The sequence below is a fragment of the Salmo salar genome, chromosome ssa20 (genome assembly GCF_905237065.1).
Source record: "Salmo salar chromosome ssa20, Ssal_v3.1, whole genome shotgun sequence".
NCBI classification, from domain to species: domain Eukaryota; kingdom Metazoa; phylum Chordata; class Actinopteri; order Salmoniformes; family Salmonidae; genus Salmo; species Salmo salar.
This window is the reverse complement of record NC_059461.1, coordinates 12,711,149-12,783,237: the sequence shown is the minus strand read 5'-3', so window position 1 is coordinate 12,783,237 and position 72,089 is coordinate 12,711,149. Positions and strand designations below refer to the sequence as shown.

Sequence of the window (72,089 nt, the reverse complement as noted above, 5' to 3'; positions counted from 1 at the left end):
TTAAAATCATTTATTTACTACACTAAGTAATTAACAGAAAACATACAAACAGTAATTATCGTCACAAAGGATTGGTAGAGGAATGTGCCCTTGTGGGCTAAACAGGCAAGTCGGCCTGTTGAACAATGGATCATAAAAGGTCAGCTGTGGCACACAGAGTTCATTAATATTAACAATTGATATGCTAATCCTTTGCACATGAACGGTCACTCATTCGGAAACAATTGCAATCAATATATATTTACGCTCAGTGTGTCATTGGGATCCTTGTTGGAGAGTTTTGTCCGCGTTCTCTCTTTCTCTCTCTCTCGGTTAGAATGGATCTTTCAGAGCGACATTCATTAATGTCGTCATAGAATGGATGTTTCGTTGGTCTTCGCGTTCGATTATATAATTTACTTAGCTGCAGACTAATAATTAATATCAAAGACTTGTTCTTATTCTGTCGGTCTCGATAGTCTAAAAGTTAACCACGTGGTGTAGTTCACTTTCAGTAGAGGAATTGGATGGTAAAACCTATTGGCCATGGAGTGGAGGCCTGGTCTAAAGAAATGTAAATCAGGGTGGGTTTTACAGTGACCCTTGAACAGGCTTGTCAAATGACGCCTGGTCCTGTCTGTGTCCCTTGGGGGCGTGCCTATGACTGAGTTAGACTTGGTTACAGAAATACAATTCTATCACATTAACATCAGTACATAGCATCTCAATGTATTATAAAAGCTTTATCCTTATTAATACATTCTATACAACCATTATGATGCAAGTCTCAAGCTGAGGCTATTATATAAACAGTTTTATGGTAATATGGCTATATTGTCTCTTTTGAGTATCACAAAATTGTACCAAGCGGATCAGTTCGTAGCTGGGTTCTTCACCAATCTTCCATACCTTCTCCAGAACACAAATGTCGCTTGGCTCCCCAATTCTGTGAGTTGGAAGAATTTCCTGTGTCTCTCTATGGGCATGTGGCCAGAGACTCTCCTGGAATTTTACCACTCCTTCACACAGGGACTGGGTGGGGGGATGGTAGGTTGGGAAATGGTACAAAGGGGAGGGGTTCAACTGTCCTCCCTGTACCAAAAGAGGCCAACGTCATGACACTAGGGAACAGAAGTTGAGAAAGCAGGGAGAAGGGAAAACATGCTGGTAAGACCTGACAAGACGAACTGGCAACAGACAAACAGAGAACACAGGTATAAATACACTGGGGATAATGAGGAAGAAGGGCGACACTTGGGGGGGTGGAGACAAGTACAAAGACGGGTGAAACAGATCAGGTTGTGACATTCACAATTCACCAAATAACTGATTAAAGCACACTGTTTTGCAATGAAGTTCTACAGTAGCGTCAACAGCACTCTCTGGGGAAGCACCATGGTGTAGCCGGAGGAGAGCTAGTTTCCGTCCTCCTCTGGTTACATTGACTTCAATAGAAAACATAGGAGGCTCATGGTTCTCACCCCCTTCCATAGACTTACACAGTAATTATACCATAGGCGGAAATCCCAGGGGGGACGGGGGTGACACGACCCCCCTCCCATCCTGGGAAAAATATGATTTGTCTCCCCCAATATATCACTGTAAACATAACTATGTAATTTCAATAATATTAATAATACGCAATGAAAGCACTTGTGCTGATTAGAGACACTTAATAGCGCGTTTTTAAGTTTCAAAAGATTGCGACCCCCCGCCCTTTGCCTCACAATGGTTTGATCCACTGCCAGTTCCTTAGCTGGCAAGGTAAAAGAGGGTTTGTATCTACTGTCTGAAAGGCATTCAATGCACAACACTGACGTGAGGTTAATCCAGTCAATCGCGCCATAGCAATGTTTTGTTTTATGTTGGCAGGGTTCACACACACACACTAGCTGAATTTGCAGAGCTAGCGCGCAAACTAAAGCAAACATTAACTATCAAGCTAGCTAGTACCTATTCCATTTATGTGGCGTCGTCAAAGATGGAATCTTTGCTATCGTCAGTTTATTCCAAGATCAGCATGCAGCTGTAGTGCTTCAAAGTCCCTGTGATAAGGTTAGCGATAAACTGAAGCCAAACTGAACAGAACTACACTCTCTTCTACCATTGTCTTAAATATATTTAATGGTCTCGTTGCAAAAGCTAAATTGTCGCTAGGGAACTTTTTTATTTTATTTCACCTTTATTTAACCAGGTAGCAAAGATTATAGCAAACACCACAGAAACAGAATTGGTGCACGCTAGCTAAAGGGAACACTTAAACAACACAATGTAACTCCAAGTCAATCACACTTCTGTGAAATCAAACTGTCCACTTAGGAAGCAACACTGATTGACAATACATTTCACATGCTGTTGTGGAAATTATAGGCAATTAGCAAGACACCCCCAATAAAAGGAGTGGTTCTGCAGGTGGTGACCACAGACCACTTCTCAGTTCCTATGCCCAGGCGTTGTAGGGAGGTCATACAGGCACGTGGAGGCCACACACACTACTCAGCCTCATTTTGACTTGTTTTAAGAACATTACATCAAAGTTGGATCAGCCTGTAGTGTGGTTTTCCACTTGAATTTTGAGTGTGACTCCAAATCCAGACCTCCATGGGTTGATAAATTGGATTTCCATTGATTATTTTTGTGTGATTTTGTTGTCAGCACATTCAACTATGTAAAGAAAAAAGTATTTAATAACATTATTTCATTCATTCAGATCTAGGTTGTGTTATTTTAGTGTTCCCTTTATTTTTTTGAGCAGTGTATTTTTAAACCTGCATATTTAGCTAAAAGAAATCCAGGTTAGCTGCAATATTAACGAGGTGAAATTGTGTCAGTTCTCTTACGTTCATTGCACGCAGAGTCAGGGTATATGCAACAGTTTGGGCCGTCTGGCTCGTTGCGAATTAACCTGTTTGGGCTAGGGGGCAGTATTGAGAATTTTGGAAAAAATATGTGCCCATTTTTAACTGCCTCCTACACCAACTCAGAAGCTAGAATATGCATATTATTGTTCAGGTTTGGATAGAAAACACCCTAAAGTTTTTAAAACTGTTTGAATGGTGTCTGTGAGTATAACAGAACTCCTATGGCAGGCAAAAACCTGACAAGGTTTCATGCAGGAAGTGGCCTGTTTGACAAGGAGTCGTGCGTCTTGCATCTGTTTATTGAAGAGTAAGGATCTTAGCTGTAACGTGACAATTCCCAGGGCTCCAATAGGCTCTCAGGACCCGGGAAAATCATGAAGGTTGACGAGGAAGCCTCAGGCTGAAACAGATTATCACCTTATCCAAGTGTCCCATTAGGTGACAATGGAATGAGGCGCGTGCGCGATTAGCCCCCGTGGAGTATTTTAATTCGGCTGTTTAGTTTATTGCAGATTCCCGGTCGGAATATTATCGCTTTTCTACGAGATAAATGGCATAAAAATTGGTTTTAAACAGCGGTTGACATGCTTCGAAGTACGGTAATGGAATATTTAGACATTTTTTGTCACGCCATGCGCCATGCGCGCGACCGTGGATTACCATTCGTATAGTGTCTAGAACGCACGAACAAAACAACGCTATTTGGATATAACTATGGATTATTTGGGACCAAACCTACATTTGTTATTGAAGTAGAAGTCCTGGGCGTGTATTCTGACGAAGAACAGGAAAGGTAAGAACATTTTTCTTATAGGAAATGTTATTATGGTGAAGGCTAATCTTGCCGGGTGTCTAAATAGCTAGCCGTGATGGCTGGGCTATGTACTTAGAATATTGCAAAATGTGCTTCATCCGAAAAGCTATTTTAAAATCGGACATATCGAGTGCATAGAGGAGTAATGTATCTATAATTCTTAAAATAATTGTTATGCTTTTTGTGAACGTTTATCGTGAGTAATTTAGCAAACTGTTAGTAAATTCCCCGGAAGTTTGCGGGGGGTATGCTTTTTCTGAACGTCACATGCTAATGTAAAAAGCTGTTTTTTGATGCATGTATTGTATAACATAATGTCCTAGGTGTGTCATCTGATGAAGATCATAAAAGGTTAGTGCTGCATTTAGCTGTGGTTTGGGTTTTGGTGACATTATATGCTAGCTTGAAAAATGGGTGTCTGATTATTTCTGGCTGGGCACTCTCCTGACATCATCTAATGTTTTGCTTTCGTTGTAAAGCCTTTTTGAAATCGGACAGTGTGGTTAGATAAACGAGAGTCTTGTCTTTAAATAGCTGTAAAATAGTCATATGTTTGAGAAATTGAAGTAATAGTATTTCAAACGATTCAAAAATCGCGCCACTGGATTAGACTGGCTGTTACGTAGGTGGGACGAATTCGTCCCGCCTAGCCCATAGAGGCTAATTTGCCAGAATTTTACGTAATTATGACATAACATTGAAGGTTGTGCAATGTAACAGGAATATTTAGACTTAGGGATGCCACCCGTTAGATATAATACGGAACAGTTCCGTATTTCACAGAAAAAATAAACGTTTTGTTTTCGAGACGATAGTTTCCGGATTCGACCATATTAATGACCAAAGGCTCGTATTTCTGTGTGTTATTATGTTATAATTAAGTCCATGATTTGATATTTGATAGAGTAGTCTGACTGAGCGGTGGTAGGCAACAGCAGGCTCGTAAGCATTCATTCAAACAGCACTTTAGTGCATTTTGCCAGCAGCCCTTCGCAATTCTTCAAGCATTGCGCTGTTTATGACTTCAAGCCTATCGACTCCCAAGACTAGGCTGGTGTAACCGATGTGAAATGGCTAGCTAGTTAGCGGGTGCGCGCTAATAGCTTTTCAAACGTCACTCACTCTGAGACTTGGAGTAGTTGTTCCCCTTGCTCTGCATGGGTAATGCTGCTTCGATGGTGGCTGTTGTCGATGTGTTCCTGGTTTGAGCCCAGGTAGGAGCGAGGAGAGGGACGGACGCTGTACTGTTACACTGGCAATACTAAAGTGCCTATAAGAACATCCAATAGTCAAAGGTGTATAGAGAGAAATAGTCCTATAATTCCTATAATAACTACAACCTAAAACTTATTACCTGGGAATATTGAAGACTAATGTTAAAAGGAACCACCAGCTTTCATATGTTTTCATGTTCTGAGCAAGGAACTTAAACGTTAGCTTTTTTTACATGGCACATATTGCACTTTTACTTTCTTCTCCAACACTTTGTTTTTGCATTATTTAAACCAAATTGAACATGTTTCATTATTTTTTTGAGGCTAAATTGATAGTATTTATGTATTATATTAAGTTAAAATAAGTGTTAATACAGTATTGTTGTAATTGTCATTATTTAAAAAAATAATAATATACTGCTCAAAAAAATAAAGGGAACACTTAAACAACACAATGTAACTCCAAGTCAATCACACTTCTGTGAAATTAAACTGTCCACTTAGGAAGCAACACTGATTGACAATAAATTTCACATGGTGTTGTGCAAATGGAATAGACAACAGGTGGAAATTATAGGCAATAAGCAAGACACCCCCAATAAAGGAGTGGTTCTGCAGGGGGTGACCACAGACCACTTCTCAGTTCCTATGCTTCCTGGCTGATATTTTGGTCACTTTTGAATGCTGGCGGTGCTTTCAATCTAGTGGTAGCATGAGACGGAGTCTACAACCCACACAAGTGGCTCAGGTAGTGCAGCTCATCCAGCATAGCACATCAATGCGAGCTGTGGCAAGAAGGTTTGCTGTGTCTGTCAGCGTAGTGTCCAGAGCATGGAGGCGCTACCAGGAGACAGGCCAGTACATCAGGAGACGTGGAGGAGGCCGTAGGAGGGCAACAACCCAGCAGCAGGACCGCTACCTCCGCCTTTGTGCAAGGAGGAGCAGGAGGAGCACTGCCAGAGCCCTGCAAAATGACCTCCAGCAGGCCACAAATGTGCATGTGTCTGCTCAAACGGTCAGAAACAGACTCCATGAGGGTGGTATGAGGGCCCGACGTCCACAGGTGGGGATTGTGCTTACAGCCCAACACCGTGCAGGACGTTTGGCATTTGCCAGAGAACACCAAGATTGGCAAATTCGCCACTGGCGCCCTGTGCTCTTCACAGATGAAAGCAGGTTCACACTGAGCACATGTGACAGACGTGACAGAGTCTGGAGACGCCGTGGAGAACGTTCTGCTGCCTGCAACATCCTCTAGCATGACCGGTTTGGCGGTGGGTCAGTCATGGTGTGGGGTGGCATTTCTTTGGGGGGCCGCACAGCCCTCCATGTGCTCGCCAGAGGTAGCCTGACTGCCATTAGGTACCGAGATGAGATCCTCAGACCCCTTGTGAGACCATATGCTGGTGCGGTTGGCCCTGGGTTCCTCCTAATGCAAGACAATGCTAGACCTCATGTGGCTGGAGTGTGTCAGCAGTTCCTGCAAGAGGAAGGCATTGATGCTATGGACTGGCCCGCCCGTTCCCCAGACCTGAATCCAATTGAGCACATCTGGGACATCATGTCTCGCTCCATCCACCAACGCCACGTTGCACCACAGACTGTCCAGGAGTTGGCGGATGCTTTAGTCCAGGTCTGGGAGGAGATCCCTCAGGAGACCATCCGCCACCTCATCAGGAGCATGCCAAGGCATTGTAGGGAGGTCATACAGGCACGTGGAGGCCACACACACTACTGAGCCTCATTTTGACTTGTTTGAAGGACATTACATCAAAGTTGGAACACCCTGTAGTGTGGTTTTCCACTTTAATTTTGAGTGCGACTCCAAATCCAGACCTCCATGGGTTGATAAATTGGATTTCCATTGATTATTTTTGTGTGATTTTGTTGTCAGCACATTCAACTATGTAAAGAAAAAAGTATTTAATAAGATTATTTCTTTCATTCAGATCTAGGATGTGTTGTTTAAGTGTTCCCTTTATTTTTTTGAGCAGTGTATAGACATACACACACACACACACACACACACACAGAACTAAAATATAAATGCAACATGTAAAGTGTTGGTCCCATGCTTCATGAGCTGAAATAAAAGATCCCAGAAATGTTCTTTACTCACAAAAAGCTTGCTTCCCTCAAATTTTGTGCATACATTTGTTTACATCATTGTTAGTGAGCATTTCTTCTTTGCCATGATAATCCATCCACCTGACAGGTGTGACATATCAAGAAGCTGATTAAACAGCATGATCATTACAAAGTTGCACCTTGTGCTTGGGACAATAAAAGGCCCATCTAAAATGTGCAGTTTTGTCACACAGCACAATACGTTTTGAGGGAGCCTGCAATTGGCATGAAAGAATGTCCACAAGAGCTGTTGCTAGATAATTGATAATTCCACAGCCACAATTAACAGCCTGATCAACTATATACAAAGGAGATGTGTCACGCTGCATGAGGCAAATGGTGGTCACGCCAGATACTAACTGGTTTACACCAGTCCATTTCTTAAAAAGTTATCTGTGACCAACAGATGCATACAGTGTTTTCAGAAAATATTCAGACCCCTTGACTTTTTTCACATTTTGTTAAGTTACAGCCTTATTTAAAAATGGAATAAATACATAAGTATTCAGACCCCTTTACTAATTACTTTGTTGAAGCAATTTTTGTAGTGATTACAGCCCAGTCTTCTTGGGTGTGATTCTACAAGCTTGGCACACCTGTATTTGGAGAGCATCTCCCACTATTCTTTGCAGATCCTCTCAAGTTCTGTGATGGTGGATGGGGAGCGTCGTTGCACAGCTATTTTCAGGTCTCTCCAGAGATGTTCTATCAGGTTCAAGTCCGGGCTCTGGCTGGACCACTCAAGGACATTGTCTTGATGGTTCCAAACTTCTTCCATTTCAGAATTTTATTAACCTTTTTTTGAACAGGGACTCACATTGAGATAAAACTATTTTACAAGAGAGCTCTGTATACATTTACAAATAAAACCAAATTCATAAATAAAACACAACAGCCCTACAAAACAGTATAATTAAACACATAATACACAACATTAAATATACTGTATTTAAGAAAAGCAATCACATTCTGTAATGTAAAAGTCTCCAATCAATAATTAAAAATGCCTGAAAGGCACCAGAATATCTAATTGCTAGGAATTCTGCATTTTGTTCCAAAAAAACTAAAAGCATTTCAAAACTGCATAGTAAATACATATAAGAGAGTGCAGCTCTCGTCTTACAGACAAAGAGGTCCATCCCACATGTTTGTAAAGAATACAGTGATGAGTTTTAAAATCGTCCCCAATGATAAAACATATTGCTGAATGGATACTGAATCCAATGGTTTCAAAACAGAGGCTTCATCATGCATATTAATAACGTTACTATAAAATGATGGAGGCCACTGTGTTTTTGGGGACGTTCAATGCTGCAGATATTTTTTGGTACCATTCCCCAAATCTGTGCCCCAACACAATCCTGTCTCGGAGCTCTACGGACAATTCCTCCAACCTCATGGCTTGGTTTTTCCTCTGACATGCACTGTCAACTGTGGGACCTTACACAGACAGGGGTGTGCCATTCCATATCATGTCCAATCAATTAAATTTAGCCCAGGTGGACTCCAATCAAGTTGTACAAACATCTCAAGGATGATAAATGGAAACTTGGATTTAACTGATATCAATTTCATGTCTCATAGCAAACGATCTGATTACTTATGTACAGTTGAAGTCGGAAGTTTACATACCCAAATACATTTAAACTCAGTTTTTCACAATTCCTGACAAGCCTCCCCCTTTTTCCTCCAAACATAACGATGGTCATTATGTCCAAACAGTTCTATATTTGTTTCATCAGACCAAAGGACATTTCTCCAGAAAGTACAGTTTTTGTCCCCATGTGCAGTTGCCAACCGGAGTCTGGCTTTTTTATGGCTGTTTTGGAGCAGTGGCTTCTTCCTTGCTGAGCGGCCTTTCAGGTTATGTCGATATAGGACTCGTTTTACTGTGGATATAGATACTTTTGTGCCTGTTTCCTCCAGCATCTTCACAGGGTCCTTTGCTGTTGTTCTGGGATTGATTTGCACTTTTCGCACCAAAGCACGTTCATCTCTAGGAGACAGAACGCGTCTCTTTCCTGAGTGGTATGACGGCTGCGTCGTCCCATGGTGTTTATACTTGCATACTATTGTTTGTACAGATGAACGTGGTACCTTCAGGCATTTGGAAATTGCTCCCAAGGATGAACCAGACTTGTGGAGGTCTACAATTTTGTTTCTGAGGTCTTGGCTGATTTATTATGATTTTCCCATGATGTCAAGCAAAGAGGCACTGAGTTTGAAGGTAGGCCTTGAAATACATCCACAGGTACACCTTCAACTGACTCAAATGAGGTCAATTAGCCTATCAGAAGCTTCTAAAGCCATGACATAATGTTCTGGAATTTTCCAAGCTGTTTAAAGGCACAGTCAACTTAGTGTATGTAATCTTCTGACCCACTGGAATTGTGATACAGTGAATTATAAGTGAAATAATCTGTCTGTAAACAATTGTTGGAAAATTGTTGGAAAAAGTTACTTGTGTCATGCACAAAGTAAATGTCCTAACCAACTTGCCAAAACCATCATTTGTTAACAAGAAATTTGGGGAGTGGTTGAAAAATGAGTTTTAATGACTCCAATCTAAGTGTATGTAAACTTCCGACTTGAACTGTAAATAAGATATTCAGACCGTTATACCCAGATAGCACACAAACCTCTGCACACAATGTACGTATACAGGACACAGCAAGAAGATGCGATTTAGACACTGTTTGCTCATTTGCAAGACATCTTGCTTATTATGTATTTATAATTCCTTTTATAATTGCATTTCACTTTGGATTTGAAGAAGACACTTCAATCGAACGTCTTATTATGTCACTTACTCCTGTATAGAAACCTTTTTCATGAATTCAAAGCTTGATTAAAACCACAGAGTTTTTGTACAGGCTATGTGGATCAGTTCTCACTGTGGGTTCCTAAGACCCTACAGGCACAGTAATAGGTGGCAGAATGGGACACTTTAACGAACTGGATCTTCAGCTCACTGGGGTGAGACGCAGACTCCCTCCAAATATAGAAATCTTGTCTCTGAGGATGAGGGGTATCACTGCTGCCAGAATTGGCATCAAAATTAATCCAAGTGAAGGCTTCACCCTCTTTCTTCTGGTACCAGTAGACTTTGTTACCTGAACACGAACCAGTAACTTTGCAGCTGAAGGTGACACTCTCTTTCTCTCTCTTAGTCTCTGATATCTGGTCCTGTTGCAGCCTCTGTCCTGAAGCAGCCACTGTAAAACAGAAATGGATCACTAAAAAATTCACAGTAGAGTTACTCCATTCAAATATATGGATACAGGTTTGATGAACAACTTACACAGAAAAAGAGAGAATATTATTATACCACAGTCCATGTTCAATGAATATGTGCTTTAGAATTGGGGAAATGAAAAGCTACTTGTTCTATATAACATTGAACATCAAACTGACTTAACAGATCTTTACTGAAGTATGGTTTGGATCATATAGTTGACTATGAAGATGAGAGGTGAAAAACCAGCTGGAGTGTGTCGTCTCAAACAGTTCCTCTGATAATGTCACTTCCTGTGGTGCAAAACACTTTCTTTTTCATAAATTCACAGCTTGATTATTTTGCAGCTCAAGAATCAAGGTAAAAGGTTATCCCTCCTTCTTCTGGTACCAGTAGACATACGTTGTACACTGATCATTGTCTTTGCAGCTGAAGGAGACAGCCTCTCCCTCTGTCATAATCCATTACATTTCCTGGCCCAATTTCTGCCCTGCCAATGACACTGCAATGACAATTTACAACAACAACACACTTAGACAAAAGTATAAAGCAATTACATGTGTCCACAATCTTTGCATCAATCATAGACTTAAATTCAGACAGAGACACTATTTTCTGCCAGTCATTTCCAGTTGCTCCATGACTAGGGTGCATTGTTGTCACGTCCTGACCAGTAAAGCAGTTATTTGTTATTGTAGTTTGGTCAGGACATGGCAGGGGGGTGTTTGTTTTATGTGGTTCGGGGTTTGTTGATATATGTGTTTATGTAGTGGGGTGTTTGTTTAGAGTATTTCTGGTGTTTTTGGTTATGTTCTATGTTTTGTATTTCAATGCTCTATCTATGTTGTGTATTTCTTTGTGTTGGTCTGGTATGGCTCTCAATCAGGAACAGCTGTACATCGTTGTTGCTGATTGGGAGTCATACTTAGGTAGCCCTGTTTTCACCTGTCCCTTGACGGAAGTTGTTGTTGCACTGCTGTGTTGGCCTGCAATACTGTTCGTTTGTACGGTTTCTTGTTTTGTTTCGTTAAGTGTTCAAATAAAAGTTATAATGAGCGCTCAACCCGCTGCGCCTTGGTCCAGCATATACGATGACCGTTACAATTGTAGGATTTTTGTACAGTACAGTACTTAAATAAAGTGAGCAAAGAATGACAACAGAGCCAAGATACATTTCTCTGAGGATTCTGAGATGTCCTCTATTGAACCTGAAGATAATTGTGTTTAGTTGGAGCAGAGATGATGTGACGTGAAACACTGTCACTAACTGTTCCTCCAATCTGATGTCACTTCCTGTGGTCGTTGTCAATGTTCCAATTATATTATCTCTCCTTCCTCCCAAAATGTGCACTTGTTCACTTCCCTTCACTGATTTGAAAGAAATATGGTGAAAAGGCCATTAGCCAATGCCTCCAAGTATTCAATGAAGGGAGAAAGTTGATGTTATGGACACACCCATTCACTGTCTAAATTCAACCACTATAGTCTTCGCACCAGATTTATCAATACTACTCAGCTAAGTGACACATTCTAGATGTATCCTTGTCAAGGTCCTCCTAACTTTTGATGTAGACCTCTACGTACCAATTCCATATTGCTCTTTTAATACTGACATTTTTTTATTTTTTTTATTTCACCTTTATTTAACCAGGTAGGCTAGTTGAGAACAAGTTCTCATTTACAACTGCAACCTGGCCTAGATAAAGCAAAGCAGTGTGACACAGACAACAACACAGAGTTACACATGGAATAAACAATAAACAAGCCAATAACACAAACAAGTCAATGACACAGTAGAAAAAAAAGAAAAAGTCTATATACAGTGTGTGCAAAAGGCATGAGGAGGTAGGCAATAAATAGGCCATAGGAGCGAATAATTACAATTTAGCAGATTAACACTGGAGTGATAAATGAGCAGATGATGATGTGCATGTAGAGATACTGGTGTGCAAAAGAGCAGAAAAGTAAATTAAAAACAGTATGGGGATGAGGTAGGTAGATTGGGTGAGCTATTTACAGATGCACTATGTACAGCTGCAGCGATCGGTTAGCTGCTCAGATTGCTGATGTTTGAAGTTGGTGAGGGAAATAAACATTGCACCCCTGTGTATTTTGCCACAAGATGGTGGTAAAACATAAGCCTATGAATCATGTTTCAGAAATCAAGTTGAATAGAAAAATGGTTCACATAACAGACCAATGGCTATCTATATATTCTATATCTTATGAATGGGGACCGTTGTTCTTTGGCTACATGATCTGCTATCACTGATGTTCTGTACCATTTAAGTAAGGACGTGGTGATCTGAGTAAAGAACAACACACCTAAAATGAGCAAATGTTTGCTACAGCTGCAATGTCAGAGTATGTGCACGCACCCTAATGAACTGGATAATTGATTAGCAATGCCTTTAGAGCTGTCTGACAATCTCTACTAAGCATAATATTCAAGACTAATCAGTAGCCTTTGTCAGCTTCGCAGCCTAGGCTATTTTTCTTTAAACAACTCCAGGATTTTGGAGTTGACTAGTCGAGGAATTGACTATTTTGGAGTTGACTATCCAGTTGAGTCTCCTCAGACGGGAGGACCATCCTCCTCAGTGAATTTCGGAAAAATTTTAACCTGTTATGGCTAGGGGGCAGTATTTTCACGGCCGGATAAAAAACGTACCCGATTTAATCTGATTATTACTCCTGCCCAGAAACTAGAATATGCATATAATTATTAGCTTTGGATAGAAAACACTCAAGTTTCTAAAACTGTTTGAATGGTGTCTGTGAGTATAACAGAACTCATTTGGCAGGCCAGAACCTGAGAAGATTCTGTACAGGAAGTACCCTGTCTGACCATTTCTTGGCCTTCTTGATTATCTCTATCCAATACAGGGGATCTCTGCTGTTACGTGACACTTCCTACGGCTCCCATGGGCTCTCAGAAGGCGGCAAAAAGCTGAATCGTGGCTTTGCAGGCTCTGGCTGAAAAACAGTAGCGCGTTTGGATAGTGGCTGGTCAGAGTACTATGAGACTGAGGCTCGTGCACGAGTCGACTCCATGTTTTTATTCTTTCGTCTTTGAACGAAAACCACCACTCCCGGTCGGAATATTATCGCTTTTTTCCGAGAAAAATGGCATAAAAATTGATTTTAAACAGCGTTTGACATGCTTCGAAGTACGGTAATGGAATATTTAGAAATATTTTGTCACGAAATGCGTCGTGCGCGTGACCCTTCGTCACCCTTGGATAGTGTCTTGAACGCACGAACAAAACGCCGCTATTTGGATATAACTATGGATTATTTTGAACCAAACCAACATTTGTTATTGAAGTAGAAGTCCTGGGAGTGCATTCTGACGAAGAACACCAAAGGTAATCAAACTTTTGTAATAGTAAATCGGAGTTTGGTCAGGGCTAAACTTGGTGGGTGTCAAAATAGCTAGCCGTGATGGCTGGGCTATCTACTCAGAATATTGCAAAATGTGCTTTCACCGAAAAGCTATTTTAAAATCGGACACCTCGATTGCACAAAGGAGTTCTGTATCTATAATTCTTAAAATAATTTATGTTTTTTGTGAACGTTTATCGTGAGTAATTTAGTAAATTCACCGGAAGTGTTCGGTGGGAATGCTAGTTCTGAACGTCACATGCTAATGTAAAAAGCTGTTTTTTGATATAAATATGAACTTGATTGAACAAAACATGCATGTATTGTATAACATAATGTCCTAGGCGTGTCATCTGATGAAGATCATCAAAAGTTAGTGCTGCATTTCGCTGTGGTTTTGTTTTTTGTGACATATGCTAGCTTGAAAAATGGGTGTCTGATTATTTCTGGCTGGGTACTCTGCTGACATAATCTAATGTTTTGCTTTCGCTGTAAAGCCTTTTTGAAATCGGACAGTGTGGTTAGATAAAGGAGAGTCTTGTCTTTAAAATTCTGTAAAATAGTCATATGTTTGAAAAATTGAAGTTTTTGTATTTTTGAGGAATTTGTATTTCGCGCGACGCCCATCATTGGATATTGGAGCAGGTGTTCCGCTAGCGGAACGTCTAGATGTAAGAGTTAATAGTAAAACATTAAAGTTATCCTGTTTAGATAAAACTATACTAAATATATTAATGTAACCATAAAACTGATTAAAACACACTGTTTTGCAATGAAGGTCTACAGTTGCTTCAACAGCACTCCCTGGGATAGCACCATGGTGTGGTCGGAGGGACAGCTGTTTTCTGTCCTCCTATGGGGTATATTGACTTCAGTACAAAACCTAGCAGGCTCATGGTTCTCACCCCCTTCCATAGACTTATATCGTAATTAATTATGATGACTTCCAACCTATGAGAGCTCTTGCAGCATGAGCTGAAATGTTGTCCACCCAAACAAAAGATCAAAGGATCAGATAACTAATCTAGTACTGAAAGCATTTCGCTACACCGACAATAACATCTGCATGTGTTAATCGCACTGTACTGGGTGATTGTAGTGGGTTTACTAACGCGTTTGTTCTAGTAGCTATGTTGACTATGATGTTGGATGGTTGGTGGCCTGGTGGTTGGGAGTTTGGGCCGGTGGCCGAGAGGTTGATGGTTTGAGTACATGATTTGACTTGGTGGGAGATCTGTCAATGTGCCCTTGGGCATACGCTTGATCCTGGTTGCTCCTGTGGGTCACTCTAGATGGGACTGTCTGCTAGACGACGGAATGTAATGAAAGCAGACTGCAGGTAGAATGTAATCTATCTGCAGACTACAATCACTGCAGGTAGATTGTTACATTTACTAACTAACTAATTTGACATTTACATTTACATCATTTAGCAGACGCTCTTATCCAGAGCGACTTACAAATTGGTGCATTCACCTTATGATACCCAGTGGAACAACCACTTTACAATAGTACATCTATCTATATATATATATATATATATATATATATATATATATATTTTTTTTTGTTTTTTGGGGGGGGTTAGAAGGATTACTATATCCTATCCCAGGTATTCCTTAAAGAGGTGGGGTTTCAGGTGTCTACGGAAGGTGGTGATTGACTCCGCTGTCCTGGCGCCGTGAGGGAGCTTGTTCCACCATTGGGGTGCCAGGGCAGCGAACAGTTTTAACTGGGCTGAGCAGGAACTGTGCTTCCGCAGAGGTAGGGGGGCCAGCAGGCCAGAGGTGGATGAACGCAGTGCCCTTGTTTGGGTGTAGGGCCTGATCAGAGCCTGAAGGTACGGAGGTGCCGTTCCCCTCACAGCTCCGTAGGCAAGCACCATGGTCTTGTAGCAGATGCGAGCTTCAACTGGAGGCCAGTGGAGTGTGCGGAGGAGCGGGGTGATGTGAGAGAACTTGGGAAGGTTGAACACCAGACGGGCTGCGGCGTTCTGGATGAGTTGTAGGGGTTTAATGGCACAGGCAGGGAGCCCGCCAACAGGGAGTTGCAGTAATCCAGACGGGAGATGACAAGTGCCTGGAATAGGACAAGGCACTTGTCTCTTGACACATTAATGATTGTCATGGGGGGTCTGAAAGGAGGTGGATCTGTAATAGGTTTAATGCTGAGGCAGCAGTTCAAGCCCATGTGATAACTGTAATTCCCAGGCCCTAATATTTTGTATTTGTTATATTGAAGCCTTATTCCAAGACTGTGGCGCCACTCAAATAACTGACGGCTTAAAACTTCTTACATCTAGGGGTTCCGCAAGCGATAATTTCAATAATTTCAATTTTTCAAACATACGACTATTTTACACCATTTTAAAGATAAGACTCTCGTTAAAGACTCTCGTCAAAAAAGCTTTACAGCGAAAGCAAAACATCAGATTATGTTAGGAGAGTACATAGCCAAAAATAATCACACAGCCATTTTCCAAGCAAGCATATGTCACAAAAACCCAAAACACAGCTAAATGAAACACTAACCTTTGATGATCTTCATCAGATGACACTCCTAGGACATTATGTTATACAATACATGCATGTTTTGTTCAATCAAGTTCATATTTATATCAAAAAACAGCTTTTTACATTGGCGTGTGATGTTCAGAAAATGTAGTCCCACCGAAAACTTCCGGTGAATTTACTAAATTACTCATCATAAACGTTGACAAAATACATAGCAATTATTTGAAGAATTATAGATACAGAACTCCTTTATGCAATCGCTATGTCAGATTTTAAAATAGCTTTTCGGCGAAAGCACATTTTGCAATATTCTGAGTACATTGCTCAGCCATCACGGCTAGCTATTTTGACACCCACCAACTTCGAGGCACACTAAACTCAGAATTAGTATTAGAAAAATTGTATTACCTTTGCTGATCTTCGTCAGAATGCACTCCCGTGACTTCTACTTCCACAAGAAATGTTGTTTTTGTTCCAAATAATCCATAGTTATGTCCAAATACCTCTCTTTTGTTCGCGCGTTCAAGTCACTATCCAAAAGGTAACGCGCGAGTGCAATTCGAGACAAAAATTCAAAATGTTCCATTACCGTACTTAGAAGCATGTCAAACGCTGTTTAAAATCTATTTTTATAGTATTTTTCTCGTAAAATAGCGATAATATTCCAACCGGACAATAGTGAATTCATTCAAAGAGGAAAAGAAAAAACAGAGTGGTCTCGTGAACGCGCATATCCAATCTCTTTGTCACCAGGCAGACCACTGAGAAACTGAGCTACTATACTCTGCCCAGAGACAGGAGACGCCTCAATACGCTTTCTGAAGGCTTTAGAGAGCCAATGGAAGCCTTAGAAAGTGCTACGTAACCCCACAGATACTGTAGTTTCGATAGCGAATCAAAAGAAGAACTACAAATTCTCACAGGCCACTTCCTGCTTGGAATTTTCTCAGGTTTTTGCCTGCCATATGAGTTCTGTTATACTCAGACACCATTCAAACAGTTTTAGAAACTTCAGAGTGTTTTCTATCCAAATCTACTAATAATATGCAAATATTTGACTCTGGGCCCGAGAAGTAGGCCGTTTAATTTGAGTACGTTTTTCATCCGGCCGTGAAAATACTTCCCCCTATAGCGAAGAGGTTAATGCTGTATCAAGTTTAGGTTTTCTGGGCTGAGAAAGAGTGAGCATGGTTTACAGGTTTTACCATACTGCTGCATAGAACAATGCACTGGATGAGCCTCACTGTTGGTAACACGTGGGTAGTGCCGTTATAGTTCAGTTCAGTACTACAGCAATGACAGTATATGGCTAATCATATCAATGGAAGATATAATGTACAGGGAAGGTGAAATGAAATCTGTGTAGTCTTATACGTTTATTTACACCTATAAAACTGCATTCTAACACAAGTTGTAGGCGATTAAAGTCTATCATTTTTCATCTGTTAAATGACAACAATGGACTGGATATGAAAAGCTGATTATTGCACACTGCCACCTGCAGCATCACAACCATGCTGTACTTTTTCCTATTTTGGTTTGTCACTGACACACTCAAAAGAAAAGAACCCATCTAGATAGGATCTAATTGAGTAGAGAAAAATATCAGGCAGGGATTGGATGAAGGGGTTATTGTACCCAATTAGGCTATTTAGATGTTGATGTAGATTACAGGAGTGTCTGGTTTTACAGATGTATGATCTTAATTTGACCCCTTTAGTCGCAGGATGACTTAAATATCTGAATAAATATTTTGAATCGCCACCATGGGGCAGCTGGAAGCGGTCTTTTTATACAATGCAGTACTGTAAATATGTTGTAGGCTACGATATGTATGCTACGTGCAGGCTATAGTTCGTCTCATGTGAATTCATATATGGATTATAATAAATTGACGTATTTGTAGGGGTTAGGTGTATTTTTTGTAAGGGAAGTGAACAAGTGCACACTTTGGGAGGAAGGAGAGATAATATAATTGGAACATAGCCCTTGTCAAAAACCACAGGAAGTGACATCAGATTGGAGGAGCAGTTAGTGACAGTGTTTCACCTCACATCATCTCTGCTCCAACTAAACACAATTATCTTCAGGTTCAATAGAGGACACATCAGAATCATCATAAACATGTCTCTAGGCTCTGTTGTCACTCTTTGCTCACTTTATTTAAGTACAGTAAAAAAAATCCTACAATGCACCCTAGTCGTAGAGAAGGGAAAATAAAATAAAAAAAATATGTGGACACCTGCCGATCGAACATCTCATTCCAAAATCATGGGCATTAATAAGGAGTTGGTCCCCCCTTTGCTGCTATAACAACCTCCATTCTTCATGGAAGGCTTTCCATTAGATGTTGGAACATTGCTGCGGGGACTTGCTTCCCTTCATCCACAAGAGCATTAGTGAGGTCGGGCACTGATGTTGGGCGATTAGGCTTGGCTCACAGTCGGCGTTACAATTCATCCCAAAGGTGTTTGATGGGGTTGAGGTCAGGGCTCTGTGCAGGCCAGTCAATTTCTTCCACACCACATCTCGACAAACCATTTCTGTATGGACCTCGCTTTTTTTGCATGGGTGCATCGTCATGATGAAACAGGAAAGGGCCTTCCCCAAACTGTTGCCACAAACTTGGAAGCACAGAATTGTCTATAATGTCATTGTATGCTGTAGTGTTAATATTTCCCTTCACTGGACCTAAGGGCCTTAGCCCAAACCATGAAAAACATCCCAGACCATTATTCCTCCTCGACCAAACTTTCAGTTGGCACTATGCATTGGAGCAGGTAGCGTTCTCCTGGTATCCACCAAACCCAGATTAATCCATCGGACTGACAGATGGTGAATCGTGATTCATCATTCCAGAGAAAGCATTTCCATTGCTCCAGAGTCCAAAGGCTGCGAGCTGTACACCATTCCAGCCAACGCTTGGCATTGTACATGGTGATCTTTGGCTTGTGTATGGATGCTCTGCCAAAAAAAAAAAATTCATTACGCTCCCGACGAACAGTTATTGTGCTGATGTTGCTTCCAGAAGCATTTTGGATCTCTGTAGGGAATTTTGCAACCGAGGACAGATGTTTTTTAGTGCTATGCACTTCAGCACTCAGCGGTCCCATTCTGTGAGCTTGTGTGGCCTACCATGTTTCCACACAATAACGGCATTTACAGTTGACCGGGGCAGCTCTAGCAGGGCAGAAATGTGACGAACTGACTTGTTGGAAAGGTGGCATCCTATGAAAGTGCCACATTGAAAGTCACAGAGCTCTTCAGGCCGTTCTACTGCCAATGTTTGTCATTGGAGATTGCATGGCTGTGTGCTTGATTTTATACACTTATCAACTCAAATGTTAGGAAGATGTTCTTAATGTTTTGTACACTTAATGTTAATGTTTTATAGTATACTCAGTGAAAATGTATACTTTCGTATAGTATCACCACTTAGTGACACGTGTCATTCTCATATCGTTACACCACAGCTTTTCTTTAAGCTATTTCCTGTCTCTGTCTGTGCTTTTGATAATCAGAACAACGAAAAAATGCAGTGTAACTGGCTTTGAGGTCCAGAGTTTGAGGGATATAGAGAGATCTCAAAATGTTATAGCATAGAGAAAATGTAAGCTTGTGTTGAGTTGAGCTGGGCGTTATGGCCAAAATATCATATCACAATATGTTTAAAATGTTTTAAGGTTCATGTGTTGTAAATAATAGGAATGATTTATTTATATATGTAAATATAAAAGTTGTATGGCTCTATTTTCAAAATGTTCCTGTGATAATGTTGACATTAAAATATTTCCATAATAATGTATTTTAAGGACATTATTTCTGGTTTGATTAATTATGTGAGAATACAAGTTAATAATATAATTTGTATTTTGCTTGCTTATAACATGCTTTCTTTTAGTACCAGTTTTAGCGGTCATCCTGGAAGGTGCAACCGTTTGAATATCAGTGACAGAACCCGAAGTTACCCAAGCTCTCACAGCAGCTGCCCCATCTTACTGTGGAGGAAGACTTTGCCTTACAACCAACGCATGTTCTGTATTCCTCCACAGAGTTCCAAGTTCCTCAGCCTATTCACCGTCTACGCAGCTGCTTCATATCCCTTCGCCTCTTCACTCAAGCTTCCAAACTGTTGTATTTAAAGATAAAGAGAATGTTACATTTTTCCTTGACTTTGAGCCCACAGTTCAAGGTTTTTTTTTAAGCCATATTCTTTCAGATATAAACTAGATCCTGATGTGCTTATATTTGTAACTTGATGCTATGATTGGAAACCATGGCTCCTAAATCAGTTCAGAGTTGAAAACTGAGAGGTCAGCATATGCCATTTGTGACAATTTCATGTGTGCCCACAGAGCTGTTGAGCCGTTAAGGATGACACTTGAATATCAATAGATTGCTTAATATCAATAAAAAATATGTGCAGAGTATACAAATTCCTTTGGAATAGTATCAGGGGGGAAATAGAATAGGCTGCATAACCAATACAGCTGTGCCTACATTTGTAATTTATTATTACTGTATGTAACATGTTCAATCCATAATCTATATACTGTAAAAGGTCTGGGTGTAGCTGGTGCAGAGAAGTCAGGCGCAGGACAGCAGAAATGAGTAATAAAAGTAACTTTACTCAAAATTACCAAATACATGTAGTAATACCAAGCCCACACAAAAGGCCCGAAATACATAAAACAAACACACACAGAAACCATGGGGAAAACAGAGGGTTAAATAATGAACATGTAATTGGGAAATAAAACCAGGTGTGTAAAACAAAGACAAAACAAATGGAAAATTAAAAGTGGCGATGGCTAGAAGGCCAGTGACGTCAACCGCCGAACGCCTCCCGAACAAGGAGAGGGACCGACTTCGGTGGAAGTCGTGACATATACATTCTATCCAAACGCATGCCTTTGGGAACTCAATGACACAATGTTTATTTTTCATGGCTGCACTCTCTTCATCATAGGAATGGAACAAATTGTGGGATCATACTGTACAACCATTACAACCACTGGACAGCGGTATACTGTTTGTTTGCTAAACTGACCCTTTGGAATGAGTGCATTAGCATGGAATCTTTGCATTTAGCTTTGCAAAATGCATCAATATGCAAATTCAAAATGTCTTCCATGTTGGACGGGGCAGAATACTTTTTATAAGAACTGATTTTGGAGTTCACACTGGCATCTATCAGACACCTGGATGTCTCATACTCATCCTTCAACTACAGGTGAAGTCGGAAGTTTACATACACCTTAGCCAAATACATTTAAACTCAGTTTTTCACAATTCCTGACATTTAATCCCAGTAAAGATTCCCTGTCTTAGGTCAGTTAGGATCACCACTTTATTTTAAGAATGTGAAATGTCAGAATAAAAGTAAAGAGTGATTTATTTCAGCTTTTATTTCTTTAATAGCATTCCCAGTGGGTCAGAAGTTTACATACACTCAATTAGTATTTGGTAGCATTGCCTTTAAATTGTTAAACTTGGGTCAAACGTTTCGAGTAGCCTTTCACAAGCTTCCCACAATAAATTGGTTGAATTTTGGCCCATTCCTCCTGACAAAGCTGGTGTAACAGTTAGGTTTGTAGGCCTCCTTGCTCGCACACACTTTTTCAGATCGGCACACAAATATTCTATAGGATTAAGGTCAGGGCTTTGTGATGGCCTCTCCAATACGTTGACTTTGTTGTCCATAAGCCATTTTGCCACAACTTTGGAAGTATGCTTGAGGTCATTGTCCATTTGGAAGACCCATTTGCGACCAAGCTTTAACTTCCTGACTGATGTCTTGAAATGTAACTTCAATATATCCATATAATTTTCCTTCTCATGATGCCATCTATTTTGTGAAGTGCACCAGTCCCTCCTGCAGCAAAGCACCGCCGCAACATGATGCTGCCACCCCTGTGCTTCACGGTTGGGATGGTGTTCTTCAGCTTACAAGCTTCCCCCTTTTTCCTCCAAACATAATGATGGTCATTATGGCCAAACAGTTCTATATTTGTTTCATCAGACCAGAGGACTTTCTCCAAAAAGTACAATCTTTGTCCCCATGTGCAGTTGCGAACCGGAGTCTGGCTTTTTTATGGCGGTTTTGGAGCAGTGGCTTCTTCCTTGCTGAGCGGCCTTTCAGGTTATGTCGATATAGGACTGGTTTTACTGTAGATATAGATACTTTTGTACCTGTTTCCTCCAGAATCTTCACAAGGTCCTTTGCTGTTGTTCTGGGATTGATTTGCACTTTTCGCACCAAAGTACGTTCATCTCTAGGAGACAGAATGCGTCTCCTTCCTGAGTGGTATGACTGCTGAGTGGTCCCATGGTGTTTATACTTGCGTATTATTGTTTGTACAGATGAACGTGGTACCTTCAGGCATTTTGAAATTGCTCCCAAGGATGAACCAGACTTGTGGAGGTCTACAATTTTGTTTCTGAGGTCTTGGCTGATTTCTTTTGCCCAAACTGTTCATCCACTAAAGATAGAAATTGGCAGATCGACCGTACCGAGGAGTCCGAAAACAGAGAACACCATTGTGTAAGTATTATAGGCCATATAAGTTCTGTTTTGCATTTCTTTAGATTTAAATAAAATGTAACATTTGCTAATTTTGTTAAAGGGCCTTCTTTGGGAAGTGTAGAGGAAAGAAAGCAATTAATAAGACATTTCGATAGCACTTTACATTACAGACCAGAATAAATTGTAATAACATGATACTGTGGAAACATTACATTAAGTCTAATTTATGTATGCCTACTACTTCTCTCGAGAACCATATTAATTTCCTGGTAAAATGTATGTTAAAAAAAATCGAATTAAACACACCAACCCTGATTTTATTTAATTTGATTGTTTCAAATTAAAAGTACACATAAACAATAGTAAGATTTGTTTTGAGATAGGCCTACAATTCTACAAATGCAAGAACCTTAAGATATGTGGAATTGTCTTGTCTGCCCATCACTGTAATATTCTTGAATTAATAAAAATAATAAACCCACACACTGCTCTTGCTAGTATCACTGCTCTTTATAAAGCTTTAGGTGTCAGCCTCGAACCCACGGAAAGAGATGAAAAAGGTTAAATATTTTTTGAATATAAACATCTAGCAACTTTGAATAACCAACAACTCATTACCCGCTCGAACTGGGGTTATCATTTACTTATACGTAATTTAGCAAATGCTCTTATCAGGAGCATTCGAACCATAGACCTTTCGGTTACTGGCCCAACGTTCTTAACCGAAAGGTTGCAAGTTTGAATCCCCGAGCTGACAAGGTACAAATCTGTCGTTTGTCCTGAACAAGGCAGTTAACCCACTATTCCTAGGCTGTCATTGAAAATAAGAATTTGTTCTTAACCTGTTTGGGATAGGGGGCAGTATTTTCACGGCCGGATAAAAAACATACCCGATTTAATCTGGTTACTACTCCTGCCCAGAAACTAGAATATGCATATAATTAGTAGATTTGGATAGAAAACACTCTAAAGTTTCTAAAACTGTTTGAATGGTGTCTGTGAGTATAACAGAACTCATATGGCAGGCCAAAACCTGAGAAGATTCCATACAGGAAGTGCCCTGTGTGACAATTTGTTCTCCTTCTAGGGCATCTCTATCAAAAATACAGCATCTCTGCTGTAATGTGACATTTTCTAAGGCTTCCATTGGCTCTCAGAAGGCGCCAGAAAGCGGAATGACGTCTCTGCAGTCTCTGGGCAAAAAAAGCAGGAGTTTTTGTGAGTGGTCAGGCAGGGAACAATGACATTGGAGTGCACGTGCACGAGACGACTCCATGTTTTTCTTTCAGTGTATGAATGAATATAACGTCGCCCGGTTGGAATATTATCGCTATTTTACGAGAAAAATAGCATAAAAATTTATTTTAAACAGCGTTTGACATGCTTCGAAGTACGGTAATGGAATATTTTGCATTTTTTTTGTCACGAAATGCGCCCGCGCGTCACCCTTCGGATACTGACCTGAATGCACAAACAAAACTGAGCTATTTGGATATAACTATGGATTATTTCGAACCAAAACAAAATTTGTTGTTGAAGTAGAAGTCCTGGGAGTGCATTCTGACGAAGAACAGCAAAGGTAATCCAATTTTTGTTATAGTAAATCTGAGTTTGGTGAGCCCCAAACTTGGTGGGTGTCAAATTAGCTAGCTGTGATGGCCGGGCTATGTACTCAGAATATTGCAAAATGTGCTTTCACCGAAAAGCTATTTTAAAATCTGACACCGCGATTGCATAAAGGAGTTCTGTATCTATAATTCTTTAAATAATTATGTTTTTTGGCAACGTTTATCGTGAGTAATTTAGTAAATTCACCGGAAGTTTGCCGTGGGTATGCTAGTTCTGAACATCACATGCTAATGTAAAAAGCTGGTTTTTGATATAAATATGAACTTGATTGAACAAAACATGCATGTATTGTTTAACATAATGTCCTAGGAGTGTCATCTGATGAAGATCATAGGTTAGTGCTGCATTTAGCTGTGGTTTTGGTTTTTGTGACATATATGCTTGCTTTGAAAATGGCTGTGTGATTATTTTTGGGATGGTACTCTCCTGACATAATCTGTTTTGCTTTTGCTGTAAAGCCTTTTTGAAATCGGACAATGTGGTTAGATAAAGGAGAGTCTTGTCTTTAAAATGGTGTAAAATAGTCAAATGTTTGAGAAATTAAAGTTATAGCATTTTTGAGGTATTTGTATTTCGCGCCACGCTATACCATTGGATATTGGTGAGGCGTTCCGCTAGCGGAACATCTGTCCCTAACAGGTTTTAACTGACTTGCCTAGTTAAATAAATAAAAAAGTTCAGCTTCTGAAGTGATCCAATTAAAAAAAAGCTCCATATAATGAAATCAATGCATTGGGCCCTAATCTATGGATTTCACATGACTGGGCAGGGGCACAGCCATGAGTGGGCCTGGAAGGGCATTGGCCCACCTACTTGGGAGGTTGGCCCACCCACTGGGGAGCCAGGCCCAGCCAATCAGAATTTGTTTTCCTCACAAAAGGGCTTTGTTATAGAAATAAATACACCTGAGTTTCATCAGCTGTCTGGGTGGCTGGTCTCAGACTATCCCACAGGTGAAGAAGCCGGATGTGGAGGTCCTGGGCTGGTGAGGTTACACATGGTCTGCGGTTGTGAGGCCGATTGGACGTTTTGTCCCCAGCACAAGGTGCACCTGTGTAATTATCATGCCATTTTAATCAGCTTCTTCATAAGCCACACCTGTCAGGTGGATGGATTATCTTGGCAAAAGAGAAATGCTCACTAACACGGATGTAAAACATTTGTGCACAAGCTTTGTGAAAAATACGCTTTTTGTGTGGCTGGAAAAATTCTGGTATCTTTTATTTCAACTCATGAAACATGAGACCAACATTTTACATGTTTGTTCAGTATAGTTATTTTTGTATTAATCAAATACATAGATACTTGGCCACAGCCCTTTAGATACGTCACTTATTGCTTCAAGCCACACCTCGCCACACCCACCATATGTAAACGGATCTCAAAGTCTGATTAAAAACGTACAAAACTTATTGAGGAATCGTGTCGGTCAGTTCAAACCATTCCGCAACGTATCAAACGTTCAAGTGAATTGAACACCTCAGCTGGGGTGTGTCTTCTCAAACAGTTCCACATGAAAATGTGGTGCAAAAAAAATAAAAAAATGAATTCACAGCTTGATTAAAACCACAGTTTTTGTACAGGGTGAGTTGATTCGCTCTCATTGTGGGTTCCCCAGCCCGATAACAGGCACGGTAGTAGGTGGCAGAACGGACCACTCTAACTGACTTGATCATCAGATCACAGGTGTTCTCCTTTCTCAAGGCTGATAAGTCATCTTTTTGTGGATAGTTGTACCCTCTGTAGACAATGCAATTATGCTTTTGGATGTTGAGAATCAAGGTAAAATGTTCTCCCACGATCTTTTGGCACCAGTAGACAAAAGTTGTACACTGATCATTGTCTTTGCAGCTGAAGAAGACAACCTGTTCCTCTGTTCTGGTCCATGATATCTCCTTGTCCAATTTACACACTGCCACTGACATTGTAATGACAAAATATACACATTAAGATGTACAAGGTTTGAATTATTATTATTATTTTATTTGAATTATTATTATTATTTATTCAACCTTTATTTAACTAGGATAAAATCCCTTATTAACTTATTTGTGTGACCTTACAAGATTCAGCAGAAGAATATAGCAACAGTATAGTGGCATTTAAAACAACAACAGCACATTGAGACAAAAGTATATTAGCAGAAGTCTGACGCATTTACGTGTGCCCACAATATTTCCTTCAATCATAGACAAATTCAGACAGAGACACTATTTTTCTCCAGTCATTTCCAGTTGTTCAATGACCAGGGTGCATTGTATAAAAAATAGATTGTACGTGATGGACACACACGGCCTACTTTAATAAAGGAAAGAATGACAACAGATCCTGGAGATGATGATTCTGATGTGTCCTCTATTGAACCTGAAGATAACTGTGTTCAGGTAGAGAAGTGATGAAGACGTGAGGTTAAACTGTCACTTGGGCCTCGTGGTTTCTAACTGCTCCTCCAAATTGATGTCACTTTATGTGGTTGTTGACAAAGGCTATGTTCCAATTGTATCATCTACTTATCTTTCCTTCCTCCCAAAGTGTGCACTTGTTCACTTCCCTTTTACTGATTTGAAAGAAAAATGGGAGCAGGTAGCCTAGCGGTTAAGAGCGTTGGGCCAGTAATTGCAAAGTCACTGGTTCAAATCCCCAAGCTGACTAGTTGAAAGATATGCCCTTCAGCAAGGCACTTAACCTTAACCTTCAGCTAGGCACTTAACCTCCTATAACTTGCTCTAGATAAAAGTGTCTGGTAAATGTGGAAAGGCCACTAGCCTATACCTCCACCTTTCTAATGCTTGCGGAGAAAGGAGATCCCATCTGGAAAAAATTGGTTGAACGTCAACCAAAAAACCCAAAGTGATGATGTGGAAAAGTTTTTAGATTTGTAAAAAGTCCTCGACATAAGGGCATTTTGTCTTTTTCACCCAACCTTTAACCTTAATTCAATGACACTAGCACATTTCTAGTTGATTTCACGTTGAATTCATGGATAGTTGACAATTCAACCAAATTTAACTGAAAACTAAACTTGCCCAGTGGGATATTATTCACCGTCTAAATTCAGCCATTCTAGTATTTTTACCAAATGTATCAATACTTCTCAAATTCAGCTTATAAGTGATAAATTACAGATGTATCCTTGGTCAAGGTCCACCTAACAAAATGTTTTACTTTTGATGTACTGTACACCTCGATGTACCAATCCCAGATTGCTCCATTACTGCTGATATTGGTCCGCTGTGTCTTTCTCCACAAGATGGTGGTAACACATAAGCCTATAAATCATGTTTAAGAAATCAAGTTCAGTAGAAAAATGGTTCACATAACAGACCAATGACTATATCTTTTCAATCTTATGAACTGGGACTGCTGATTTTGGCTAGACGATCTGCTATCCCTGATGTTCTGTTATTATTAATTTACAGTGTTTTTATATACCATTTCATGTTTATAGTTCACCAGTTAAAAGTAATGATATGTGATCTGAGAAAAGAACAGACCTATGACCATGTCAAATATCCATATTTGTCATAAACAAGGTTAATATAGTAACATTCAGTGGTGTACTGCTATTTTTTAGGTGCGGGAGCCAGTTTTTGTTTTATATCTCAATCAAAGTTTGAACTGATAGATGTAGCCTATTAAATATCATCATAGAACACAGGAGGCTGGTGGCACCTTAATTGGGGAGGACGGGCTCGCGGTAATGGCTGGAGCGGAATCAGTGGAATGCTATCAAATATATCAAACACGTGGTTTCCATGTGTTTGATGCCATTCCATTTACTCTGTTCCGGCCATTATTATGAGCCGTTCTCCCCTCAGCAGCCTCCACTGTTATAGAATATGCGTTAAATGCATTTGCCAATTGCAACGTCTGCCTATGCCAACATGTTGTCTCAACAACATTTTATACTTTTAATAACTTCAAAGACCAACTTAGGGAACCACACCTTTATTTACCAAGGAAGAGTACATGATCAGTGAATATATTCAATGTACAGGCTACAATGTGGGGATCTCTTGCGTGGTATTAACTACATGTATATAGGACTTGCATTCTTGGCACAATAAAGTTATTATATTCTACTCAATCCATAGGCTTCCTTAATGCCATTCAGACTTGAAGTCGATACAACAACTATGATAACTGAGGTTCATAGATTGGTATGAATTAGTTCAGAACCTAACATTTTTGTGTCCATACACAGATCAGCTACATACTGTAGCTAGCTACACATCCATAGGCATACAGTTATTTTTATCCTCCACTACACAATAAGCAAGTAAATAGTTAGCTAGCTATGTTTCTTCAGCTGCATTGCATGGCAAATATAAGCAAGGCAAGCTTACACAATTGTACATTCAATTTGCAGTAAATACTTTATCTAGCTAGATTCTTTACATCCACTGTTTCACAAGATGACAGCTTGCTTTGCTGGTTTTCTTAGGTGTCCCTAAAGCATTTAACAACACAAATTACAAATTAATTCTCATGTCATAACACAAGCTAGCTAGCTGACTAATGTTAGTTAGTCAGCTAAATTGCTAAATAGTGATGTTTGTAAATGAACTTTGACAAAAAAAATATGCAAAATCGTTTGTCTCTAAATTAACTAACATATTCCTCTCAATTGTACATATATTATGTTTGACTCGTATGACATTATAATCACTTACATTTGCTTCCACCGTCATGTTTTGTCAGCCATCTTTGCTGAAGACAGTCACCAGGGACAGGTGGCTCACGTCAAATTCGTCATTGGAACCACTCGATATGATTGATCATATACAAACCTTGGGACCCAAGTGCATAATGAGTGCTCTAACTCCCCCTTGCGGTGGTCTGGAGCAATGAAGCCGTGACGCTGGGTACCTCTAAGTCCCCAGTATTGTATGCTGTAATCATGTGCCTATGAACCAGAGTTAAACTGATAGCACTGAGGCGGTGTGTCCTAGCAGGAAGTCCACTGTGTGCAGCTCATCAGGCACTAACATAAATAACCTGAGCATGTATACCTCTCCTAAGCTTCCCAGTAAAGCAATAACAACAATCAAGCATCCCAGAATAGTGCTAAAAATAGCCCACGTTTACATATGTAGCTATAAGAAACAACGTTCGTGAAATCAATAATTTGCTAGTGACAGATGACATTCATATTCTGACAATCTCTCAAACTCACTTAGATAATACATTTGATGATACAGTGGTAGCAATACATGATTACAAGATCTACAGAAAATACAGAAATGCCAGAGGTGGAGGTGTGGCCGATTTTATATTCAGAACCACATTCCTGTAAGGCTTAGAGAGGATCTCATGTTAATACTGTTAATAATATGGTTACAGGTTCATCTGCCTCACCTAAAGCCCATTCTGGTGGGACGCTGCTATAGACCACCAAGTGCTAACAGTCAGTATCTAGATAGCATGTGTGAAATGCTTGATAATGTATGTGATATCAACAGAGGTATATTTTCTGTGTGATTTAAATATTGACAGGCTTTCATAAGGCTGGCCACTCAAGAGAAAGCTTCAAACTGTAACTATTGCCTGCAACCTGGTTCAGGTTATCAGTCAACCGACCAGGGTATTTACAAAAAGCACTGGAATTATATCATCAACATGTATTGGTCACATCTTTACTAATGCTGCAGAGATTTGCTTGAAAGCAGTATCCAAATCCATCGGATGTAGTGGTGACAACATACTAGTCATATCTAGGAAAACCAAAGTTCCAAAGGCTGGGCCTAAAATAGTGTATAAGAGGTCATACAATACGTTTTGGAGTTATTCCTACATGGTTGATGTAAAGAATGTGTTGGTCCGTTATGAGAAGCAACCAGACTCTGCACTTGACACATTTATGAAATTGCTTATCCCAGTTACATGCACCCACTAGGAAAATGACTAAAAACTGTTATATTCCTGTGAACTGATGAGGAAACAAAAAATGGTATGGTTGAGAGGGATGAGGCAAAATAAATGGCAAATACGTCTGGCTGCACAACCGATTGGCAAATGTACTGCAAATTAAGGAATCATGTGACTAAACTGAATAAAAAGAAAAAGAAACTACCCTTTGAAACAAAGCTAAATGACATAAAGAATGATAGTAAAAAGCTTTGGAGCATCTTAAATACATTTTGAGGCAAAAAGGCAAACTCCGCTCCATCATCATTGAATCAGATGGCTCATTCATCACAAAACCCACTGATATCGCCAATTACTTTAATTACTTTTTCATTGGCAAGATTAGAAAACTTAGGCATGACATGCCAGCAACAAACGTTGACTCCAAGTATATCTGACCAAATTATAAAAGACAACACTGTTATTTTGAATTCCGTAAAGTGAGTGTGGAAGAGGAAGAAATTACTGTTGTCTGTCAACAATGACAAACCACCGGGGTCTGACGACTTGGATGGAAAATTACTGAGGATAATAGGATGATTTTGCCACTCCTAATTGCCATTTCTTCAATTTAAGCATACACGAAAGTGTTTGCCTTCAGGCCTGGAGGGAATCGAAAGTCCTTCCCCTACCTAAGAATAGTAAAGCCCGCTTTACAGGCTCAAATAAAATACCAATCAGCCTGTTACCAACCCTAAGTAAACTTTTGTGTTCGACCAGATACAATGCTCTTTTACAGTACACACATTGACAACAGACTTTCAAGACTCTTATAGGGAAGGACATTCCACAAGTACAGCACTTACGCAAATGACTGATGATTGGCTGAGATAAATTTATGATAATGACATGTTTTATGGCTTTACACCCCCTGCTATATTGTGGATAAAGAGTTACCTGTCTAACAGAACACAGAGGGTGTTATTTAATGGAAGCCTATCCAATACAATCAGGAATTCCCCAGGGCAGCGGTCTAGCCCCTTTACTTTTTTCAATTTTTACTGACGACATGCTCTGAGTAAAGCCAGTGTGTCTATGTATGCGGATGACTCAACACTATACACGTTAGCAACTGAAATGACTACAACACTTAACAAAGAGCTGCAGTTAGTTTCAGAATGGGTGGCAAGGAAGAAGTTAGTCCTGGATATTTCAAAAACGAAAAGCATTGTATTTGGGACAAATCACTCACTAAACCCTAAAACTCAACTAAATCTTGTAATGAATAATGTAGAAATTGAGCAAGTTGAGGTGACTAAACTGCTTGGAGTAACCCTGGATTGTAAATTGTCATGGTCAAAACATATTGAAACAACAGTGGGTAAGATAGCGAGAAGTCTGTTCATAATAAAGCTCTGCCTCCTTAACAGTACTATCAACAAGGCATCGATTTTGTGTTGTATATATGTGGTAGTAGAGTAGGGGCCTGAGGGAACACACTTAATGTGTTCTGAAATCAGTTGTGAATGTATTCTAATGTTCATTTTTTTTATATGTGCCTTAATTTTGCTGGACTCCAGGAAGAGTGAAGTTCATTAGGAAAGTATTCAGACCCATTTACTTTTTCCAAATGTTCTTACTTTACAGCCTTATTCTAAAATTGATTAAGTTTGTTTTTTTCCTCAGCAATCATCACACAATACCCCATAATGACAAAGTGAAAACAGGTCTTCTGACATTTTAGATAATTTATAACATTTTGAAATACCTTATTTAAATATGTATTCAAAACGTTTCCTGTGAGATTCGAAATAGAGCTCAGATGCATCCTGTTTCCATTGATCATCCTTGAGATGTTTCAACAACTTCATTGGAGTCCACCTGTGGCAAATTAATTGATTGGACATGAAAAGACACACACCTGTCTTTATAAGGTCCCACAGTTGACAGTCCATGTCAGAGCAAAAACCAAGCCATGAGGTTGAAGGAATTCTCTGTTGAGCTCCGAGACAGAGGCACAGATCTGTGGAAGTGTTCCAAAACATTTCTGCAGCATGTCCTTCAGTAGCCAAGCCAGAGCCCGGACTTGAACCCAATCGGACATCTCTGGAGAGACCTGACAATAGCTGTGGAGCGACGCTCCCCATCCAACCTGACAGAGGATCTGCGGAGAAGAATGGGAGAAACTCCCCAAATACAGGTGTGCCAAGCTTGTAGCGTCATACCCAAGAAGACTCGAGGCTGTAATCGCTGTCAAAGGTGCTTGAACAAAGTACTGAGTAAAGGGTTGGAATACTTATGTAAATGTGATATTTCATTTTTGGATTTTTATTAGATTTGCAAACATTTCTAAAAACCTGTTTTTGCTTTGTCAATATGGAGTACTGTCTGTAAATTGACGAGTGAAAAAACGATTGAATCAGTTTTAGAATAAGGCTGTAACCGAACAACAATTTGGAAAAGTCAAGGAGTATGAATACTTTCTAATGCACTGTTGCTAATGGGGATCTATAATAAATACAAATAGCCTATATCCCGCCTAGCGGCGCAGCTGTTGATTTTGGCCGCATTAGAAAAGAGTGACTATTCAGCTTCTGCGAGCATCCTAAAAGCTCGTAAAAATGTTGGTTTTTGGTGTAACAGTAACATAGGCCTACCACTACTACTATGCTATAGCCTATGCTATTTGTTCTTGTATAATACAGCCCCAAGTCCATATCAAACTGTTTTAAGGACAGACGTTTTGGAAACACCTCATAGAGTTTTCTGTCTGTGGCTGTTCTTGTTATTTTGGATTTGGCCCGCTCAACGTGAGCGCAGAGCTTGTTGGACCAGGAAAGAGCTCGGCACCCAGCGTATTCATACCTTTGTAACTTAATGCTGAAGTTCAGCAGCCACTCAGCGAGTTGGTTACTTCTAAGCTGCTATACATATTTATTTGTTTTGTCATTCTATGGTTATTCATGTTATTTTGTGGTAATTAAGTAGCGAATAATTTATTTAGAATTTATTATTTATTTTCCTCAAATATTTTTCCCATCTCTGTGCATTCTTAAATTGAAAAAAAGTGAGGGAGCGCAGCATATTATAGTAATTTAGCAGCCGCTCTTATTCAGAGCAACTGTCACGCTTGTCGTTAGAAATGGCGGACCAAAACGCAACAGGTATGTGTATACTCATCTTCTTTATTTAACGGAAAAGAAGGAAAAAACCAAACAAACACGTATACAAAAAATAAGCAAAACGATGAACGACAAAATGACAGCCTTGAAGGCAACACAGCAATCCAAAGACAATCTCCCACAATTAGACAAACAAACACACCTAACTAATATAGGACTTCCAATCAAAGGCAACACCACACAGCTACCTTCAATTGGAAGTCCACCCCAATTAACCAAACATAGACATACAACTAACTAGATAACACATAGAAATACATAAACACAGACCATAAACCAAAAACCCGGAAATACTAAATCAAACAGGTGCTAACCCCGGAAGCACCTTAACAAAATAACCCCAAGCAACAACAAAAAAGAAAAATTCCCCCCTACTAAAGGGAGGGAAGGGAGGGTGGCTGCCGTCAACGACGGCACTGTGCTACACCCCCCCTCCCCAACCCACCTATCTCTGGAGGTGGCTCCAGCTCTGGCCGTTCCAGGCTGTTGGGGCAGTCTGGCAGCTCGGGACAGTCTGGGCAGTCTGGCAGCTCGGGACAGTCTGGGAACTCGGGACAGTCTGGACAGTCTGGGAACTCGGGACAGTCTGGGCAGTCTGGCAACTCGGGACAGTCTGGGCAGTCCGGCAACTCGGGACAGTCTGGGCAGTCCGGCAACTCGGGACAGTCTGGGCAGTCCGGCAACTCGGGACAGTCTGGGCAGTCCGGCAACTCGGGACAGTCTGGGCAGTCCGGCAACTCGGGACAGTCTGGGCAGTCCGGCAACTCGGGACAGTCTGGGCAGTCCGGCAACTCGGGGCAGACTGGGAAGTCCGGCAACTCGGGGCAGTCTGGGCAGTCCGGCAACTCGGGGCAGTCTGGGCAGTCCGGCAACTCGGGGCAGTCTGGGCAGTCCGGCAACTCGGGGCAGTCTGGGCAGTCCGGCAGTTCTGGGCAGTCTGGCCACTCCGGCAGTTCTGGGCAGTCTGGCCACTCCGGCAGTTCTGGGCAGTCTGGCCACTCCGGCAGTTCTGGGCAGTCTGGCCACTCCGGCAGTTCTGGGCAGTCTGGCCACTCCGGCAGTTCTGGGCAGTCTGGCCACTCCGGCAGTTCTGGGCAGTCTGGCCACTCCGGCAGTTCTGGGCAGTCTGGCCACTCCGGCAGTTCTGGGCAGTCTGGCCACTCCGGCAGTTCTGGGCAGTCTGGCCACTCCGGCGACTGTTGACTGGCGGGCGGCTCTGACGTATGTTGACTGGCGAGGCTGGGTTTACGCACTTGAAGCCTGGTGCGTGGTGCTGGTACTGGACGTACCAGACTGGGAACACGTACATCCAGGCTAGTGCGGGGAGCTGGCCTGGGGCTCCATTCTTGCCCCGCAAAACTGCCCTTGTGCCCCCCCAAATTTTTTTATTGGGGCTGCCTCTCAAATTTCCTAAACTCTTCCATTGCCCTGAAAACACTCCTCCTTAACTCGGCCCATGTCCATCCTTCCTCCTCGTTCCTCTGCTGCTTGGTCCTGGTAAGTTGGGAGATTCTGTCACGCTTGTCGTTAGAAATGGCGGACCAAAACGCAGCAGGTATGTGTATACTCATCTTCTTTATTTAACGGAAAAGAAGGAAAAAACCAAACAAACACGTATACAAAAAATAAGCAAAACGATGAACGACAAAATGACAGCCTTGAAGGCAACACAGCAATCCAAAGACAATCTCCCACAATTAGACAAACAAACACACCCAACTAATATAGGACTTCCAATCAAAGGCAACACCACACAGCTGCCTTCAATTGGAAGTCCACCCCAATTAACCAAACATAGACATACAACTAACTAGATAACACATAGAAATACATAAACACAGACCATAAACCAAAAACCCGGAAATACTAAATCAAACACCCTATTTTCCAAAACACCACCCCGAACCACATAAAACAAATACCCTCTGCCACGTCCTGACCAAACTACAGTACCAATTAACCTTATACTGGCCAGGATGTGACAGCAACTTACAGTAGTGAGTGAAAACATTTTGGTACTGGTCCCCCGTGGGAATCGAACCCCCAACCATCTGATCCACACCGGACCACTTTGGCATCAGATGTTGAATTGGAGATGGTCAGAGCATGTTTACACTATAATCAGTAATTCAACCATCGTTACCATTAGCAAGTGTTGAATTCTGAGAAAAACATTCTGCTTCATGTAGCTAACAAACTGTCAATACAAAGAGAATCAGATTGAATCCACTAAAGGGAGTACTATCTTATTCAATGCAGTAAAATAATAAGGTACACCGTTCAAGGCACCAAGTACATTTTCACAGTAGCAAGCCTGTGTGCATGTTGCAACACAACACCACATTTGTTCAATAATTACATTGCTTGTTAACCTCTATGGGCTAGGTGGGACACTACCTACTCAACAGCCAGTTGAATCCTGTGGCGCGTTATTCAAATACCTTAGATATGCTATTACTTCAATTTTTCAAAAATATGACTATTTTACACCATTTTAAAGATAAGACTCTCGTTAATCTAACCACACTGTCTGATTTCAAAAAGGCTTTACAACGAAAGCAAAACATTAGATTATGTCAGCAGAGTACCCAGCCAGAAATAATCAGACACCCATTTTTCAAGCTAGCATATAATGTCACATAAACCCAAACCACAGCTAAATGTAGCACTAACCTTTGATCTTCATCAGATGACAACCCTAGGACATTATGTTATACAATACATGCATGTTTTGTTCAATCAAGTTCATATTTATATCAAAAACCAGCTTTTTACATTAGCATGTGACTAGCATGTGACTAGCTTTCCCCCCGAACACTGCCGGTGAATTTACTAAATTACTCACGATAAACGTTCACAAAAAGCATAACAATTATTTTAAGAATTATAGATACAGAACTCCTCTATGCACTCTATGTCCGATTTTAAAATAGCTTTTCGGTGAAAGCACATTTTGCAATATTCTCAGTAGATAGCCCGGTATCACAGGGCTAGCTATTTAGACACCCAGCAAGTTTAGCACTCAAAGTCAGATTTACTATAAGAAAAATGTTATTACCTTTGCTGTTCTTCGTCAGAATGCACTCCCAGGACTTCTACTTCAATAACAAATGTTGGTTTGGTCCAAAATAATCCATTGTTATATCCAAACAGCGGCGTTTTGTTCGTGTGTTCTAGACACTATCCTAAAGGGTAAATAAGGGTGGCGAGCATGGCGCAATTCGTGACAAAAAAATTCTAAATATTCCATTACCGTACTTCGAAGCATGTCAACCGCTGTTTAAAATCTATTTTTATGCCATTTTTCTCATAAAAAAGCGATAATATTCCGACCGGGAATCTGCTTTTAGGTAAACAGACAAAGGAAAAGAAAGCATTCGGTTGAAGCGGGCACGCGCCTAAGCCCATAGTACTCTGAGTGGCCACTTGCCAAAAGCGATAAAGTGTTTCAGCCAGAGCCTGCCTCGATATCGTTCAGCTTTTTCCCGGGCTCTGAGACCCTATGGAAGCCGTAGGAAGTGTCACGTTATTGCACAGATCCTGAGTCTTCAATAAAAAGAGCCAAGATGAAACACTACTTCTCAGACAGGCCACTTCCTGCTTGAAATCTTCTCAGGTTTTGGCCTGCCATATGAGTTCTGTTATACTCACAGACACCATTCAAACAGTTTTAGAAACTTTAGGGTGTTTTCTATACAAAGTCAATAATTATATGCATATTCTAGTTACTGGGCAGGAGTACTAACCAGATTATACGGGTACGTTTTTTATCCAGCCGTGTCAATACTGCCCCCTAGCCCTAACAGGTTAATTCAATGAAGCAGTGGCGGATGTAGGTATAGGCGACATGGGCAGCTGCCCAGGGCGGCATCTTTCCGGGGCAGCACGGGGCGCGCGCACAAAAACAATTGAAAAATGAAAAAAAATTATATTCGGAATGGTGACATTTGCGCGATCGGTTTTCTATCGCTCATTTGCACATCACGTCAATGATATCATTCCGAATATTGTGGATCAGTTAACCTTGTAGGAGTGGGCACCCTGATTCTAGTTTGTGAGCTAGGCAGGCTACTGCCTGAGAAGGTCTCCCACTCAGAAGTATGAGACGGGGATGGGGGCGGGGTTAGGTTGACCTCGGGTCTCCCCACTGGAAGCCTGAGGTAGCGGGAGCAGGGGAATCTATCATATATAACTTTGTACAGTACTAATGCAATTAGTTGTGCAATTTAGTTTGTGTGTTTCTTGTTTGAAGTGTAACAATCAGGTTCTCTTCTTTATAAGTGTGTTATTCTATTTGTGTATCTCTGTGATATTGGATTTGTGCAATTTAGTTTTATTTGTGTGTTTTTGTTAGCAATAGGGTAGTGTAATAATTTTATTATTTATTTTAATTTTATTTAGATTCTACAATTTCTTTCTATTTGTCTTTGTTACTTCTTTTTGATATTTATGAGTTTTATTTTTGTATATATTTTTTATATAGTTTTAAACATTATGATTATTTATTTGTGTTGTTCCAAATGTCAGAATAAAAATTACAGTTAGTGCATAATGGTGCTTTATTTTGTTAGGTGCTGAAGGGGGGGTTCGCCCAGGGAGCCATACAAGCTAGAACCGCCACTGCGTAGCTTTTTAGGAGTTAGTTATTGGTTTTAGTCCCTCTGAATAAGAATTATCCACCTCTAAATGTAAAAATGAATAACCAACAACTCATCACACGATCTAGCTGTGGTTATGCAGCTATATCTTGTTTCCACCTTATTAGAAAACCAAAGAAATATATTAACCACATTTTCCCACCACTATTGAGTCTAGGCTCAACATCTGCGTCTTAACATGCAGATAGAAGCAAACAGATTGAAAAAAGAGATGATCTTATTGTTTCCGCTTCTGAAGAGATTCAATAAAATCTACTTTTCATAAATAAGAATAGATGATCTTATAATAAAGAAATAAAAAAAAATTGGGGGGTTTTAGGTAACTTTATTTTTTTCTGTTATGGTGACAATTTCATCATACAAAACAGCCCAAAACAGCCCAATACAGTATGTAGAATCCTTTGCAGAGCCATGTTTGTTGTAACATTTCTTTCATGAAGGCAGCGAAGGAAAATGTCACTCTTCGTACAAACCTACCAATGTAAACAACATCAATGTAAAAAAATATATATATTTTCACTCATTGATCAATTTGTCTGCTCAATAAGCACTAATTTTTGTTCTTCAAAGAAAATATAAAATACGTATTTTCTATTACTCATGTTAATGAATAAAATATGTTAGAACACAAATTAAATTATTGGGGGGTAAAAACACTTCATTACACACATGACAAGTTACTAAATGTTATATTGGATAATGATACATAGGACATTTGGAAATAATGGCCCTACATATTTAATAATGTATCGGTAAATATAATATTTAGGTTAATATTTTTGTATAAATCAAATACAGATTTTGTAAAAAGTTTAATTTAAGCTATGACAGATACTCAAGGGCATCTTTCATGAAACAGTCTACATTTAAATCGTAAGGATCTACCTTCAAGATTTGCTTTCCTTATTTTTCACACAACCTTAACTTAACCTTTATTCAAGTGTCTGCAGTGGGTAGCTCCCACAATCATAAAAAGTGTAATATTAGGCTTCATTTTTATTTTCAGCAGGGAAACACAATTTACATGAAATGTTCTGCAATTCATGTCGTAATTGGCAGTTGAAGTTAAGGGAAGACATGAAATCTATGGCTCACAATATTTTAGCATCTTAAATATAAAGCTAAAAAAAATAAGAAAATTGGCCTACAAATGAAATGTTAGACCTCAATGGGATGTAAAATCCATGTTTTTCCCAGCCTACTACAACTCGATCCATACTGGGTGGTATCCTTTCTACAGGTGTTGTGTCCACTTCCCCATGTTCCTGTGGTGCAGCAGGAGAGAGAGCCCACAGCAGTACACCATGCTCTTCACTATCATCACTGTATAAACCAAAGAGGCCAGGTTCAGACTGCACATGAAGGAGAAGGGATCTGGGGAAAAGAAAAGAGTATATTGGCCGAGATTTTAGCCAGTGAATTTATTTGAATAAAGTCCTGTTTTCTGTTAGTTTTTGTTTGGCGTTATCTTCTTCAAATCAAGCTTTATTTATACAGCACATTTCAGACATGGAATGCAACACAATGTGCTTCACGGTTAAAATGAATACAAACAATGAAAATAAAAACTGAAATATTTACTACACAACAAACACGAGGATAAAACACAAAAGAATAACAATAAAAACTGAACGATGAAAAAAACACCCCAAAGCTAAAAATGTGTGTTTTAAAATCTCTTTTAAATATGTCCACAGTTTCAGCCCCCCTCAGGTTCTCTCGCAGGCTATTCCAACGGCTGGGGGCATAATAACTAAAGACTGCCTCTCCATACCTCCTCGTCTTTGGCTTTGGGATAGTTAAAAGGCCAGTGCCTACAAAGGGACCTACTGGGTACATAACTTAAAAGCATGTCTGACATATTGGGGTGCACAATTGAGGATTGATTCCAAAACCAATAGAAGACTCTTAAAAACATATTCAGGATTGGTGGGTCCTCTGCGGGACGGTTGAGCTAACGTAGGCTAATGCGATTAGCATGAGGCTGTAACTAACAAGAACATTTCCCAGGACATATACATATCTGATACTGGCAGAAAGCTTAAATTCTTGTTAATCTAACTGTGCTGTCCAATTTACAGTAGCTATTACAATGAAATAATACCATGATATTGTTTGAGGAGAGTGCACAATTTTGAACATGAAAAGTTATTTCTAAACAAATTAGTCACATTTGGGCAGTCTTGATACAATATTTCGAAGGGAAATGCAATGGTTCATTGGATCAGTCTAAAACGTTGCACATACACTGATGCCATCTAGTGGCCAACATCTAAATTGCAGCTGGGCTGGAATAATACATTTTGACCTTTCTCTTGCATTTCCAAGATGATGGTACAAAAAATGCAAAAGAACAGTTGTTTTTTTCTTTGTATTATCATTTACCAGATCTATTGTGTTATATTCCCCTACATTCCTTTCAAATTACCACAAACTTCAAAGTGTTTCCTTTCAAATGGTACCAAGAGTATGCATATCCTTTCTTCTGGGCTACAGGCAGTTAGATTTGGGTATGTCATTTTAGGTGAAAAAAAAAAAAAAGGGACAAATCCTTAAGAGTTTTTAACATTGATTAATAAGTAAAATGTGCAGGTTCTTCCATTTAAATTAGACATTTTAAACATTCCCATAATAACCTAGATGAACCAACTTCTCAGGTTAATTAAAGTTGAACTCCCACTTGCCTATAAAAGGTATGATTAATCATTATCATTGATTAACCAAATCAATATGCCTTTGCAAATTAATTCACGTCCAACTCCCACATTACTGATACAGTACTGATGGTTCATTAACATCTATAAATATAATAAAATTGTCTTTGAAGTTTCCAATGTATTCCAAAACCAAACTTTGGAAAAATAGGAACTATTGAATTTTTTTCTCCTCTAAAATGTTCTAATAATGTGCAAGCTATCAGAGCGAGTGGTCCCCACTCCCCCGCTAATTAGTGAACCCTCACCCATAAGATGATTGATCTCTGACCTCAGCAGCGATACCAACCCTAACTTTGCCATTAGCGGAAAAACAATAGAAATCGCGACAAACGCTCTCCAAAATCAACCTTCGGGCACAGGCCTTGTAAAGGTTCTCTCCAGTTTAGCCCGGATGTCTTGCCATCCGAGATTGGCATCGGTCCAATACCGTAGTGCGCAGCTGAAGCACGAGCAGGAATTGGTAGACATAAAGGGACAGGTGAAGAGAACCGGGAAACTGATGACAAATGCAGAAAAGGGATACATTTAGCTAGCTATGAACTGCGTTTAAAAATGGAACAATTAAATGTAATTGCAAAAACTTATGAAGACGAACGAGCAGAAACTCTTCAACAAAATCGTCTTCTACAGGAACAAAATCGCCTTCTACAGGAACAACTCGATTTAGCCCAAACTAAATATGACGATGTCCACGCCAAACTAGATAACTCGTCAGATTTATCTACAAACTGGAGTGAGCAGCTTGATAACATGCATGCAGTTTTGTTGAACGTTACTCAAAGTAACAATGTTCTACTCAAAAGGCTGCAGACCAAAGACGATCAGTTATTAATGAACACAATGACTAGGTTGGATGACAGGTCAGCAGAACTTATTGAAGTCGCTGACCAAATGAATGATGAGAGAACTCAGGTGATGAAGATGGAAATATTGATTTATAAGCAAGCGGAGGAAATCTCATCTCTCGCACAGTACTCAATACCTCTATCTGCAAACCATGACAGATAAGTATGAGACCAAAAGGAGCAAGTGCGACACTCACGTGTCCAAAATCAGTACTCTAAGTGCTCAAGTGGACTCCGCAATGCAGCAGAATACCACCCTTAGGTACAATCTGGTGGAATTCCAGAACGGCCACGCACTACAGCGTGACTACCCAACCAAGCAACTGGAGTCCGGTACTCAAAGGAGTGAAGACGATAGATGGTTTCAGACTTTGCCTCCCTCATGTGTCCCTCAGTCTTCTCCTCTTGGCAATATGGAAGTAATATGGAAGAGTTTTTACCGTTCAAACAAATGTTTCTGTCGAACATGTATCCCACCATTACCTACTTAGGCCTTACAGCCCATGTTGGCTTGCCTATCTTATAACTCAGAGAGCTTGCAAACACAGCTTTTGAGGCATCAAATGCTCGCAACACTAAGAGCCTTGACAACTCGGTTTTGAAGTTTGATCAGGAGCACTCATTCCAGTTAGAGGGTGCATTATCAGGTATTGGAGCGTTGAGAGATGAAGCACAACAACGGTTTTTTACCATGAAACCACGAATACAATAACCTCTGCGGTCGAAATAACTGTAAAGTACATCGCCATCGAAACGATTACCGCTCTACAATTGACCGGTTCGCTACGTTCCTGCACCCAACCCACAAAAAGTGTCAGAACACAAGTGTAACAAAGGGTTAAAGGACAATCAAAACGTAGATCAATGTTCTCTAGAAAGAGAGAAAAATTTGAGAAAAGGGTAAAAGATAAGTCACAAGGACTAGACAGGGAATTGCCAGACACCAGGTCCGCAGGAATTAACCTGTTAGGGCTAGGGGGCAGTATTGACACGGCCGGATAAAAAACGTACCCGATTTAATCTGGTTACTACTCCTGCCCAGTAACTAGAATATGCATATAATTATTGGCTTTGGATAGAAAACACCCTAACGTTTCTAAAACTGTTTGAATGGTGTCTGTGAGTATAACAGAACTCAAATGGCAGGCCAAAACCTGAGAAGATTCCATGCAGGAAGTGGCCTGTCTGAGAAGTTGTGTTTCATCTTGGCTCTTTTTATTGAAGACTGAGGATCTTTGCTCTAACGTGACACTTCCTACGGCTCCCATAGGCTCTCAGAGCCCGGGAAAAAGCTGAACAATATCGAGGCAGCCTCTGGCTGAAACACATTATCGCTTTTGGCAAGTGGCCGATCAGAGTACTATGGGCTTAGGCGCGTGCCCGAGTCGACCGAATGCTTTATTTTCTTTCGTCTGTTTACCTAAACGCAGATTCCGGGTCGGAATATTATCGCTTTTTTATGAGAAAAATGGCATAAAAATTGATTTTAAACAGCGGTTGACATGCTTCGAAGTACGGTAATGGAATATTTAGAATTTTTTTGTCACGAATTGCGCCATGCTCGTCACCCTTATTTACCCTTTCGGATAGTGTCTTGAACGCACGAACAAAACACCGCTGTTTGGATATAACTATGGATTATTTTGAACCAAACCAACATTTGTTATTGAAGTAGAAATCCTGGGAGTGCATTCTGACGAAGACAGCAAAGGTAATAACATTTTTCTTATAGTAAATCTGACTTTGGTGAGTGCTACATTTGCTGGGTGTCTAAATAGCTAGCCCTGTGATGCCGGGCTATCTACTGAGAATATTGCAAAATGTGCTTTCACCGAAAAGCTATTTTAAAATCGGACATATCGAGTGCATAGAGGAGTTCTGTATCTATAATTCTTAAAATAATTGTTATGCTTTTTGTGAACGGTTATCGTGAGTAATTTAGTAAATTCACCGGCAGTGTTTGGTGGGAATGCTAGTCACATGCTAGTCACATGCTAATGTAAAAAGCTAGTTTTTGATATAAATATGAACTTGATTGAACAAAACATGCATGTATTGTATAACATAATGTCCTAGGGTTGTCATCTGATGAAGATCATCAAAGGTTAGTGCTGCATTTAGCTGTGGTTTGGGTTTATGTGACATTATATGCTAGCTTGAAAAATGGGTGTCTGATTATTTCTGGCTGGGTACTCTGCTGACATAATCTAATGTTTTGCTTTCGTTGTAAAGCCTTTTTGAAATCGGACAGTGTGGTTAGATTAACGAGTCTTGTCTTTAACCTCTATGGGCTAGGCGGGGCGTAATCGTCCCACCTACGCAACAGCCAGTGTAATCCAGTGGAGCGATTTTCAAATATCTTAAGTCATATGTTTGAAAAATTGAAGTTTTTGCATTTCTGAGGTTTTTGAATAACGCGCCACGGGATTACACTGGCTGTTACGTAGGTGGGACGATTTGGTGCCACCTACCCTAGAGAGGTTAACACCCTTAGCATCCTTAAAAATCTAATTTCTCCCACTCTCACTCGAGACCCTATCCAGGGCCCGCTTGACAAAGAAACAAGCCCACAGGCTTTGTCTTTGGACTCTGATACAAAGGTTGCGAAGAAAAGGTCAAAAGCTTTGCTAAAACAAAGCCCACTCAAAATCAGAAAAGTCTACCTGTTTTCACCTTGACACATAACGTCATTGCGAATGACCACTCCACTTTGTAGGGAATATGTCCACTCTAAACGGCCATACCTGGAAACAGTCCCGGAGGACTGCTTAACTTGTCATGCGCAAATTGAGTCGGGCGCGACAATATCGCTCATCTCTCAAACATTGTTCAATGATCTCAAAAGGGCTTTGAAGCCAACTAAACACTGGTTAAAACTACCTCACCTCTCACATTGAGAGTCATGCTGAAACTACACTTCCAGGACGTATCGCTCGTTCACCCTGTGTATGTTACCAGCCTCGAATCTGAACCTCTGCTACTCGGAGCAGGCTTGATGGATCGGTAACTCCCACTGATGGATTGGAGAACATACCATGTATGGTCACAGTGCCTTCTCCTAACACTAGCTGCAACTTAATCATCCACGAATGGTATCTGTCAAAAGCAACCCTTGGGAAAAAGACATTTCGAAACCTCTTGGAGCAGAATCCGATCCAAGGAGATATTACGATATCTCAACACATTCCAACAGCAAACCTGATTGACCATTCTTTTCATGATTTCGAGCCAGCAGTCTCTGTGAATGAGCAATTTCCCTCCTCCTTGAAGTCGTGCAATACTGTAGTTGAGATGAACTTCTCTTTCTCTTCGGACACTTCCGCAAGCACTGTGGCCGTCTCAGCAAGAAAAACATAGATGAGCAGAGTTTACTCTGCTTCTGATGATACATCTTCCGCTTTGTGGGGGACCCCTTTGTGTCACTCCTTGCAATGACACTAATGGCGTCAGTCCAGCAACTGACCCGATGACTCCCACTGGTGAAACACTTTGCGATATCACAGACAGATATCCTTGTCTCAGTTCGCAGGTACTGAAGAGGTTGCCACACGCGGACGCTGTGGTGACTGACAGGCCTTAACAGCCACTGAGGGTTTTGAAGCACAAACACCAGGAGATTTGGTTGAAAGGTTACAGGCATTCTCATAACAACGCGGCCGCTGACAACTCATTCATAGGGTCCGACCTTTTCATTTGTGCCTCGGATACCAACACCAACCGCTGGTGGGGCCCAGACCCATGATGAGCCTCATCGAGGCCGGTGGGGGGGTTGAGACTACGTGCAACACCATACGAGGACGCCAGAGCAGAAAACAAATTTAGTTGTAAACTCTCCTATGAGAACAGTGAGGAGCAGACAGGCCCCTAGACGGGGATAATCTTAGAACACATCTAAGATATTACTGAGGTGTACCACACTGGTCGTAAAAGAAGTCCAGTGGACTTCCACCTCCAAAACAAATGGCAAAAATAATCATGCCTGGCCATGTGTAGGTTCAACAACAATACAACTATTAAAATGCTCTAATCATGTGTTCCGGTAGGATAACTGGTCCCTTTGAGTACCAGTGCCAATGCTACCACAGTCAGTCCAGCAACAATCAGTAAGAGGATTAGAGACCTCACAAGTCAAATTGCTACTGATAATAGTGACAACGGAGTTAGTTGTCACTCAGATTGCAATACGTGTAAGGGAATCTCAGAACACTCTTCTGATGGTCACCACACATGCCACTAATAAATAGAACCCTCCGTTCAGGAGGAAAGTTATTAGAAGTCATGAACCATAATCACACCGCGTATGACTGGTTCAGTGTTTAGAGAGTACTTCCGTCATGAGGTTAGCTCCTCCGTGGATAACATAGCTATGAAATAGACTCCTTCATACCTATCACCGCTACAATGGTGTAAGACATATTGACGTGTAGTAAAAATACTACAGGTCCCCTTAACACATGTCTGGAGGTTGACATCAATTCTTACTGACCTCCAGGCATTGACCTGGAAATTATCTGATGACGTCAGACTCAATCTGAACAGGTTGCAACCTACCAGGATACTTGGTTCTTTCCCTTGGCATGTGCCCTTATAAACACATATACGCACGCAAACAACGGAACATTTAATGAGGATTTATGCTCGCATCACATAAGGGGTCGAACGAAATACCAGCCTTAGTAAAGTTGAACATTTACTCTTAGGCCTTTTCGACTCTACAGCTACAGTACTCACCAGTTTCTCCACAGAGGTCCATAGGTGATCCCTGTAGACTGCCCAAAGCTGGTGCCTTCAAGCTGTAGACTAATCATGTAGTTATCAACTTGGGATAGTGCCCTAAGCAACACACCGCAAATTAGGAACCCTAGATATGGCATTAGACAATGCCATGATAGGGTCACTTTGCCAGGACCTTGGACGTATATAGAATGCAGTTCAATTAGATGGTTTTGGTGTGATATACAAAATATGGTTATCTTTTGTTTATGCTTTCATTCCTTTTTGTTTCATTTCCTTAGACACTTAGGAAGTGATAGAGCCATAACCAAAGCCCCATACAACCATCACTTAGTGCCACAACACCAGAATAGTGCCACAACACCACAAGAAATTGAATTATATATTTTGTGAGTGTGTTAACATCTGCCTAAGTTACTGCCCAGATCTTCCAGTCTGGACGACCAGACGATGGGTCCGGAACACCGATCCCAATCCAGACATCCACTGCCCATCCTTGTGTCGACCTGTTCCATTTTCAGAAATCCTACCCGGGTCGACCACCAGAGGGAGACTGCAACGGCGATCACCAACCAGACATCCCCTGACCATTCCTGTAGTACTTTGCAGCTTCCAGGAAACGTACCAAGGTAAACCGCTAGAGGGGGACCGCAGCTGCAATCACCAACCGGACATCCACTGCATATTCTTGTGGTGGACTGCTCTGCTTTCAGAGAGCTTAACAAGGTCAACCACCAGAGGGGGGATCCCAACAATGATCCACAACCAGGACATCATGTGGTCATTGTTCGTAGGTTGCTTTGCAACTTGCAGGATAATCACAAGATTCAACCCACCAGAAGGGGACTGTCATGATGTGCCCTGGGGGGAGGATCATAACCTCCCCCTCTCTCTTTCACCACAGTTTTATGACTTTACGACAGGTCATAAATACCTGGTAGAAACTGCCATGCAGTATTGAGGGACAGAGTCTACCAGAACAAAGAGCTTCTCTCAGTTCAAAACTCCTAATTCCCAAAATGGGAGAACTAAATATTATTTATACCGTTGAGAACGTGGGAATGGTCCGTGGACACTTAAGGGACAGTCAAGTCGAGTGTTTCATTTGGTGATCTCATGAAGGACAGGAAACACATATCTCTTAATAAAGTGTACATTTCCCAGCTGTCAGGTTTACATCTAGATATTGTGAAACGTATGTGATTAAACACGAAACTATTTGTGGAAAGATGTAATGTGATGTTTTCCTAAATGAGACTGGATTTTCATCTAAAGATTAACTTGTCAGTGGCCACGCCCACGTGAGCATAGCTATTATGTCGGCGTTATGGAACCGCCCTTTTCTACTCCAGAGTATAAAAACACCCGTGACAAAATGTACATTTCATGCCAAAGAGATCCACGGTAAGCCGGACGTCTCGAATGGTTAAGAAGTCAGAGAACACCGGGACAGAGTCCCCACGTTGGAATGGCTACAATTCTATAGGCCACAGAGACCATACACCTGTAGTTTTGGCTACAGTACTAGAAATTGTTAAAATCTGAGAATATCGATCACTGCAGAAGAAGGAGCAAATTCTAGATGACACAAATTTACTAGTCTGCAGCTAGAAATGATGCAAACCTTGAACGAGAATACTGACACCTGCCAAAGCATCTATTCTATGGGAACATTTCTGAATGATACTCTGAAGTATCCATTCTATCCACCTACAACCACGAAAGACATTGTGACTTCTGGGGAAGTTAACCAGAGACCCCGATGAACTCTACAGGACGATCAAGTGTTTTCAACGATGAGACAAGAACGACATACGGGCGAAAATATATATATATATTGCAATTATTCTTGAATGAGCGACCGTTCATGTGTGAAGGATTAGCATTTCAATTAGTATAATTATCCATTGTGTGTAGCGAATCCATTTTGTCTTTTCCGCTCTCTGTCACCACCCCTTTCCTTTGTCTATCAAGCCGTCATATCGGCTTCATCTACTAGGGACCTTTTCTTTGTATCATTGCTAGTAACCAATATCTACTGTTTTTTTATGTATTTTTGTGGTTACTTAGTTAGTAAATAAATAATTAACTTCTTGTTAATCCAGCCGCTGTGTCAGATTTCAAAAAGGCTTTACGGCGAAAGCACATCATGCGATTATCTGAGGACAGCACCTCTCATACAAAAGCATGAAAAACATTTTTCAACCAGTGTCATAATTACAGCCGTGTTGAAGAGACCAAACTGCAGCAGGTGAAATGTAGATACTCATCTTTTTAATATATAAGAGCAAAGTATCCACGGGAAAAAAAACAATGAACAAAAACGACTAACAACAGGCTAACTACATACCAAAAACTAGCAGTGTTAGCACAACCACCCACAACCCCAAGTGACAAACATACTCCTAATTATATGACTCCCAATCAGGAACAACGATAACCAGCTGTCCCTGATCGGGAGCCACACAGACCCACATAGAGATACAACACCCAGAACACACATACACAGACATACTCTGCCACGTCCTGACCAAAACTACACAACAACACCCTCTGCTGGTCAGGACGTGACAACCAGGCAGGTGCGCCACGAAAGTCAGAAATAGCAATGTAATAAATGCCTTACCTTTGAAGATCTTCTTCTGTTGGCACTCAAAGGTCCCAACTACATCACAAATTGTCATTTTGTTCGATTAAGTCCTTCATTATGTCCCGAAAAACTCAGTTTAGCAAGCACGCTTCATTCAATAATCCACCGATTTCCCTCATTCAAAATGCATACAAAATGAATCCCAAACGTTACCAATAAACTTCTCCAAACAAGTCAAACAACGTTTATAATCAAACCTCAGGTACCCTAATACATAAATAAACCATACAATTTAAGACAGAGAATCGTTATTGTCTTTACCGGGGATAAACAACAAAGAATGCGCTCTCATCCATGCGCAGGAAAACACTACAGCCAAAATGGGAGCCACTTAGAAAAACTACAAATTCTAGCTCATTTTTCAAAAAACAAGCCTGAAACTCTTTCTAAAGACTGACATCTAGTGGAAGCCCTAGGAACTGCAATCTGGGAGGATTTCGCCTCATAATTAACATGAATTTTTTGGGGGGTGGTTTGTCCTCTGGGTTTCGCCTGCCATATCAGTTCTGTTATAATCACAGACATTATTTTAACAGTTTGGGAAACTTTAGAGTGTATTATATGCATATCCTAGCTTCTGGGCCTGAGTAACAGGCAGTTTACTTTGGGCATGCTTTTCATCCGGATGTGAAAATACTGCCCACTAGCCCAAAGAGGTTAAGCCAATTTGTATATTGCTGATTCATTATGGAAACTAGGGTTCGTGCAGATATCCAAGGGTTTGTGACTTTCTGTAATGAGAACTGATGAGGCAATTAAGAATTAATTATTAGAAGACTAATTGAAGAGTTAAATTCGGGAAAAGTATAACTTTGTAATCTCAACATTTTCCGTGGTGCCCCAACTTCCTAGTTAATTAATGTTTACATGATTAGTTTAATCACGTAATAATTAAACCTAGAGAACTAATTTTATATAAATAAGTCTTCATATTTAATGATAGTCCAGACTCGACACATGTATCTCATAGACACATTTTCATCTTATACAATGGGTGGGTCTTATTCTGAATGATGATTGGTTTAAACCGCATTCCAGCCGGTGTCTATTCCACAAGTTGCTAAAGGCTAAATCTATGAAGTTAAAATGACTATTTACTCTGTTCCATCTGACTGTACAATCCACTGTTTCATCAGCCCAGGCAGAGAAGTTATGCACTTGATATCCACTATAAAAAGCATCTAGACATTGTCACATTTCTTTTAGACTAACATTTAGATTTCAACAGCGGAGATTTGTTTAAAGCTTACTGTCTGTCTCTCCGGCATTTGCAACATTGTTTCAATATTAAAATTCGATCTCCTGCTGCCCCATACTAATGAAAGTGTCCGGAGTCCGGACAAGACCGACAGGCAGGCAGGCAGTGTTTCTCAGCCTGTCAAAATCATGAATCAGCTGGCATAATTGTTATGATATATACAAAAAACGTCAATTGATGAAAGGACAAATGAAACGCACGCAATTTGCAGTCTTTCCATCTTCAATTTTAAGTGATTGTATTACTGCAGCTGTGTTGTTGGCTAGCTCCTCTGAACATCAGTGTCCTGACAAGTTAGCATATTTTCTATGCCAGGCAAAATCGTGCGTCATTAGATCATTGTTATCGATGATCCAAATAAATGTCACTAGAAAATGATTAAACAAATGCAAATGCTGCTACTTTGCTGTTATTCAGGCTGCACTTTTTGACATGATTGTAAGTTAGCCATAGTTGGCTAGCTAGCAAGCAAGGGATAAGAACATTGACAGCCAGTACGGCAATGGAACATTTAGAATGAACGTCTGGGTCGTGTCCATAGATACAGAACAAAAAGACTGAACGACTAGGTCGGGTCGTGTTTCTAGCAACAGAACCGATAGAATGAAAGACCAGCCGACTTTGGTAGCAACCCTAGATTTGTGTCGGGACTATATCTTGTAGAAGGATGAAATAGTATTAATAAACTCATGAAAATATAGTTTTTAATGAAAGTATGTCAATCATTATTTGAATATGTTGGTAACCTGTTGTATAAAAATGATAATGCCCTCGAAGCTGGTGTTTGGAGGATGTATTGGCACTGTTTGCCAGCCGTCGACTTCCTCTCGGGCATAACAACTGCCAATATATCCAACAAACACCGGCTTCTCGGGCATTATCACTTAAATGTCATTCTCAACATATCCCTAAAAATAACAAGTTACAATGTTTCCCTTTGTTTACACTGTGTGGTCCTGTCATCATGACTACGATATAGCCGACATTAACTTGTATGCTAATGGTCTCTTATAAATCAATTAAAAGTAATAAAAAAATGTGATAAAAACAAATATCATTACACTCTGCTTAACTTGGTGTTTCCTGTCCTATGCGTTATAACTCGTTCACCGTGAAGATAACGTTTAAAATATCTAGTTCTCAGTTGGCTTGGCGCTCTCATTCAAATTGAATGAGTCAACTGATCAGGGTTGCCAGGTATATCAAACATTTCTAGCCCAATGTGAACATAAACCTTCCCAAAAGGCCTGAAAACTATCCCCATTTTTCTTTCACAACAAGAGAGGACTTGCCATATCTATACAATAATCCCTTTTTCCATAACGTTATTGAGCCAATTAATAAGGAATATCATAGTAACCGTTAGAAGCAAATTTCGTGTTTCCTCAAAATAATTATTATTGCAAGCTATGACATTGCTTAGTCATAGCAGTCAAACGAGTTAAATCGACATCTATTGACAGAAAATGATCTGGCGAGTTTAATAAAGGCAAACTATCTTTTCTCTTGCCACATATTCAAATGAATGTATTACGTCATAAGGATCAAGGGGTATGGTATATGGCCAATATACCACGGCTAAGGAATGTTCTTAACCATGACGCAACGTGGGCTGCCTGGATACAGCCATTACCCGTGGTATATTGGTCATATTCCACAAACCCCCAGTGTGGCTTATTGCTATTTTCAACTGGTTAAAACTGTAATTGGAACAGTTAAAAGTAATGTTTTGTCATACCTGTGCTATATGACAAATCAAAATTCAGGGCTCAACCAGGTTTATAGATAAATCTGACAGGAGAGTTCGAGTCATGAAAGTTGGACAGAGGATCTCGAAGTCTCTGAGAAAGAAACATTGGATGAACATAAAAAACGGCAACTGTGCAGTTATGTGCCATATGTTATGAATACAAACCGTTATAAAGGGCCCATTTGCGAGATTGACTTGTAATTTCAATAGGCATAGGCTACTGATTGGCCTACATCTCTTTTCAGATAGTCTACAGTAGCCTAGACAACATGTAGCCAAGATGTAAACTGAACAAATTAGCAGCTTGCTTAGTTCAAATTAACAGACTAATTTATTCATGAATAGGAAGGCGATTTCGCAATAAGAAGTGCTTGTGTTTCCCAGTAGCATGCTGGAATAAGCTACTGAGGATGGGGTCATAATTTCAGTCACTGAATTAAATATTAATAATATGTATATGAACTGAATATGCTTGTCAACAACAGTCAGTGGTTGTTTTTAATTTCCATAACTTTCATTTCAAATTTACACTCGGGCAGCCCCCGAGACCCAAGACCTGAGTATGCATAAAGCACTTACCGTTTTCTTTAATAAGCAGTCAACATAATAATGCAGTTTAAACCACCTCCACTCACTCAAGTGACTAAAGTGCTCTCTCAACACACACACACACACACACACACACACACACACACACACACACACACACACACACACACACACACACACACACACACAGCCGGCCTCACTGCCTGACAGTAAGCAGCAGGTTACCGTGAAATATATATTGTAATGAAACAGGCAGGGAGCAGGTCTCGAACCCTCAACCATCTGGCCCGAAATCCAGCGCTTCTGTGCCCCAAAAGCATGCTCAAGCGGCAGAGTCGATATCCGCGCTTTTAAACCCAGGGTCGTTACAATCTTTTTTTAAAGAAATGCCACAGCGGCCGCGGTTAAACTTAGAAATAGGATAAAAACCGGCAACCGGCGGCCAATACTTCCCCATACTGGTATATAAATTAATCAGTATAATACCAAGCAACCTCTTTTGACCTTGTGGTGTTTATTTATTTAATGCATTATATTGCCACTGTGCTATGCTAACACACACACTTTTTAAAATGTTTATGTATCCTTTATTTATACAGGTGTTTTCTCATTGAGATAAAATACATTGTTCACTTAATAAATATGGTACCATATGATCATTTTTGGCACCATTTATCATGATTGTGTGTTACCATGGTAGAATGTAAAATGCAGCTTTAAACCATGGTATTTCCATGATCCACATCTATACCATAGTATAAATGATGCAATACCATGGTATTATTTAGGTGCATCGCAGTACTATCATACTTCAAAGCTAAAACCATTGTTCAGATCTATACCATGGTATAAATTATGCAATACCATGGTATTATTTAGGTATAGGGCTAATGGCAGTACCATGGTAAGCGGAGGTGGTATAGGTCATCTATTCACATGCTCATCTAACACTGTTCAGAAACATTTAGCATGCAATAATGTAGCCTATGTTAAGTGTATTATTTTTTGCTCGATCGCCTAAAGGCAACTCCCATTGCCCGCGAAATATGAGACTCACATGCTATTGACATTAGATTGCTATTTTTTTCATCGGTATCATGATGAAGATACTCTCAATGTAAGACCCTACACCTGCTCCCTAACAAAGCGGAGTGAGGGTAGAAAAGAGATGAAAGGTGGATTAAAAAATAGCATGGGCTTGCCTTCAAAATATCACTTTTATATTTGACAGCGCATATAGGCTGCACAGACCAGTAGCCAAATTAAACTCTAAATATTCCATTATATTATTTAGAGTTTTTTTTTTTTATTAGTATTATGTTTCTTAGGACCTACCTAAAACTAATTAATAATGGATTTCTTTGTGATAGTGTATATTATTAAGATTGATGTCCACGCAAATTTGCACAGGTCTAGTCCCACTCCTAAACTTGCTGAGAGATATAAAAGGCTTATCCCAGAATGTGGTAAAAATAGGACTGTATGAATTGGTCTCTAAAAAACATTCCCTGATGAGTTTTTTTTTTTTTTTTACAGGCAACATGCCGTAAAGTCTGTCTGTAAAGGGTATAATTTACCAATCCAAAAATGGTTAGCTGACATGACCAATTAAATGACTGTCAGTGACTGACAAAACAAGAGAAAAACTGCTGATGCACATGCACATGCTCATTTCGAATTTACACCTTGTTTATTCTACTATTCTAACTCTCAACAGTAAGTTGAGACCACGACTGGGGGGGCCCAAAGCGACTGAATATGTCACGTATGCCTGGCACTGAAAGGTATGCAATTTTTACATGGTTGAATAGCCTACATGATAGCCGACTCATATAAATATATTACATGAATAAATATACATAAATAATGATGTATACAAAACAATACACACGAATGTAAAACTATTTCGATGACTGGCTTTACCTTTTAGCATGTCAACATCTTGAGGGTCCCCTTCATGCTCCACATAACATCTGTATTTGTTCTTGTACGCATTCTCTTTATCAATGATGATCATACTGGTCGTCTGTCCTTCCTCCCTCTGCTCTAGCTGTTCCGTCTCTGCTTTGGACACCTCCACTGTTTGGCCGTATTCATCCTCCATCTTCCATGAGATCTTGACCAAGTCTGGAAACATGTCTCTAGCCAGACATATCAGGGTGGTCTTCCCATTCGACTCAGGGTTGGACGCTGGGTAGACCGTCACTTTGGGTTTACGTACGTGATTGTCTGATTTTTCAAGAGAAACAATAACATTTACAGACTTCAGATCTATTATGGTGTCAAGATTAATCGATGTCCCACACCATTTGTTTTATATCCAGCTTTACTGTCTATATTCAAGTAAATAATTAATTACATACATCAATAATTTCCATGTACCAACTCGTCTTTTGTCATAACAACTATCCTTTATGGAATATCCAATTTCAATATAAAGTAAATTATAACGTTAAATATTATTTAAATCATAAGATTCTTAGCTCAGTAAACAATTCAACATTCTTGCCCTATATCAGACTACTTTACATTTATATCACACATTTAACTGAGGGTGTATATCTATAAGATTAAGGACACGCAATATACTGCAATTTGTGCGTATGGCTTCCTTGAAAATCTGAATTATCAATTATACAGGCTAATAACAAATGTTCAAATTCATAATATAGAGATTTTTTTTAACATGGGTTGATCGTAAATAGTGCGTGCATATTTGGAGCAATACCGCAGGAAGTTTTGTAAATTATTTTGGACTGACTAGACATAGATTAATTCTGAATTATTAATAACTACTGCTTAGTTTTTTTCTGCCGAAAAACCGAGGAATGGATCTCTTACCTGTCACATAGAGTCTCGTACCAGAGCCAAATTCATAAGCATACACTGTGAAAACTCTCTTGTCAATAAGTAGTCTTCACTGTGTCTTGGATGAGCTTGTGTTAACTATACAAAGGTTCAGCTGCATCATGCACCCAAAATATCTTAGGGGGCACAAATATCTGAGGGGGCACATTCAAAACAAGTTTAATTCTACAGTATGCACAAAAATATGTATTTCTTTATCTGAGCATACCTCTTGTGCTAATATATATATATATATATATATGAGGGGGCACGCACGCACATAGAATGAGTTGGAACATGAAGCCTACTAACAAAGTATTATTATAATTTTCAAAAATTATTATTATTTTTTTAAATTAATATTATAAAAACACAACCCCTGTCAGTGTGCATGAGCCTAGGCCTGCCACAGGAGTCACTAGAGTGCGATGGGACAAGGATATCCCGGCAGGCCAAACCCTCCCCTAACCCGGATGATGCTGGGCCAATTCTGCGTCGCCTCATGGGTCTCCCGGTCGCGGCCGGCTGTGACACAGCCTGGTATCGAACCAGGATCTGTAGTAACGCAGTTAGCACTGCGATGCAGTGACTTAGACCACTGAGGCACTCGGGAGGCCTCTACTGCCAATGTTTTAAATGAACTTTTGTTATTGGTTGCACTGGTGCTTCCAACTTAAAGTTAGGAGCACAACATAAACATTAGGAGTACCAGAAATTAAGATTTTTTTAAATCGTTTGAGATATAGCCTATATTGGGCCTATATGAGCTACTCTGTAGCACACGTTGTGCCATTGAAAATAATACATAACACTGTAAATACGTGTTTATAAAAAAAAGCTAAAATGTTGATACAAATACCTGTTATTTAATTTACAAAATTATTTGTGGAATATTAGGTTTGTACATTGTATAAAATCCCTTTTTTCAAACAAACTTAGGCTTACTGCTGTCAACAACAACAAAAAGTACGTTAATTTATGATGTAAATTATCACTCTAATGGGTAGGAAACAACCTCAGTGATTCCATGCAGTTTCTGCTCCTGGAGTCTCCTCATATACCCATGCTTTTAGTTCGAGGCACAATCCCCTTATTGACTGGGCTACGGGGTCCGTCATGGGTTGGAGCCCATTTTGCCATGCTCATTGTCGGAAGTCGGCGCAGCCTGCCCTGGGATGTCTCCCTGCTGTCTTGGGAAAGACCTTGGATCTCTCCGCTGTTCCCGCGGAGTACCAGGACTTATGGGAGGTTTTGAACTCTGCCGGGAAGGAGATGAGTGGATGACTGCCTTGAAAACAGCTAGCAGGCACTACGAGTACCTGGTGATGCTGTTCGGACTGACCAATGCTCGCTCAGCATGTCCTCCATGTCCGACAGATCCTCCAGTGTCTCCTGGAGAACCAGCTTTTTGTGAAGGCTAAGAAATGTGAGTTACGTCGCTCCATCATCTCCTTCCTAGGATACGTCATCGATGCAGGGAATATTCAGATGGACCCTGACCATGTGAGAGCTGTGTTGGATTGGACTCAAACCACATCCAGAGTGTAGTTGTAACGTTTCCTGGGGTTTGCCAATTTCTACCGTTGTTTTGTCCGGGGTTACAGCACCATTTTTTCCCCCGTCTTTGCACTCACCTCTCCCAAGGTTTCGTTCATATGGCCTCCAGCAGCTGAATGGGCGTTCTCAGACCACAAGCAGCAAATTGCTGCAGCTTTTGCCTTCCCCTCAAACTACTGTAATAAACTCGAGACTCGTACTACTTAGCCTGAGCCGTGATAACAGGAGTTGCTTACCAAGACAGTGAAAATGTTGACTTAAATCTACTTGAAAATCTATGGCAAGACCTGAAAATAGTTCTCTAGCAATGATCAACCAATTTGACAGAGCTTTAAGAATTTTGAAAATAATAATGAGCAAATGTTGCATAATCCGGGTGTGGAAAGCGCTTAGAGACTTACCCAGAAAGACTCAGTTGTAATCGCTGCCAAAGGCGCTTCTACAAAGTATTGACACAGTGGTATGAATACCTACGTAAATTAGAATTTTCTGTATTTCATTTTCAATACATTTTTTTTTAAATTCCAAAAACAAGTTTTCACTTTGACATTATGGGGTATTGTGTGTAGATGGGTGAGAAAAATAAAAACATTGAATCAATTTTGAAGTCAGGCTGTACTACAACAAAATGTGGAATACGTTTTTTTTGTGTGTACTTTTTACCCCTTTTTCATGATATCATATTGGTAGTTACAGTCTTGTCCCCACACTGCGACTCCCGTATGGACTCGGGAAAGAGCCATGCATATGGACTCGGTCGAAAGCCATGCGTCCTCCGAAACATGGCACTGCTTCTTGACACACTGCTCGCTTTACCTGGAAACCAGCCATACCAATGTATCGGAGGAAACACCGTACAACTGGTGACCGAAGTCAGCATGCATGCGCCCACCCCGCCACAAGGAGTCGCTCAAGGGCGATGGGACAAGGACATGCCGGCCAAACCCTCCCCTAACCCAGATGACGCTGGCTAGGATCGAAGCCGGGTCTGTAGTGACGTCTCAAGTACTGAGATGCAGTGCCTTAGACTGCTGCGCCACTCGGGAGGCCCTATGAATACTTTCTGTAGGCACTGTAAATGCTACATTTTGTTTTGGTACCAAGGACTGATATGACAATTATTAGAGACGCTCTCTGGAAACCAAGACAAGATAACTCACAGTTCTTAGAGGCATAAGAGATATATTCTGAATAATATTTTATTTCATATATGTATACTCTGATACTGTGTCACCACATAGTGATCAATGATGTACATAAACCCTGGAATGCTGATGCTATGTTTTGGCCATGGAGAGGCTTTGAAGCCACCGGTCAGCCATATTGGCACTCCTCAGAAAAGCAGTCCTCCATAGGAATTAATGGAATTATACCGTATTTCAAGGACATAATTACATTAATACTTTGTAAAATGTTGTTCTATATTTTTTCATTTTCTATTTTTATGTTTAGCTTATACATGATACAATTTAAAAGTATGTATTAAGTTGTCTGTAATACAATAAATGTGGCCAAAACGAATGTAGACATTTTTTACACTGGTGGAGGAGTGCCAAGGAGTCTCCATGGGTCCTCCCCCTGGGTAGACATCTGGTGTAGCCTAAATCATTGGTAGTGACGCAAGTCGTTTTCAAATCGAGTTATTGCATAGCTTTTTTTTGTTGCCATTTCCTGTCTCTGTGTGGGTTTTTGTGTTTTCTCAGATAATCTATTTGATTTTGTTGTGCTTGCTCCATTTGTAGATTCTGATGATGAAGTGCTGGATGATAAATACAACCTGAAGAAGGGTCTTATTTAGCAGGTAGATATACTGTCTGTACCTCTCAAACTAATGAGGCAACTGTCGAGGGTAACTTTTAATAAAATCTCTAAATTATTTTCGTGTGTATCATAGGTATGATTTATCTAAGTAAAATATAAACGCTGTATGGCTCTATTGCCAAAAGGTCATTTTGATATGAAAATACTTCCATAATACAACATGGAATTTTTGGTTTGATTAATTATGTGGCTCAATCTGTTTTGAAGATAAGATAATGTGTTTTGCTTGCTTATAGCATGCATTTTTTTTAAAGTACCACCTTTAGTGGTCATACTGGAATGTGGAACCCATTTGAAGTTACCCAAGTTCTCGCAGTAGCTGCCCCAGCTAACTGTGGAGGAAGACTTGGCCTAACAACCACCGCATGTTCTGTATTCCTCCACTGAGAGATCCATGTTCCTCAGCCTATTCATCATCTACACACCTGCTTCATATCCCTTCGCCTCTTCACTCAAGCTTCCGAAACAGTTGTTTTTAAAGCCATCCATAATCTATATACTGCCATCCATAATCTATATAGTGTATGTCCAAATGCATGCCTTTGGAACCCATTATTTTATATCTTTACGGCTGCCCTCTCCTCATTATAGGAATGGAACAAATTGTCGAATAGTATAGTACAACCATTAAAATCACTGGACATTGTTAAACTGTTTTTTTGCTAAACTGAGAGCATTAGCCTCGAAGCTTCTTCGTAAACCTTGCACTTGGCTTTGAAAAATGCATCAATATACACATTTAAAATTGCATCCATTTTGGAAAGGGCAGATTACATGTTTTATGAACTCATATTTGAATTCACACTGTCATCTGTTACCCCATCCGGAAGTTTCATCCTTTAATCAAAATGGCTGCTTTCACATACATCTGCACTGTATTTTTTCAAAGTGAACGGCTTTTCACGCAGTAGCAGACTTGTAGGTACTGAAGAATGCAGTCCCACACATGTGAATACACAAACAAACAGCTAACACAGAGAGGACCATTTAATGTAGTGGTTAACAGGAGTTGTGTTTGCATGAATTAATATAACTCCCACCACCACCATTTCTATTCACCATGAGAAGACTATGAAAATGACAATACACTTACGAAAATGATGGCAGTCAGAGTGCAGTATAACTGCAGTATGCTGCAAATACTGCGTCTAAAATATATTTTTTTACTGTATTAATTTTGCCATGTGAGTTAGAGTGCAGTATAACTGCAGTTCAACTGTAGTACACTGCAGTTATTCTGCAGTTTCTGCTTCCAAAATACCACAGCCAACTAGTTACTGTACTTACCGCAATTTAGAAACTAAAACATCTGTGGCCCATACTTAAGAACATTAGAAAAAGTTTACGTTGAAAAAATATATCTGTCTTAAAATGTGCATCGGCCAATTAAAATAGTTGACGTAGTTGCATGTGATAAACGCTGCATGTTGGCTGTTCCTATTAGAGAACCTGGCACATTTACCTCAATGCTAACCTGAAAAGCTGACTGTGATTATGGCAATCAATGGCATTTCTTAAAATAGGTCAACATAGCCACCAGAAGGATATTGTAGACCTCAAAATGCAAGGTTTAGGCTACTTTTGTCCCACTTGGTCTGAAACAAATGCAGTGTCCTAATATTGCATGATGCATCCTTGACTAGCCGCCCTTAAGCCAGGATTCAATCCAATCAGCGTTAGATCTGCATAGTAGCACATGACATTGAAAGGTATTTTCTGATTGAGCCGACATATTTTATGCAGAACTTACCATGAATGCAGTGTCCGCGAATAGAGCAACATTGACTTTTAAAGGTGCATACTGTAATTGACAAAGCGCAATCAGATTGAATCCCGGCCCCAGTGTTTTATATTGAATACCCACTATAGAGAGTATTTATTATCTATTATACAAAGGGTGGGTCTAATCATGAATGCTAATTGGTTAAATCTGCATTCCAGCTGTGTCTATTCCACAAGTTATTACCGGCTAAATCTATGATGTTAAAATGCCTATTTATTCTTTTCCATCTGACTGCGCAATCCACTGTCTCATCAGCCCAGCCAGAGAATTTATAAACTTGATCTCCGCTATAAAAAGCATCTAGGTAATAACTAACATTTAGTTTTCAACAGAGGAGATTTGTATAAACCTTGCTGTTTGTCTCTCCAACATTTACAACATTGTTTCAAGTATGCTAGGCCTAATAAAACGTGCCACCAATATGGCTACGCTTCAGTGCTGGGCTCAGATCACTTCAACATAGAGGTTAGATGTTTTCTTTCTTCATCATCCCTTTTCAAGTAGCCTAGACTTAACTTTCTCCGAAGCTTGTCTGTCTGTCTTGCCCAATGCGCTTTCACCTGAGAAACATAACACGCGCCTGGTGCAATATTGTAGCAGCCGTTGCAATTCACAGTTTTTATTTCAATGAACAATTACACAAAACAGATAAATGATTAATAATAAGTCTTGGTGATTCAATAGTTATTTATTTACATTTTTTAGTTTACCTGTATTTAACTAGGCAATTCAGTTAATCATTACATGACTTTCTAAACTATGCTGGTATTCTTTGTTTTGTTTATTATTAAATATGTTTTATTTTCTTACGTAGACATTTTATTTGTATTATTAGCAATAATTAATGAATGACACTATCAGGGATATATATAGAACAAATGTTGGTTCAGTTAAGAAGAACCCCTGGGGTTCTATATTTGGTCCAGTGAAGGAGTGTAGGCCTGTTAATATAATCATTTGGTCAATAAAAAAGAAATATACAAAGTGGCAATGCAAACAAATTACGTTGGTAAACATGCTGTTGTTGATCTTTTTTCACTTTTCCATTTCAAATTAAATAACATTTTATTAGTCACATGCGCCAAATACAACATGTGTAGACCTTAGTGAAATGCTTACTTACGAACCCTAACCAAAAATGCTGTAAAAAAATACAAATAAGAATAAGAAATAAAAGTAGAGAGCAGCAGTAAAATAACAAGAGGGAGACCATATACAGGGGGGTAACGGTACAGAGTCAATGTGCGGAGGCACCGGTTAGATGAGGTAATATGTACATGTAGTTAGAATTATTAAAGTGACTATGCATAAATAATAACAATGGCTTGGGGGTAGAAGCTGTTTAGAAGCCTCTTGGACCTAGACTTGGCGCTCCGGTACCTCTTGCCATGCGGTAGCAAAGAGAACAGTCTATGACTAGGGTGGCTGGAGTCTTTGACAATTTTTAGGGCCTTCATCTGACACTGCCTGCTATAGAGGTCCTGGATGGCACAAAGCTTGGCCCCAGTGATGTACTGGGCCGTACGCACTACCCTCTGTAGTGCCTTGCAGTCGGAGGCTGAGCAGTTGCCATACCAGGCAGTGATGCAACCAGTCAGGATGCTCTCGATGCTCAGCTGTAGAACCTTTTGAGGATCTGAGGACCCATGACAAATCTTTTCAGTCTCCTGAGGGGGTATAGGTTTTTGTCATGCCCTCTTCACGTCTGTCTAGGTGTGCTTTAACCATGTTAGTTTGTTGGTGATGTGGACACCAAGGAACTTGAAGCTCTCAACCTGCTCCACTACAGCCCTGTCGATGAGAATGGGGGCGTGCTCGGTCCTCTTTTTCCTGTTGTCCACAATCATCTCCTTTGTCTTGATCACGTTAAGGGAGAGGTTGCTGTCCTGGCACCACACGGCCAGGTCTCTGACCTCCTCCCAGTAGGCTGTCTCGTCGTTGTCTGTAATCAGGCCTACCACTGTTGTGTCATCGGCAAACTTAATGATGGTGTTGGAGTTGTGCCTGGCCGTGCAGTCAGGAGTTTACAGGGAGTACATGAGTGGACAGAGAACACACTCCTGAGGGGCCCCTGTGTTGAGGATCACCGTGGAGGATGTTTTGTTACCAACCCTTACCACCTGGGGACGGCCCATCAGGAATTCCAGGATCCAGTTGCAGAGGAAGGTGTTCAGTCCCAGGGTCCCTAGCTTATTGATGAGTTTGAGGGCACAATGGTGTTGAATGCTGAGCTGTAGTCAATGAATAGCATTCTCACATAAGTGTTCCTTTTGTCCAGGAGGGAAAGGGCAGTGTGGAGTGCAATAGAGATTGCATTATTTGTGGATGTGTTAACTTCTTATGGGCAGGTGGGACGGTAGGGCCCCACCTGGCCAACATCCTGGGAAATTGCAGAGCGTGAAATTCAAACTACAGTATTATAAATATTTAATTTTCATAAAATCACAAGTATAATACATCAAAATAAAGCTTACCTTCTTAATCCAGCCGCGGTGTCAGTTTTCAAAAAGGCTTTACAGCTAAAGCAAACCATGCGATTATCTGAGAACAGCGCCCCACATACAAACACATGAAAAACATATTTCAACCAGGCAAGTGCGACACGAAAGTCAGAAATAGCGATATAAAAAATGCCTTACCTTTGATGATCTTCTTCTGTTGGCACTCCAAAAGGTCCCAGTTACATCACAAATGGTTCTTTTGTTCGATAATGTCCTTCTTTATATCCATAAAGACTCAGTTTAACTGGCGCGCTTCAGTCAATCCACCCAGTTTCCCTCCATCAAAATGCATACAAAATGAATCCAAAATGTTATTAATAATCTTTTCCAAACAAGTCAAACAACATTTATAATCAAACCTTAGGTACCCTAATACGTAAATAAACGATAAAATTTAAGACAGAGCATCGTTGTCGTCTTTACCGGAGAAAAATACCAAAGAACGCGCTCTCTTCCATGCTTGGAAACACTACAGCCAAAATGGGAGCCACCTAGAAAAACTACAATTTCTGGCAAAATTTTCCAAAAACCAGCCTGAAACTCTTTCTAAAGACTGTTGACATTTAGTGGAAGCCCTAGGAACTGCAATCTGGGAAGACTTGCCTTATAATTAAAGTGATAGCCATTGAAAATAGGGGTGGTTTGTCCTCGGGGTTTCGCTTGCCATATCAGTTCTGTTATACTCACAGACATAATTTTAAAAGTCTTAGAATCTTGTGTTTTCTATCCAAATCTACCAATTATATGCATATCCTAGCTTCTGGGCCTGAGTAACAGGCAGTTTACTTTGGGCACGCTTTTCATCCAGACGTCAAAACACTGCCCCCTACCCAAGAGGTTAAAACCTGTTGGGGCTAGGGGGCAGTATTTGCACGGCCGGATAAAAAACGTACCCGATTTAAACAGGTTACTACTCTAGCCCAGAAACGAGAATATGCATATAATTAGTAGATTTGGATAGAAAACACTCTACAACTGTTTGAATGGTGTCTGTGAGTATAATAGAACTCATATGGCCGGCCAAAACCTGAGAAGATTCCATACAGGAAGTGCCCTGTCTGACAATTTGTTGTCCTTCTGTTGCATCTCTATCGAAAATACAGCATCTGTGCTGTAACATGACATTTCTTAAGGCTTCCATTGGCTCTCTAAAGCTGCCAGAAAGTGGAATGGGGTGTCTGCTGTCTCTGGGCGAAGAACAGCAGGAGAGTTTGTGAGTGGTCAGCCTGGGGACAGTGAGAGTGAGATGCGCGTCCCACCTCGCCCAGGGAGGTTATATCGATATGCAAATTGGAGTCGGTCTAGGGTTTCTGGGATAATGGTGTTGATGTGAGCCATGACCAGCCTTTCAAAGCACTTCATGGCTACAGACGTGAGTGCTACGGGTCGGTAGTCATTTAGGCAGGTTACCTTAGTGTTCTTCAGGCACTATGGTGGTCTGCTTAAAACATGTTGGTATTACAGACTCAGTCAGTCAGGGAGAGGTTGAAAATGTCAGTGAAGACTCTTTCCAGTTGGTCAGCACATGCTAGCAGTACACGTCCTGGTAATCTGTCTTGCTCTGCGGCCTTGTGAATGTTGACCCGTTTTAAGGTCTTACATCGGCTGCAGAGAGCATGATCACACAGTCTTCCGGGACAGCTGGTGCTCTCATGCTTGTTTCAGTGTTATTTGCCTCGAAGCGAGCATAGAAGTTGTTTAGCTCGTCTGGTAGGCTTGTGTCACTGGGCAGCTCTCAGCTGTGCTTCCCTTTGTAGTCTGTAATGGTTTGCAAGCAATCCCTGGCACATCTGACGAGTGTCAGAGCCGGTGTTGTATGATTCAATCTTAGTCTTGTATTGATGCTTTGCCTGTTTGATGGTTCATCTGAGGGCAAAGCGGGATTTCTTACAAGCTTCCGGGTTAGAGTCCCGTTCCTTGAAAGCGGCAGCTCTAGACTTTAGCTCAGTGCGGATGTTGCCTGTAATCCATGGCTTCTGGTTGGGGTATGTACGTGTGGTCACTGTGGGGACGACGTCATCGATGCACTTATTGATGATGCCAATGACTGATGTGGTGTACTCCTCAATGCCATCGGCGGAATCTCTATCTCTACAGCTTATCATGAGATACACTACCTCAGGCGAGCAAAACCTCGAGACTTCCTTAGATATCATGCACCAGCTGTTATTTACTAAATACATAGTCTTTCGCCCCTTGTCTTACCAGACGCCGCTGTTCTATCCTGCCGGAACAGCTTATAACCAGCCATCTGTATGTTGATAATGTCGTCGTTCAGCCACAATTCCATGAAGCATATTACAGTTTTGAATGTCCCGTTGGTAGTTTAAACTTCTGCGTAGGTCATCGATTTTATTTTCCAAAGATTGCACATTTGTTAGCAGAATGGAAAGAAGTGGGGGTTTATTAAATCGCCTACAAATTCTCAGAAGACAGCCCACCCTCTGGCCCCTTTTTCTCCGCCTTCTCTTCACGCAAATGACGGGGATGTCCAGAGGTTGTTTTCGGTCATATTAGATGGTAGCAGAAACATTATGTACAAAGTAAGTTAAAAAATAAGTTACTAACAACGCAAAGAAACAAACAATAAAACACAATTGGTTTGGAATACGTAAAACGTCATCCTTGTTCTCCAGCAGAAACCATCTTGTTTTTTCTGTGTCATATCGATTACATTGATAATACTTTTAACTCCGGTGCATCCAAAGTGAAAAACATAATCAACTGTACACCTTCATTGTTGACACACGCATTTGAAATCCCCCCAACTTCCCAGTACAAAGACAGGAGACAAAATAGAAGTCTGTAGAAATTACTTTTCTGTCCTTGAAACAAGGTCCACCACTTTGGTTCCTCCTCCTGAAGTTTCAAGTTGTGCTCTTGAGGTAAAGAACAAACAAATATTGACCCTACAGCTTAAAGTGAGTTGATTTCATCAATGTTACATCTACTCCCGCTCCTCCCCTCCGGAGGTCGCCGTCACAGGTATACTAACCACCCTTCCTGGCATCCGTCATTACGCACAGCTGGCACCAATCATTACGTGCACTTCATCATGAGGCATACCTGGACTCCATTACCTCACTTATTGCCTTCCCTATATCTGGCACTCCCTTAAGTTCTTTCCCCAGTCAGTATTGTTTCTGTGTCTATGTTAAGACCTCATTTATGTTGTCTTGCTCCATGTTTGTTGGTTTATTAAACGTACCACCTGCTTCTCGACTCTCTGTGTCTTCGTTACAAACAAAGTGTCAGTGTTGGTTAGTTATGTTTTTTTCTGGTGAGATTATTGAAAGCATGATGTGAAATAAAAGCATGCAAAGTAAAAAACCGAGTGGGTGCGGATCAGATTTTTCCAGATCTTTCCTCTCGACAGCTAAAGGTCCTGAAGCTTCTGCACATCTGTGGGACCCTCCACTCCCCTCACAGTGTCCGCTCCACTCATAGAGAACAAGCTAATGGTGTTTGTTTTATAAAGTTAGATCAAAGCTGGGAAATGGTGGCCGTAATGAAAAAGTTTGGTAAACCCTGGTGTAGTTGATTGCATTGCATCCTGCAAATAAATATGAAAGGGAGATTGCATACCAATATCTGGGAAACTACATGGGCGTCTTCCTTAGTCTTCTCTGCTGGGACTACGATCAGGACTGGGACTACAATCAGATAATTAACAAGAAAACAGTACCACCAGGTCTGAACTATTTCTGAAGATGTGAAATAAAATGTTTCAATCAGAAAGACCACTCAAAGCAATTTACATATACCTTGTGTAGCACCCACTTGGTGATGCATAGCAACCGTATTGTACCAGAACGTTAACCACACATCTATCAGGGTGGAAAGGTGAGGAGTGTTATGCACATGGGTGTTGTGTGCTCTGTTTGAATGTACTCCACAATCTGAGTTTGTCTTAGCATAACCTTCTGCTATCTTTGCCTGACCATACTGTGATACACTGCCATTAGATTTGGTCCTGTAGCTCCTTATTGCACCCACCACTGTTCATCTATGAAGAATTTAGTCTACACTTTCTGACAACAGATGCCAAATAAACTGTATACACACTAATTTCACACTTTCAATTGTAAATCCCCAATCTACCACTCTAAACTCAAGTCAGTCTATAGTACTAATGTCATTATCCTTTGTGTCCTCACATCCCAATCGAACTAAACTCAGCAAAAAAAGAAACGTCCTCTTAATGTCAAATGCGTTTATTATCAGCAAACTTGACATGTGTAAATATTTGTATGAACGTAGCAAGATTCAACAACTGACATAAACTGAACAAGTTCTACAGATATGTGTCACGCCCTGGCCTGAGAGAGCCGTTTTTCTCTGTTTGGTTAGGTCAGGGTGTGACATGGGGTGGGCATTCTATGTGTCATATTTCTATGTTGTTTTTCTTTGATTGGCCTAGTATGGTTTCCAATCCGAGGCAGCTGTCTATCATTGTCTGATTGGGAATCATACTTAGGCAACCCTTTTTCCCTCCTTCAGTGTGGGATCTTGTTTTTGTCAGCTCAGTAAGCCTGCAAAACGTGACGTTCATTTTTTTTTTCTTTGTTATTTTGTTTGAGTGTTCTGAGTTACAATAAATATAAATATGAGCACTTTCCACGCTGCACCTTGGTCTACTCCTTTTGACGATCGTCACAACATGTGACTAACAGAAATGGAATAATATGTCCCTGAACAAAGGGTCAGAATAATAGTATGTGTGGAGGTGCTGACTAACTGCGAATAAACTACAAACTATCAAAAAAAGAAATTTGCACACCATGTATAATCTTCCCACAATGTAATGGGTATCTACCAACGTTTCGGCATCACTGTGCCTTCCTCACGGACCCTGAGGAAGGCATGCCGAAACTTTTTTAGATACCCATAAAATTGCTGGGAGATTATACACGGAGTGTGCGACTTTCTTTATTTTGATGGATAAATGCAAATTGATCATCACCCCTGGTGAGACAAAACCGTGAACCGTCAGTGAAGAGCACTTTTTGCCAGTCCTGTCTGGTCCAGCGACGGTGGGTTTGTGCCCATAGGCTATGTTGTTGCCGGTGATGTCTGGTGAGGACCTGCCTACAAGCCCTCAGTCCAGACTCTCTCAGCCTATTGGGGAGCAGTGATGGAGGGATTGTGCGTTCCTGGTGTAACTCAGGCAGTTGTTGTTGCCATCCTGTACCTGTCCCACAGAATTGATGTTCGGATGTAACGATCCTGTGGTCTGCCACTGCAAGTATGATCAGCTGTCCGTCCTGTCCGTCCTGTAGCACTGTCTTAGGCGTTTCACAGTATGGACATTATTGCCCTGGCCCCATCTGCAGTCCTCGTGCTTCCTTGCAGCATGCATAAGGCACGTTCACGGAGATGAGCAGTGACCCTGGTTATCATTCTTTTGGTGTTTTTCAGAGTCAATATAAAGGCCTCTTTAGTGTCCTAAGTTTTCATAACTGTGACCTTAATTGCCTACCCTCTGTAAGCTGTTAGTGTCTTAACGACCGTTCCACAGGTGCATGTTCATTAATTGTTTATGGTTAATTGAACAAGCATTGGAGACCGTGTTTAAACCCTTTACAATGAAGATCTGTGAAGTTATTTGGATTTTTAACGAATTGTCTCTGAAAGACACGGTCCAGAAAAAAAGGACGTTTATTTTTTTGCTGAGTTTATAAGGATGTCCCTCACAGAGCACTGAAAAGAACAAGTCCTTTATCATGGCACCAGAACTCAAACACTTGTCATTTATACGCATACAGCCCTCTCATGTAGGGCGCACTTGCAGACTGAACAGTAGCAATAACATTCAGAGGGAAACCCCTGGCCATCAGATTGGTCCTCTCAGGGGCCATGCCCATAGGAACCAAGACTTCGGCCTCTCGTGCCAAACCTGTCCGTGCGCCTGGGACAACATGTCCCTGCTCAACAGGAGTTGCCACGGGTCCACACCTGAAAGATGAATGAAAGGCTGCCTGGGCCAACGGTGCACTCGGGTCACTCGCCAAGAAAAATAAATGACACTGCACGTTTTCTCCTGACGCGTAAAGATCTACGTTGGCCCTGCCGAACCTCTCCAATATATATGCGCAATCACGCAAGGTTGTTGTGTCCACTTCTGAGGAAGAGGGCCTCCCCTGGATAGCAGATCCGCACCCGAGTTGAGGCTACCAGGAACCCGAAGTGAGAGCAAATGCTCACTGCTCCACAGAAACCAGGAGTGAGCCGTGGTGAGGAGGTGGAGGGACCGAGTCCCCCCGACTTTTGATGTATGCCACAGTCGTCATATTGTTGGATCTGACCAGCACATGCCGGCCCGACAAAAGTGGGAAGACATCAGACGTTCCAGGTAATTGATACATTCTTTTAAAATTGTTTTATTGTATTGGTCACATACATGTGTTTAGCAATGTTATTGCAGGTGTAGCGAAATGTTTGTGTTTCTAGCTCCTAATAACAACTACAGTACTAAAGACATGTATGTGACCAATAAAATTTGAAAAAAGAAAAAAAATGTTATCAATTACCTGGAACTTCTGACGGTGTATATAGCTCTCCGGCACCTCTTCACGGCAGGTGCTGGTCATATCCGACAATATGATGACTGATATGCCACTGGACCAGTGCTCGTAGGAATGTCGGGGACACCTTGCTAGTACCCAGAGATCTGCAAGTGGCTCTCCTGCGTGCCAAAGCCATGCCCAGCTCATCCAGAAATTCAGTCTGATAGACCTGCAGCATACTGACACGACAGAAATTGGGCAGCCACCTCCTCTGAACGATACATCTTCTCCAGCTGAGCAGCCGAAATCGACAGTACTTGTTAAGAAGCATAGATTCGCATTAGCCACACCCTTGTTAGCCAACGGGGTTAGGCAGCCAGCTAACTTCCTATCCACCGGAGGCGTGTGTACCAGCCCTGCCCCTTCCATCCCTTCCAGCTCCATGAAGGGGGCACGCCCATGCAGCATCAGCTTAGATGCATGCGGGTTGGGCCAGGTTGTTGTAAATTCATTGATGAAATCCGAAAACAGAGGTAGGTGGTGCTTGACTGTGGGAGCCACAGGAGCCAGGTTCTTTCTACTGAACCTTGATCACTTCTGCAATGGGGTGAACACGGCCACTTCACCTCTAAATGCATAGCCACCCTGCTGTACAGTCTCTGAGGATGAGTGGTATCAGGGGTGACAGAATTTTCATCAAAATCAATGCCTAGAATACAAGTGAAGGGTTCACCCTCTCTCTTCCGGTACCATTCAACGAAGTTACCCACACACCGACCAGTAACTTTGCAGCCGAAGGAGACAATATGTCTCTCTCTCCTAGTCTCTGATATTTGGTCCTGTTGCAACCATTGTTCTGAAGCAGCCATTGCAAAACAGAAGTGGAATACTAAAAAACAGACGGTAAAGTTACTTCATTGAAATATTTGGATACAGGTTGGATGAACCACTTAAAAAGAGAGTATCTTGTTAAACCACAGTCCATGTTCAGTGAATATGGGCTTAAGAATTGAGAAAATCAAAAGCTGTATAACACTAGAACGTTGAACAATATGAATATGAAAAATAAATGATCACGGGGAAATCAAATTGATTTCGAAAATCTTTACTGAAGTATGGTTTGCATCAAATAGTAAATTATGAAGACGAGAGGTGAAACACAAGCTGGGAGTGTAATTTTAAACAGTTATGTAACTTCCTGGGGTGCAAAAAAAAAACATTTTATTTTTTCGTTTGATTAAAACCACAGAGTTTTTGTACAGGGTGTGTGGATCAGTTTTCACTGTGGGTTCCCGAGACCCGGCAGGCACAGTAGTAGGTGGCAGAATGGGACACTTTAACTGACTGGATCTTCAGATCACAGTTGTTCTTCTTTCTCATGGCTGAGAAATCGTCTTTTTGAGGAAATTCTATATTGTCAAAGATAGTGCAGTCATCCTTAAAGATTGCAAGAATATAGGTAAAAGTTTCTCCCTCTTTCTTCTGGAACCACAAGAGAAACGTTTTACACCGGTCATAGTCTTTGCAGCTGAAGGAGACAACCTCTCCCTTTTTCCTAGTCCATGAAATGTCTTGGTCCAATTTCTGCCCTGACACTGACACTGCAATGACAAAATCAACACACTCAAACAAAAATACATTAGCAGAAGTTAAAAGCATTCACATGTCCACAATATTTGCATCAATCATAGACTTAAATTCAGACATAGACACTATTTTCCTCTAGTAATTTCCAGTTGCTCCATGAACAATTCTAAGTGATGGACAAACTTACCTAAATAAAGTGAGTAAAGAATGACAACAGAGCCTAGAGACATTTCTATGATGATTCTGATGTGTCCTCTATTGAACCTGAAGATAATTGTGTTCAGTTGGAGCAGAGATGATGTGAAGTGAAACACTGTCACTTGGGCCTTGTGGTTTCTAACTTCTCCTCCAATCTGATGTCACTTCCTGTGGTCCTTGACAAGGGCTATGTTCCAATTATATTATCTACTTATCTCTCCTTCCTTCCAAAGTGTGCACTTATTTACTTCCCTTCACTGATTTGAAAGAAACATGGTGGGAATGCCAGTAGCCCATGCCTCGACCTATCTAATGCTTGTGGGAAGTAGTGAACACTTCAGGAGAAAGGATGTATTATTGGGACGCACCCATTCACTGTCTAAATAAAACTTTTTTTTTTACCAGATTTATCAATACTACTCAGCTAAGTGATTCATTCCTGATGTATACATGTTCAATGTCCTCCTAAAGAAAAAGACTTGATGTAGACCTCGATGTACCAATACCAGACTGCTCCTTTAACCTGTTAGGGCTAGGGGGCAGTATTGACACGGCTGGATAAAAAACGTACCCGATTTAATCTGGTTACTACTCCTGCCCTGTAACTAGAATATGCACATAATTATTGGCTTTGGATAGAAAACACCCTAAAGTTTCTAAAACTGTTTGAATGGTGTCTGTGAGTATAACAGAACTCCTATGGCAGGCCAAAACCTGAGAAGATTTCAAGCAGGAAGTGGCCTGTCTGAGAAGTAGTGTTTCATCTTGGCTCTTTTTATTGAAGACTCAGGATCTGTGCAATAACGTGACACTTCCT

General features: G+C 40.6%; 1 protein-coding gene across 1 annotated transcript; it reads right to left on the bottom strand.

Moving 5' to 3' along the window:
- Positions 1–39,073: 39,073 nt before the first annotated feature.
- Positions 39,074–71,380, bottom strand: LOC106580237 (uncharacterized). Its single transcript, XM_045704212.1, has 6 exons — positions 71,262–71,380; positions 70,771–71,088; positions 69,899–70,035; positions 55,314–55,371; positions 54,396–54,701; positions 39,074–39,343 (listed from the first exon to the last, which is right to left on the bottom strand). Exons 1-6 carry the CDS (start codon positions 71,302–71,304, stop codon positions 39,204–39,206), a joined length of 1,002 nt encoding a protein of 333 aa, XP_045560168.1. The 5' UTR covers positions 71,305–71,380; the 3' UTR covers positions 39,074–39,203.
- Between the last annotated feature and the right edge of the window lie 709 nt (positions 71,381–72,089).

What these genes read in the sequence shown, in the direction of transcription:
- LOC106580237 (XM_045704212.1), bottom strand. Translation starts at nt 71,304, where the DNA reads ATGTCTCTAGGCTCTGTTGTCATTCTTTACTCACTTTATTTAG. An exon ending in TCTTTACTCACTTTATTTAG is followed by an intron (nt 71,089 to 71,261) that starts GTAAGTTTGTCC and finishes TTGTCATTGCAG; the next exon opens with TGTCAGTGTCAGGGCAGAAA. An exon ending in GGATGGAAGGGGCAGGGCTG is followed by an intron (nt 55,372 to 69,898) that starts GTACACACGCCT and finishes CTTATTGACAAG; the next exon opens with AGAGTTTTCACAGTGTATGC.